The sequence below is a fragment of the Cryptomeria japonica genome, chromosome 7 (assembly GCF_030272615.1).
Source record: "Cryptomeria japonica chromosome 7, Sugi_1.0, whole genome shotgun sequence".
NCBI classification, from domain to species: Eukaryota; Viridiplantae; Streptophyta; class Pinopsida; order Cupressales; family Cupressaceae; genus Cryptomeria; species Cryptomeria japonica.
The window spans coordinates 276,154,652-276,226,740 of NC_081411.1; positions in this window are offsets into that span (position 1 = coordinate 276,154,652).

Sequence of the window (72,089 nt, forward strand, 5' to 3'; positions counted from 1 at the left end):
GATATTTGAGCAGATCAAGCTTGGCTACCAGCTTAATGGAGTGTGCTAACATATAGTTCCTTAATTTTTGTGATGCAAAGACCAATGCTAAGCATGCCTTCTCTATTATAGTGTAGTTCATTTCATATGACACCAATTTTTTGTTGATGTAATAGATAGCTCATTCCTTTTTATTGTCATCTTGTTGTGCCAAAAGTGCCCCCAGTGAAGTATTTGTAGCTGATATGTACAGGATCAGTAGCTTATCTTGAATTGGTGGCATTAATATGGGTGGATTAGAAAGATATTCTTTGATTTGTTGTAAATGTCGTTCACAATCTTTATCCTAGTTGTATTTAATTCCTTTCCTTAATACCTTTGTGAAGGGTTAAGCTTTGTCTGCTAGCTGAGATATAAAATGCCTTATTGACTAAAGATGACCTTGTAAACTTTGCATCTGATTGATATTCTTTGGTGGAGGCATTTCCATTATAGCTTGGACCTTTTCAAGGTCAACCTCAATTCCTTTTTTTGAAATTATGTAACCAAGCAATTTTCCTGATGTTACTCCAAATGCACACTTTTTAGGATTTAATCAGAGCTTGAATCTTTCCATTCTATCTAGTATGAGGCCTAGCTCTTGAATATGCATAGATCTCTTCATAGACTTTACCAGGGTGTAATCAACATAATCTTCCATGTTTTTATGCATCATATCATGGAAGATAGTGGTTACTGCTCTTTGGTAAGTTGCTCCTACATTCTTTAGACCAAATGGCATAACATTCCAGTAGAAGGTTCCCCATGCACATGTGAAAGCTATCTTTTCTTGATCTTAAGGTGCTACCTTGATCTGATTGTAACCAGAGAATCCATCTATTAATGAATACATCTCATATCCAACAGTCATATCTACTATCATGTCAATGTTGGGCAATGGAAAATCATCTTTTGGACATGCTTTGTTGAGATCCCTAAAGTCTGTGCAAACTCTAATAGATTTATTTGCCTTTGATAGAGGTACTATATTTGATATCCATTCTGTGTAGTCTATAGCTCTGATAAATCCAGCTTTCCGCAATTTTTCTAGTTCATCTTTGACTAGCAGTGCCACATGAGGATGCATCTTACGAAGTTTTTGCTTGACTGGTTTAACTCCTGGTGTAATAGAGAGATGATGCATGATGAGATCAGGATCTAGTCCTAGCATATCTGAGTATGTCCATGCAAAGTTGATCTTCTTTTCTAAAAAAAGGTTGCTGAAATCTTTTAACTCTTCTGCTGATAGTGATTGAGCTAAATGAATGATGTGTGGTGTCTCTGGACTCCCAATGTTCACTGGCTGAGTTGGCTCGATCAATATGGAAGATCTCTCTTGGAAGTGACTTGGCAGTATATCAAGTATCTGACCTTCAAGTGCCTCATAGAGGTTTTCACCTTTAGGTATGTCCTTTATTTTCTCTTTTTTAGATTCTAACACCACCACAATGTGGTTTTCGCCACCAGATCTTTTATTTTTATTTTTCTTATTTTTGCGACTAAGATACTTGATATCTATTTCAATCCTATTTTCACTTTGTTCATTGGTGGAAGAGTACAGGGGTTCAACTGCATTGAGATAGTAGGCTAATATATAGTCATTGGCAAAAGTAGGTACATTGAAGGGTTGGTTATAAAGAGTACAATCAATCAGTTCTAGATGCATTAAGGATAAGGTTGGAATAGGCTCAAGGGAGTTCACGGTACTATCATCATGGATTCAAACCAACTAGTCGAGTCCCAGAAGACTACCTTGCATATGTGTCTCGAGATCAGGAAGAGTTACGACATGATTATCAAAATTCATGTTAGTATTTATTGGACCTAACCCAGCCAACCTACTTCTAGCGTCGTCACCTACTTCAGACTAGACTACATACCGTGGTGTGACAGTAGATAGTATCTCATCATTCATGATAGAGTAGTCATAACGCATTGTTGAATAGTTGTTGTTATAAATAGAGCTCTTGTTTGAGTCATCAAAGTCATAGGATGAAGTTGTTGACTCATTTTCAAGTGGCTTAGTAAAGGTATATATAGTATCAACACCCACATCTTTGATGCTGCAAGTTCCTTCATGATTTGTTTCATTGATTGCTTGTATTTGACACACTTGTGGACATGACTTTGATGGTTCTGTTAATCCCTGTCGTCTCTTCCATTCAGCTTCCTCTAGACTGATGACCACATCTGTTTCTGTAGCTTCTAATTCTTCTTTTGTAGTTCCATACCTAATTTGTCCTACCTTATTAGAGGTAGAGTTAGTAGGTGAAGAAATTGTTGTGTCCTTTCTTCCTCCATTTGTCGTTCATAGTCTTCTTATCTTTTTAGTCTGATTTCTTCCATTTCTTTTTGCATTTTTAGGCATATCAGCTCTTGTGCATCATATGTGATAACCATGGATTCTTTAGGGGTTTCTGTAATAGATGTATCTAAGAGATGGTTAGGACCCCATTCATACTCATTTGAATCAGTTTCTGAATCATCTACTTGTTGTTTGCCAGTATATGTGACCAGAATGTTCAGCAGTGCAAACAATTCTCTGATTTTGTATACTTTGTCTCTCATATCCTCTGGGACTTCTACTTCCTATGGTATTATAGCAGATATAACTGGAACTTGATTACCATCTATTTCCTCTCTGGGTGGGAAATTCTTATTTTTCACCGTCACATTCCTCCTGAGTTTGTTGAGTATCAATTTCTTGTGTTGTTAAAGGTAGTGCCTTTTTCTTCCACTTACGTTGATGGTGGGGTGTGTTCTGATCTGATGACTTTCTTGAATCATATCCTAGTCCAACTTTATCATTGGCAGACTTAGTTTGTAACTGAATAGGTTCAACAATACCTTTTTGATGTTTTCCTAGAGGACTAGTACCTGAATATCCCATGCGTTGAAGCATCTTATAGCCTGGACCATATTGTGTTAGGGAAATCTCACAATGTTTTATTTCTTTATTTGCACTATCTTCTTTGAAAAGTGACTTGAGAACATCATCCTCTTCTATTTCACTTGCAAGAGAAGTAGAGGATTATATAAAGACACCATCATAAATGACCTTTGAAGTTGAAGTTTGTGGCTTCATAGCCTCTGATGGTTTTCCTGACTGTCTTGGTGATGGAGGAAGAGACATTAGTGAGATTATAGGCTCTATCTTATATCCATCCATGTGAGTGTTGGTGATTTTTAATTTCTTTTGTAAATCTTTCAGCAAAGATTCTGAACTTTTAGCTATGGAGGCTGCTCTATTATGAGGAACAAAAGCATCAGCACTCTACGTTAATGCATTGCGGGTATAACTTGTATCGGTAGGAATACTAACTTCAACTCCATTATAAGGAAACTTCAGGCATTGATGATACATAGATGGTACTGCTTTCATTTCATGAATCCATGGCCTACCTAGTAAGATGTTGTATGAAAGATGAAGATCCAGGACTTGAAAAATGACATCTCTTTCCATAGGTCCTACTCTGATTGGTAATAGTACCAGAACCTTAGAAGTTCTTTCTTCTTCATCATAAGCCTTGATTGTTATCTTCTTTGTTGGATCAATAACATTTTCAGAAAATCCCAGTTGTGTTAGTAGATTGTAAGTACAAATATTCAACCCAGTGCCTCCATCTATCAAAACACATTTAACGCAGTGTTTATGGATCATGGCTTCAATGTGTAATGGCTGGTTATGTGGGTGGCTCAGTGAGTTATCATCTTCTTCAGAGAAAGTGAGATAATGAGGTGAGGTCAGGTGACCCACCATAGATTGAAACTGATCTACGTCTAAATCTTAAGGGACATTGGTGGTAAGTAAAGCCTTGTCTAGGACCTCTCTATGAGCAAAAGAGATCTTAAGCAGTTCCAAAATGGAGATTTGAGAATTGGTTCTCTTCAATTGTTCAACAATACTATAACCAAGAGAAGACGGCGAAGCCAGTTGTTTTGATTTAGCCATAATTATGTATGTTTTTCTATTTTGTAGAATTGATGTTGTTTGATCGAAAGTTGAGGAACTGGCTCCTAAGAGACTAATCTTCCTTTGAGCACGAGTCATGGCATTAGCAGCTTGTGCTTGATTTTGGTGGTATAAGACTATGATCACATTGCAATATTCAGCTTGAGCAGATTCAATCATGTTGATCACATTACCATTGTTAGTGTAAGTATAATTGACTCTAGCTCCTCCCTTGGATTTTGAGGAATCTCCTTGTTCATAAGTGGGTAAGGGATCTTTAAAGGCCATATGATTAGCATTAGTTGCTTGATTTCCAAAAATTATCTTGCCTACGTCAATGAGATCTTGGATTTAATGTCGAAGTTTCATGCAGTGGTTTATGTTATGTCCCTTATTCCAATGGTAGTCACAGTGTTCATTTTCTCTCCACCATTTGGGTCTAATTTCTAGGTCATATGGTCTAGAATTGTCTGGTAATGTTATCAGATTATTTGCCAATAAAGTTTTAAAGTTGATTCATATGATTCATCTAGAGGAGTAAAATCACGCTTAGGCTTTGAAAGCCAAGGTTTTTCTTTAAACCATTCTCTTGTTTTCTTTGGGGGATTCTTTGTTGTAGTTTCAGCTGCCTTGAGTGCTTGCATGCCACTGGCCAAGTTAAATATTGTGGATTTTGTTTTTTCTTGGATAGTATCTACCACTCCATCATTAACAACATTCTTGTTGCTATCTTTGCCATATTTCTAGTATTTACTCTTTTCTTTAGAGCTAGAACCTTGCGATGTTTCTTTCCAAAGTGATATATCTCCCTCTTTGATAAGCATGTCTTCCATTCTGAGGGTGTTATCTACCATTTTCTTGAGTGAAGGGTCTACTTGCATCTGGACACTGTATTTCAATTCAGGGACTAAGTTGTTGACAAAGATATCCATTTTCTCAAGATCTGGGATAGTCCGTGAATAGCTAGAGAACATCTTTCTCCATCATTAGAGGAAGGTGAGAAAGGGTTCTCCTATCTTTTGTCTGGTATTGCAAAGCTCTATCATAGTGACTGGGTGATGAATGTTGTATGAGTATTGTTGTAAAAATAGTTGGATTAGTTCTTCAAACATTTTTATCCCTTTGGGTAGGCTTGAAAACCATTCCATTGTTTGACCCCCTAAACTCCTTGGGAAAAGGTGCATGAGGTACGTTTGATCATGCATGAACTATATACAAGCGACACAAAACTCTCTGACATGATCTTGAGGATCTGAGGTACCATCATATTTGCCAAATTTTGGGATCTCAGCTTGTGAAGGAAATGGAGACATGTAAAGGTTTTTGTCAAATGGGAATGGGCATATTGTGTCCAGAGAATATTGTTTTGGTGTTTTATCTTTGTTTTCTATTCTTGTGACCGCAATTTGTAATGCTTGCATTTGTTTTCTCATTTTTCCCCATGGTGTCTCTTCCTCTTTAGCGATGAGGGCCTCCACATTATAACTAGTAGGGAGTTTGGCGCCTTGCTTTGCTAATTCTAGGAAATAGTCTTCTTTTTCCCTAGCCATGATGACCTTCATCATTTTTTGAAATTGTTTATCATTCTGACATCTATTTACTTTGGCTTTATGAGGTTCAGGTAGCTTAGATTCAGTTGATGAGGAATAATTGTCAGTGGCATGATTGGTAAAGTCGTCATGAGTGTCTCATTTATTAGCTTATCTTTCTTGTCTTTCCCCAGACATGGTGGGAGATAGGGGTTGACCAAAGATTGGTATGTCGTAAATTGGTATCTATGATGAGGATGGTTTATTGTAAAAGGGGTCTTCCACTAAGAATGGATTGTCTTTTGACACAAAGAGTGTTTCTTTTTCTTTGTCCTTTTTGCTGCGAGAATTTCTGGTTTGAACATGCATTTTGTAACCGATAGGACCAAGAGCCAAATGTGTTGTAGAAGTCAAGATCAAATTGTAGCTAGTAGTTCGTTTAACATAGTGATTGAGAGAAGTAACTTAAGATCTGGTCTGGTTTCAAGAATGATCTATCCTATGTAAGATGTTATCCAAGTTAACTTAGGTTTGATAAGATGTTTGTTTGAACTAGCTTAAAGATGATCGACAAAATCGTGCAACACAATAGTAGAGGTACACTATCAAGGTTGTTTATGCTTAGGAGGATGATATTCAGTTTTAGGCTCACTGTAGACTATTTTGGACAGGTTTGACTATTCTGGACTAGCAAAATCAGAGACTCGTATGACTATATTTCTAAGACCGTACAACAGTATAATAGTTTCAGGATGAAAATAGTTCTATTTCGTATGAATTGCTGCCTAGTACCATACGATAAATGGGTAGGTCCTGAATGACAAATGATTCTGAGCAATTATGTTTCGTATGACACAAGATTTGGCTTGAAACGACAGACTGCTAGGTTTTATATGATAGAGGATTGACCTTAGGATGACAATTTAGTAGACTCGGTCGACACGGGATATGGTGTAGGATGAAAATTTACCAGACTCGTACGATTGTTCAAAGAGCAGGGACTAAAAATTATGAGTTTTTCAATGACTGGGTATGACAACTGAGTATAACCAATTCTGAGATGGACTAATTTTTGACCAGGATGGACTAGTTCCTGACACAACCAGAGTTTTGATCACTGAGTTTGTTGATTTGTTTTCTCTAGTTTTAATATTCCAGTTTTAGTTTGAGGGATGAAAACACAGAAAATATACAAGATAAATAATAATTCAATCACAGCACACTAACCCTATGGAAGTTGGCTTAGAGAAGAAAACCTTTGCTTGCTGACTTAGGTACACACCCAATAGCTAATCAAAATATGGCCACTGAGTCTCACACAATGGATTCTCAACGCCGTATTAGCCAACTCCAAATGCTAATGGGGGCACGATATGGCAAGTGTCTTGGGAGAGTTACTATCTCTCTTGCACAAAGATTATCAACCTTTTGGAGGTGAATCGGGTAGCTTCTATCTTATAGTTCTTAGTTAGGAATTCCATTTGAAATTACCCCTTGAAGTCATGCAAGCATGATTGAGGCCTATAGCGCGACAAGGTACCAAAACTAGTTGTAGTCAAGTAAACGTGATTGAGACCACGAGGCCCTACAAAATGCTCAATATGAGAGATCTCAAAGAGAAAACTCAAATAATCCCATCCTCTGAGACTTTAATCACCAGAGGCCTATTTATTATAGTGAGATGGAATGCTCAGGTCTAGTTGTACTCACTTGGGTCGTTCTCACAGGGTGATTACTTTTTCCCACTATGACAGGCCCGCTAAAGGTACACAAATCTCAAAACTTAGAAAAAAAGGTTCAAGGGTCTAGATTTCTGATTGTCTATAAAAGACAAGAGCATACTCTCCTACCTCTTAGATTTTTCTGAAAACATGAAAGATGGATTTGTTCTTTAACCAGATAGCAATTTAAGTGCCTAAAAAATGAATTTAAAGAATACACGATATTTGGTCGGTTTTCTCTTTAGGCAACCTGCAAAAACAATGCATCAATAGTCATGTTGTTTTTATTCTTTGACAAGCATATGTTTGATTGATAGATTCTTTGACAAGTGTCCTGTAAGAAATTGGTTAGGTTGTGAAAATCTCAGGCAAATAGAAGATGATTCAGGGTCAGCATTAGCACAATTGAAATTTAATTCAAGAAAAACCTTGAAAATTAATCTATTTTTTTTATCTATCAGAAAACAGAATTGTACGACAATCCTCATAAAATGGAATGACATAACACTTTTATCGTATGGGTTAGAAATCAACAAAGAACGATAGAAGATAGCATAAGTAGTATGTCGTACGAGTCATAAATCAATATAGAACGACAGAATATAACACAATTAGTATGTCATACAAGTCATAAATCAATATAGAACGATAGAATATAACAGAATCAGTATGTTGTATGAGTCCATATTCGGATTCGTACGACAATTAATAAGATATAATCTTGTTTCATACGAGAAACTGCAGGCATCAATATAATGTCGTACGATATAGTGAAACTGCTCGTACGATATTTTGTAGAGACTGTACGGACGAAACCTACAAAATAAAAAGAATGATTTTGAGGCCGAAAAAGTAATTTTCTGCCCCACGGTGGGCACCAGAAATGTGCGTGTGAAAAGTGGACCTGTATCTGTATCTACAATACACAACACTTCAATTAAGTCATTACATGTATGGTCAGACAGATATAAGCATGAATATGAAAACCATAACAAATCGACCCATTGCCTTCTAAAAGATGCGAGTATAAGATTGCTCTTAGACTATAAGTAATACTAGTCACTAAACGACACCAAGACGACGGATTTAATCTATATGAGCATGATATTAGCTAGATGGATGCAAGATTTAAGCAATAAATGAGATAAATGATCTAAATATGTATGCAATATTCTCAATGAACCTAGAGAAAAAATAACATAATAACAATATTCTCTGAGATACCTTTGAATGAGAGATGAGAGCCTGAATTTATAGAAAATTCAGAAATAAACCAAAGGCTGAGATCAAACGGTGATGAGTGGTCAAGATTTTCCAAGAGGAAGCACAATCCAAGTGAATTGATGTGATTGGATACTTTTCTTAGTTTTAAAGGAAATTGAACTAAAATTAAGATTAAATCAAGAAAAAACTGATTTATTCTCTATTTCATTCAATTTGAATATTTAATTGTTTTAATTTCTTTCTTTGAGATTATCTATCAATTTTTAATTTTTTTTTTCAAGATTATCTCCAATTGATTTCTTTTCTCAATTTTTAATTCTTTTTTTGGTCAATTAATTCCTTTTTTGAAGATTTGTGCTCGTAATTTCCAATTCCTCTTTTTTGATTTGTTTCATTTTTTGAAGATTTATGGCAATTTTTATTTATTTTTCAAATTAATTCCTCTTTTTGATGATTTAATGGCAAATTGATTTATTTAATTAAATAAATAAGATAATTGTTTAAAATGATTTACTTGGAATTATTTAATTAATTAAATAAATATTTAGTTAATATTGGTTGATTAATTTGCCATGTGACATTTGATGATTAAAGAATTAATTGTGTGCTCAAGATTTATTTAATTGCATTTGGTTAGGACCTTGGTGATGTTGTCGAGATTAGGGGCTCATGGTTTAGATGACCATTTTTAGGGTATTACACTAGCTACCGGTGCAAAGGTTTCATTATAATCAATTCCTTCTTTCTGTGAATATCCCTTACACACTAATCTTGCTTTGTTTCTGATTACCTTACCATCTTCATTAAGTTTATTTCTGAATACCCATTTAGTTCCAATTACATTTTTGTTTTTAGGTCGGGGAACCAATGTCCATGTGTTATTCTTTTCAATTTGTTCTAATTCATCTTCCATAGCCTTAATCCAATGTTTATCTTCACATGCCTCATTAATAGTTGCTGGTTCAATTTGAGAAATTAGACACACCTCTTCATTTGCCAGTCTTCCTCTAGTCATAACTCCTTGATATTTATTCTCAATTATCTAACTTTCAGAGTGATTCAATCTTACATACTTGGGTGTATTTACTTGTCGTTGTTCTTCAGTCACTGTGGAATTCTCAGATGATGTTGGTGTGACTGGATCAACATTCTGTATTGGTGTACTCATTGTAGGTTCATTTCTAATTATCTCAACTATCAGTTCAGAGTCCATAGACCTTCTAAACTATCCATCAATCTTCACATTTGCACTTTTAATGATTTTCTTCAATCTCTTATTAAAACATCTATATGCCTTTCTCTTAGATGAATAACCAAGAAATATTCCTTCATCACTTCTAGGATCAAATTTGCCAATATAATCATCTCTCCTAACAGAACATTTGCTTCCAAATATTCTAAAATATTTAAGAGTAGGAGTATTACCAAACCATAGTTCATGAGGGGTCTTACCGGTTTCACCTTTGATGTGAACTCTGTTGAATGTATAAACAATTGTATTCACTGCTTCTCTCCAATACACATGAGGTAGGTTTGCTTCTGATATCATGCTTCTAGCTGCATCCAAATTAGTTTTGTCTTTCCTTTCCATAACTCCATTTTGTTGGGGTGTCTGAGGTGCTGATAATTGTCTTTTGATTCCATTCACTTCACAAAATGTATCAAATTCTTTAGATGTGAATTCACCTTATTGATCTAATCTCAAACATTTGATTTTATTACCGGTTTCATTCTCTACCATGACCTTAAATAGTTTGAATTTCCCAAAAGCTTCTGATTTCTCCCTAAGAAAAGTAACCCAACACATTCTAGAATAATCATCAGTGATTAGCATAAAATATCTATCTCCTTGTAAACTTCTAGTTCTTGCTGGACCACAGAAATCAGTATGAATTAAGTCAAGAACATTATTGGATTTTTTTGGAATACTCTTAAAAGTTTATCTAACTTGCTTTCCAAATTGACATTCCTTACATACCGAATTGTGAGGTTTTATAATCTTAGGTAAATCCCTTACTGCCTTAGTTGTACTGATTTTCACAATGCAATCAAAATTTACATGACAAAGTCTCTTATGCCATTACCAACTTTCATCAATATGTTCTATCAAGCATGTCTTCTCATTGTTAATCAAATGAAATATATTACCTCTAGTTTGATTACCAGTTGCAATTTCCAAACCAGTTCTATTCATGATTTTGCATTTACCATTCTTGAATTGTAATTGAAATCCCTTTTCAACTAATTGACCAACACTCAAAAGATTATGCTTCAAACCTTCAACATACTAAACATTATCAGTATTGTGCTTACCATCAAAATATATAGTGCCTTTTCCTCTGATCAAACAAGCTTTGTCATCCCCAAATCTTACTATACCTCCATTGTATTCCTGCAATGTTAAGAATACTCTTATCACCAGTCCTACGATGTGAACATCCGGAATCAATGATCCATTCATCCTTTTCTTCAATTTTAGCTGCCAGGGCCTACTCTACTGGTTGAACAGTAGGTGCTCGTTGATCTTCTATTATTGCAACAAAAGCCCATCCATTGTCTATTGATTCCTCATTAGAATCATCAATAACTTCTTCATCAGCATAGTAACATGATTTGTCTCTATTCTTCTTTAATCTATACCTCTAATATTTAGGGTTAGGCTTATATGTTATTTTAGCTTCTTCTTTCAATCTTGCATGTCTATCAAGACACCTAGATGCCATATGACCAATTTTATTGCAGTTAAAACATTTAAATGGTGCTTTACCTTCATACTTACTACCAACTGGACGTTTAGGCATTTTCCTTGCAAATAGTGCTTCAAGCTCTTCAAGTACTTCAGTCTCTCTTTTGATTTCTTCAAGTTCTCTAGCATAGAGTGCTTTCCAATCAGATTTTTTAGATGATGATGATGATGTAGATGATGAAGCTTTGAAAGCCAAATCTATCTTAATTGTAGCAATAGGACCAAATTCATCAAGTTCAAAAGCTAAAAGTTTTCCAACCAAAGTATCTCTAGATACTGATGCATTAGGCATTATTCTCAATTCATTAATAGCAGTTACTTTCATTTTGTATGCCGGTGAAAATGCTCTTTAAACTTTAGAAATAATTTCATCTTCACTTAAGGATCCTCCACAACATTGTATACCCAAAACAATTTCATTAACTCTTTCCATAAAGCAGAAATCCTTTCATCTTCTCCCATTTTCAAATTTTCATACCTGACCCAGAAGCATTCTAGTTTTGCAATTTTGACAATGGTATCACCTTCATTCAATGTCTCCAATTTGTCCTAGATAGCTTTAGCAGTAGATCAGTCTGATAATCCCATGATTTGCTGATTTGACAATGCGCTCAAAAGTGCTTCTCTTGCTTTGCAATCATTCTCCTGATCTTTAGCCAAGGTTGGTGGATTAGGTTGACTTTGAGTAGGACCAACATAGCCATTCTTTGTAACATCCCATATGTCTTTTCCAATGCAATTCAGATGTGTCTCCATTCTGATCTTCCATATACCATAGTTGGTTCCATAAAGCTTCGAACTATCCTTCCTGAAATAGTTAGTTGCCATAGAATCTCCTCAAGCTGTTAAACTTTTGCAAAAAGAGGATTAAGCTCTGATACTAATTGTTAAGACTTGGAGGCAACTGAGAGGTGGGGAGGGTGATTCAGGTGTCTATTAATTTCAACTCAAACATAACTTAACCAAACTTAATGCTGGTAGATAGTTTGACAGTTAATAACAGTACGAGTAAAGTTTAATGCATGAAACAAAAGACAAATAACATACACAACACATAACACACTTATTTATATGTGGAAACCCTGTAAGGGGAAAAAACATGGTGGGAAACCTTAATCATAATCAGATGATACTACTGCAGATAGTATGTGTGTACAAATGGGGTCTACACATGCAGAAAGGCCAACTTCCAAGAGCTCACTACTCAATCACAAAATGGGAGTCACACTGACTACAATTGGATGGTTAAATCCAATGATAATGTACTACTCAAAATAGCATCTTCATATGATGGATTCAGTACTGGTTAAGCTCTGGTTGTCTTCTTCATACCTTCCTTGAATATTCAAATGATGTTTGTGTATATAGATCTACTTATATTCGCATATACCTTATTACAATCCCTTTTCATTCTCCTCTACATAATCTCACAAATGAGATCTTACATATATACCAAAACCTAAGACCAAATGTGTAGGTCATCTCACTAAGAATATTACAATTAAATCAATTACAAATGAATCAATATGTGATGCATGATGTCGGTTAAATGCATTTACAATAATAAACAATCAATAAAACATCTCCATAACATGTCATGTTGATCTAGAATAGATAATGCTTGCTGGTCCATAACCTAGACCTGTTTGTTGGCAACACCAAATATGCAAACTCAATTGTACCAATAATCAAATCATCAAAACTAAGTGTCCAAATAATGTCTTCGACATAACCAAGTAATCTCCAAATGATAATAGATCATCCTTAGTGCCGATGAACAATATAACCTGCCAATGAACTAGATACCGGTGACTGTGCATAAGTCACCAAACATGTCTGTGAACATAACCAAAGATCTCCACAAGGATAAGTGTTCTCAAGTGTTGACATCAATGACAAAACCAATGCAACACATCCATAATACCAACACATTTAACATCCATTTCATAAACCTTATAGTTCTTATAAGCTACATAGGCAAGAAATAGTCGAATAGCTTCAATTCTAGCTATAGCTGTAGATGTCTCGCCATAATCAGTTCCTTCCATTTGAGAATATCTTTTACAAACCAATCTAGCCTTGTTTCTTACAACTTGACCATCCTCATTTAGTTTATTCCTAGATACCCATTTAGTTCCAATAACATTCTTATGTTTAGGTTAGGGAACTAAAGTCCAAGTTTCATTCTTTTCTATTTGATCTAATTCATTTTCCACAGTCTTTAACCAGTATTCATCCTTACAATCTTCAATAATAGATGTTGATTCAACTTGAGAAATAAGAAATACCTCTTCATTTGTCAGTCTTCTTCTTGTCATAACTCCCTTGTTCCTATCTCCAATGATTTGATCTTTAGAGTGATTTAACCTTACATACCTTGGTGTCTTCTGAACTTTAGGTTCACTGCTCTGATCATCAATCACAGTTGAATTTTTTGATTGTGTTGGTGTAACTGTCTCAGTTTCCTATACTGATTGAGTCATTCTCGGTTTAGTTATGATCATTTCCACTATCAGTTTCTTGACATGTGATATAGAATGATTTCAGTACTGCTCATCCACTTTCACATTAGCACTCTCCATAATTTTTTGTAATCTTTTTATATAACATCTATATGCTTTTCTTTGAATTGAATAACCAAGAAATATCCCTTCATCACATCTATGATCAAATTTTCCAATTGAATCATCTCTTTTGATATACCATTTACTTCCAAAAATTCTGAAATACTTAAAAGTAGGTGTATGTCCAAACCATAATTCATAAGGGGTCTTACCGGTTTCACCTTTGATGTGAACTCTATTGAATGTGTAGACTGTTGTACTCATTGCTTCTCTCCAGTAGATATGAGGAAATTTGGCTTCCATCATCATAGATCTTGCTGCATCCAAAATGGTTATGTTCTTTCTTTCCACCACTACATTCTGTTGAGGAGTCCTAGGTGCAGATAAGTGTCTCTTGATTCCATTTGTCTCACAATAACTATTAAATTCATGAGAAGTGAACTCACCGCCATGACCTGATCTTAGAGATTTTCTTTTCAATCCAATTTTTGTTTCAACCTTTTCTCTAAAGATCTTTTATTTCTCAAAAGATTCAAACTTATCCTTAAGAAAATCCACCCACATCATCCAAAAATAGTCATCAATAATCAACATGAAATACCTATCACCTTGAAAGCTTCTAGTCCTTGCTAGACCACATAAGTCAGTGTGAATCAAATCAAGTACATCATTAGATTTATCATGTATGCTCCTAAAAGAAGTTCTAACTTGCTTTCCCAATTGACATTCGTTATATACTGGATTATGAGGCTTCAAAATCTTAGGTATATCTCTAACTGCCTTAGTTGAACTGCTCTTAACAATACAATCAAAATTAACATGACACAACCTTTTATGCCATAACCAAATCTCATTAATATGAGAAATCAAACATGTCTTATTACCAGTGTTCAAGTGAAAGATATTACCTCCAGTCTAAATACCGGTTGCAATCTCCAAACTAGTATTGTTAATTATTTTTCATTTTCTATCTTTAAACTGGAGTTGGAAACCCTTGTCCACCAATTGACCAACACTCAAAAGATTATTCTTTAAGCCTTCTACATAATAGACATTATCAGTGTTATGCTTACCATCCAAAGATATAATACCTCTACCTCTGATCATACATGCTTTGTCATCTCCAAATCTGACTTGACCGCCATTATATTCTTATAGGGACAAAAATTTATCTTTATCTCCAGTCATATGATGTGAGCATCCACTATCAATTACCCATTCATCCTTATCTTCAACTTTTTCTGCTAGGGCCTTTTATTCATTTATGATAGTTGGTTCCGGTTCATCTTCCTTTAAAACATAGAACACCCATTCCTTTCCATTGTCAGATCCACTAGCAGGGTCTTCTACTAGTTCATCTCCAAAGTCATCAGTTACTCCTTCCTCATCAGCTATGTATCATTGTTTACTTTTCTTGAATCTATATCTATTATGGTTAGGCTTAAATGATTTCTTAACTCTTTCTTCAAACCTTGCATTCCTTTCAAGACATCTAGATGCAAAATGACCAATCTTGTTACATGAAAAACATTTAAAATGTGTTTTTCCTTCATACTTACTTCTTGATGGACCTTTAGGTACTCTTCTAGAAAATAAGGCTTCAAGTTGCTCAAATTCTTTGTCTTTTCTTTGTCTTCTTTCTTCATGTCTTCCAATTTTTTTGCATATAAGACTTTCCAATCACTTTTGCTGGTAGATGATGATGATGATGCATGAAAAGTGGGTTCAGACTTTACAGCTCCAGAGGATCCAAATTCTTCAAGCTCAAAAGTAGATAATTTCCCAATCATTATGTCTCTTTTAACTAAAGAGTTTGTCATTGTTCTCAACTCATTAATTGCAGTTGTCTTCATCTTGTAATTCGGTGGAAGGGCTCTCAAGACTTTGGAAACTATTTCATCTTCACTCAAAATTCCTCCACAACATTGAATTCCCATAACAATCTCATTTACTCTTTCCATAAACACAAGAATTCTTTCATTATCTTCCATCTTCAAGTTTTCATATCTTACCCGGTAGCCATCAAGTTTAGGAATTTTGACAGTAGCATCACATTCTTTCAGAGTTTGGAATTTGTCCCACATAACCTTTGTCGATGATTTATTAGTCAATCCCATGATCTGCTGATCAGTAAGTGCACTGCAATCATTTTCAATATTCTTGTCCATGTCTACAAGAGAAGGATTGCTAGATGTCAGATCATAAGGTGTGTATCCTTTCTCAGTGATCTCCCAAATATCCTTCTCAAGACATCTAAGATGAGTCTCCATTCAAATTTTCCATATCCCATAATTTGTTCCATAAATCTTAGGGATTTCTCTTCTGAAAATAGTTGACGGTGGATTAGAAGTGTTAGCTGCCATAAGATCTACCTCAAGCGGTTAAGCTTCTACAAAAGAGGACCAAAGCTCTGTTGCCAATTTTTAGGATAACTGATGAACAACTGAGAGTGGGGGTGAATTAGTTGTTAACATATTATAATATTTAATCCACTTAATACCCCTTACATAGATTAAGTACCGTTAGAGAAGAAACATATACCGATAAATGATAAAACTTAACAATTAAATAGATAATCAATGTAAACCAACCATACCACATAACACCATGATTTGTATGTAGAAAAATTGAAAAGGGAAAAACCATGGTGGGAAGCTTACCCATAGTTAGAGGATACTTCTGCAAAAAGTATGTGATACAATCAGGGGCCTACATATGCAGGAAGGCACACTACTTAGAGCGTACTGCTCATTACAAAAGAGTCTCACTGACTACAAAGAGGCTACAACCATCTTAGGATAAATGGATAATAATCCAATAGAGTGAACTGCCAGAAATAGCATCTACCATGCCTGATTACAGTCCCGATTAAGCTCAATACCAAAGGCATTTGACCTCTTCCTTAATCCCAATTCGATCACCTATGATCAACCAAATCTCCTTCACATATGATATTTCACTGCAAGACAACGAACACTTATTCCATTTCCATGCCACGATCTACAGTGAGATCTTACATCATTTTATATAAAACCCTAAGGCCTAAACCAATTAGGTTGGCCACCTAAAAGATATTACAATAAGATCATTACATAAATCCATATTACAATGATATGCTATGTCGGCTTGAGACCAAAACAACAATAACAAATCCATAAATCATCCTGAAACATCCCCGTAACATGTAGAGTACATGTTAACATGATCTAGATAGGCATCGGACCTATTCTAGGTCCACCACGCCAAAGAAATGTCTTGAAGCAGTTGAAGCATGATCAAAGAACATCTTTAGCATCCTGAAATCCATGTAGAAGTTGTACCAACACCAATTATGCATCCTATCAAGATTCCTCAGTGAGAGCTTTGCTGGTAAAGCCTTAAACTAGTTCTGGTAAGGGTTTACCGGAGTGTATTATAGCATCCGATTACCAAATCAATACCATCTGACCAAGACATGTTCCAAAAGCACGTACCACATGTAACCAATCACATTCCATAGATCAAAACATGCTGAAAGTGTCCAACAGATAGTCTCTTATGCTGGTAACACTGGATCTTCTACTAGTAACAAAAACCTGTCTGTCGGTAACCAACCATAACAGCTAGTCTTGACATCAATGAGAAAAAATTAATACAACACATAATCAATTCATCTAATAATGCCAACAAGGTTATCATCTGTTCAAGCTAGAAGGAAGGAACTCTTGCAAAATCATGATGATGAAAAGAAAAATGCACTTAAGGAGCAATGTCAGAAATTGAGTTAGGAGAACATGGTTATGAAGAATGAAATGCAAGTTATAACTATCAAGATGTCTAAGGAGACTGAGGATAGAAAGAAAAAGGAAGAAAATCTTGTTGTATCTCTAAAGAAAAAGTTTGAAGAATGTGGTAGGTTGGTTCATGAAAATGATATGTTGAGAACCGATTCAATACAATCCCAGAGTAATGAGAAAGAGCTTGAGAGACAAATGATAATACTAAGAGAAGATTTAACTATTGCAAGTGAGTACAAATAAAAATTCAAAATCAACTCAGCACAATGAGTTATTGAAGAGACAGAGATAGATTGGAGATTCTAGTGGAATTAGATTTGAGCAAGGACATAGTTCTGCAACTGCTAATTAAGATCAAAACCATAAGGCACTGGTAAGATAATTCAATGCTTATAAATTCAATGGTAGATGTTTTATTTGCAATAGATTTGGTCATATGGCTGGGTAATGTAGAAACAGAGCAAATCAGAACCCTGATTCTTCTCCCGGTAAATGTTCTAAAAGAAATAAGTTTGGTGATAAGACAAAAGATTGCAGAATGAATGTAAAGTGTTATGCTTGTGGAAAATTTGGACACATGGCTAATTAGTGCAGGTCAAGCAATTTCACTGGTTTTAGCAAAGCAATTCAGAAGAACAATGTTACATGTTATGCATGTAATGAAGTTGGACATATTGATAAGTTCTATAGAAGTAGAAATCCATCGATTAGTAATGGAGGATCAAATGAAAAAGGAAAAGAGAAGGTTAGTGAAATCTAACAAGATCATACTTAGAGATGGGTTAGGAAGACTGAAGAACAATCATTAGATGGGAATGTCTCAGTTATTTATTTAGCAAAAGATTCTACTCCTACACCAATAGTGAGCTCATCCGATAGGGGTAGGCAAAATTCATGAATATGTTGCATATGCCCTGAGAAGAGGTTCTGGAAGATGTTCTAGATATTGAAGAGGATTATACAACATTGATATGTTTTGAATGAGATCCGCTATCTTTGACCAGTGGTCATTTATGTCAATGGAAGATTCGGGTTTTTCTCGAAGGATAAAAGGTCGAATACACTTCATTGTTAATCACCCTACATTCCGAGCAATTCAAAGCTACTAAGTGCAATCAGAGGCTATTTAGAGGCAATCATATTTCTTCTTCAGAGATTTCACTAGTGTCTGGAAGAGTTTGTTGAAGGTTTTCACCGAGAGCAATCAAAAGGTAGTTATCTTTAAATATGGAAGTGGGATCATCTTCTATTCCTTTTTTTGTTGCAAACCCAACTATCATAGAGGTCAAGGACCGCCCTAGGCCAATTTTCAAGCGGTATCCACATTTGGCTACCCTAGAAGATTTGGTTGGAGCATTTTCTCACATTCCAGAGGGAGTTGTGTATGTAGAGGATATTAGGGCATATATTCACTATCATATCGAGGAGTTGGGAACTTCATAAATCAAGGGAATGTATATGAGTGACCTAATGGGAGAATCTGGAAAGATCAAAATGGCATATCAACATATTGAATAACTAGGGTTTATAGACATTCTAGATATTCTAGAGTTTGAGGATGAGATAATCAGATATGTACTAAGCAGAGTACATGGGGAATTCATATGGATAAATAGACCTTACAAAATCACCAAGGAAGCCATCTAGGCAATCACTGGTTTGCCATTGGTAGGGCAACATCCAAACAAGAAATTTTCAAATGACTTCATGAGGCAGATCACTGATGCTACATCTAACAAAAGATCCATGAAAGTGAGCACTATCACCAAAACAAACATCAAATTTGGTAGCATGATAATCGGATATAAGGTAACTCAGTCAAACCGACTGAATTTTGTTTCCAGTTCATGCATTTTGGTTGCATACAAAATGATGAGAGATAATGTAAGGTTAGATCTATGTGGTTGAATGCTTGATGAGTTGTTAATTAACTTAGGAAAGATTAAGGGTGAGAAGAAGGGCACTTTCTGGTATGGGAACTTGTTATTTTGCCTAATGTTATATTTTATGAATGATACACCCGATTCTGGTAAGAGGAAATGGGCTTTTGACATTTCTATAGGAAGACAATTGAAACAGTTAATTGTTGGATTAGGAAGTCAGAGATATGATAAGATATGGGAGTATTTTAAGGCATTTCAAAAATCTATGAGGTTTAGGGTAAGGGTACCTAAGAATATTATAGAAAAATATTCTACCGACATATGCTTCATGGTAAAGAAGGATGAGACTCTAATGGAAGCAGTTAAGCCCTAGAATATTTGGATTGGGGAAATGGTCTATGAGGTAGATGCACAGATTCTTGATGCCTACACAAAAATGCTAATTGATGCACCAATTGATGAGGCAGAGAATCCTTGTGGTACTACGTTGCAGAAAACTCAAGAGGTTGAAACAGAGTTCAACCAGAAGAAAAGAGAGCAATAGGAAGGAAAAGCAAATAAGTTTGTGTAGAAGGTCTCAAAGGACATCAAGGAACTAATTGATGATGTCCCGAAGAAAGGCAAAAAGAGGGAGGATCCAGAAGTTCATATTGAAACTATTATTGCAGAATCTAAATTAGAGGATGACACACCATTAGAATTTAAGAGGGTTGTTAGGAAGAAACCAGAGGAAACAAAGGTGGAAGCAAAGAAGAAACTGGTTAGGAAGGTCACAATCAATCTATCGGCACAAAATCAAACACCTAAAGCTACACCTATAGCTACATCCAATACTGCCAAGAGGAAAAAGAAGGATGACACTGATTTTGGTAAGGTTTCACTTAAAACTTGTGTAGAATTGGTAGATGAAATCGCTAAAGATGGCATGCTAAAGAATGTTCAATTTTACTATGGTAACTTAGAGGATGATGAATAGAGAGAGGTAGAGGAAGAAGTCCTATTATACTTGGATATTTATAAGAAAGCCTTAATAGAAATAGAAAATCAAATACCGGCTGAGTTATCAAACATGTTAGATGTTAGAATATTATCATCTATGCAAGAGGATAAACACATTAAAATTCAAGAGCTATTATTTATTTGTGTTACTATAGCTCTAGATGAAATGGACAAGACAATTGAGGTAGTAGACAGAAAATTTTTCAATAGTAAACATAGGATAACTAGTCTGATGCTAGGGAAAGTGAATGAAATAATAAAGGAAACTCAAAAAGAATGGATTAAATTTTTGGGAGAAAACAGAGGATTATTTACTTCACCGGAAACCAAGATAGATAATGTAAATACCCTGGTTGAAGGAAAAGGAAAGGGGGTTATGGGTACTTCACCCTTAGTTTTAAAAAATATTAAGATAGTGGAAATTGAGCCATCGATAAATACAGATGTATAGACAAATATTGAGATACTGGTTAACACTGAGAATGAACAAGCTAACATTGTACATGATACTAACATTGAGAACAATTGTCCTCTAGATACAAATGTATAGGTTGAGGATATTGTTCCTACAGAGGAACCGATAGTTACACAAATTGCACCAAGTGGTGAAGCCACCGGTGCAAGTGAGGAGGTTATAAAGGATAAAACATCAGAGGAGAAAATAGGGGAATTAGGTAGGGAACCGGTTGTTGGAACATTATTATTGTCAATTGGCACTTCTTAGGTAGAAAAGAAAACCATCACAGAGATGAGTCCTAGTGAACTGATGATGATGGCTGCCTAAAAACTGATCAAGGAGGGATCCATAGACAAGGGGATTATAGATCAATCAATCACTATTCTACACAGATTGGTCCTAGAGTGTAAGATTGAAAATGAAGCGAGCCCTTCTAGCAAGCTTATGGTAATCATTGAGCATATATCAAAAGACTTTCAATCCTTACAAAAAATCTCAAATCGGAAAGCACTAGAAATATTTACTTAGGCTAAGAGAGTTGCTTTTGATTAGGTAATTGAAACAGAGAAGAAAAAGATTGAGGAGAAGCTAATCCTAATAGAAAATTCTTTGAAACAATGTACAAATATATATAGGGTATGTTGTAATACTGAAATACTTATAGCAAATATAGATAAAAAGATAAAAGAGATTCAAGAGAAAATTGCAAGTATTGCTAACTCTTTTGATGGATTAGTTTCATTAACTACATCAATTGATGGTCAAATTTTGATTTTGGAAAACCAAATTTCTGCTCTTGAAAAGAAAAGAGACAAAATAATTTGAAGAGCTAGAAGTCTGAGAGGCTTGGTGAGTTCATGATTGGATTCACTCTATGTACATAAGAAAGAATGCATGGATATGGTGGAAAATCCCACACCAGAAGAGGTAAATGAGAAAGAATCTTTTGCATATTTATTGAGTGGACTTGTATCTATATCCAACACATTCAAAACTGGCTGTGATACTTATGTGGAGTTACTGGAGAAAGCTTATCCCAAAATTTTGAAGTTGGTCAAGCTTCGGTAAGACATTTTTGGGGATATTCATTGTACAGTTCTTATTCTTTAACATTTTTTGGGAGGCATTGATGTCAAAGGGCGAGTAGTATAGATGTGAAAAAGAAATTAAAGAATAAAAGAGTTGCATACATTAGGGGGAGCTATAGATTTTTGAAGTATTTGGAGATATGGAGTATTTTGCATATTCAGCTTAGGGGGAGCAAGGCAGGATGAAACCGGAAGATGAAACCTTGACCATTTTTCACATGAGTGTTGCCATCAATGCCAAAGGGGGAGATTGTTGGCAATTGACACTCTATTGGTTGGTTTCACTATGTTGTCATTGATGGCGACCTGATTTTGTGTTCCGGCTTCATGTTTTGATTCTATGGTTTACTGGAAGACACTTCATAGATTCCACACCGACATTGGCACGGATAGGTCAGAAAGATTTATTCGGTCACTGGCAATGCAAGCTGACATGGTATAGTAAAGTTTATCAGTATTAGAGGCCGACATATCTTAGATCCAACATCGACAATTTTTTTTAATGTTTATACATTTATGTTATCTCGCTGACATGTAATATGATATTATATATATATCTTTGTAAGCCGACATAAGGCATAAAAGTTATATAGGGTATATAGGTCAGCTTGATAGATCATTTTTATATAGACATTAGATAGCAGATTATGGATATGCGGATGTAATATGATGTAAAAATTTTTAGAGAGATTATGTATGTGAGGAATTTATTGTAAGGGTTATTCAAGTAAAGGGGTTTAGGGTTTCAACCCGCAACAAATAGAGCTTGAACCAGAACTATATGCTGGCATAGAAGATGCTATCTCAGTAGTTCACATTTCTCCAAATTGTAGTTTGGAATTTTATGTAGTCAGTGAGGCTCCTATTGTGATTGAGTAGTGTGCTCTAGGGTGTAAGCCTTCCCCCAAGTGTAGGCCCCTCATATTTTGTAATATCTCTTCATATAGCTAGTGGATTGATATTGTGGGTCACAAATCCCACCGTGGTTTTTTCTCTTTGATGTTTTCCATGTATAAATCTGTATGTTATGATTCTCATTTATGTGTTTGGCTTATTGGTTGCTTTACTTCTTTCAATTTTGTATGTACCGGTATACCGGTTTGTGTATGAATGTTTTAATAAGGCTAAAATCTGCTATTCCAGTATAACACTGATTCACCTTCCCCTCTCAGTGCTATTGGTTTCCAACAATTATGGTCTTAGAACATCCGATAACTAGCCGGTCATCATCATACAGTTATTGTAGAACATTTGGTAGTCAACTGGTTACATGCAGGCTAACATGCCAAATAAAATCCATCTAAAACTCTCAGATTCAACTAGATCTCTAATCATGAATCTAAATCCTTATTCTCATCTCCACTTCCCTACAAATGATTACATAATACCATATATATACCCTCCGAAACATATCTGGGTCAGCCACAAAATATTACATTTACCAAGACAAGAAAATGAAACATGTAAATAGGTCGGCCCCAAGAATGAAATAAAATTATCTAGAGAAGATCCACCAACAAATGGGAATCAATAGGAAGGTCAGCCAAGGACTTAGGAACATTAAGAAAGACCCAAAATAGACCTACACACGAAGAAAACACTCTGGAAAAGAAGAATCTCCAACTGGTCAGCCCAAAACTACCCCTGAACCCATAAACAGTCAAACCGGAAGCAATATATTGCCAGAAAAGAATCCAAATGGACTGAAAATCTAGAATTAATCATATAAACTATCCAGGAAACCAAAAATATGATCTACAATGAAAATCAAGCTACCATCGGGACATACCAGTAGGAGCACAAAAAATTGCATACAGAACTGAACAAGAACCAAACTGAAAGGAAATATTTTTGGTTGATGCAAGATTTCCCATAGACCAAGGATGATCCTGCATCAAACACCCTAGGTAGAAAGAGGTGTTCCATGAGAGGCAACTCATGAACATCAAAAAGGATTCGGTATATAGATCTGATGCAAGATCATCCCTGGTTCATAGCAATCTTGCATAAACCAAAAAAATATTTTCTTTCTGTTTTTGCTTTCTGTTTGTAGTTTCAACATTTCTTTCTGTGTGTCTTGGATTTGTCTCACTGGAACCTATGGAGTTGGATTTTTCTTGAAGACCTAATCATCTTCCTTATTTCCAAACTATGGAGCATTTCAATCATTTTTCAACAAGTTCTCGCTACCGGTTTCTGAGATAGTTTTCTGTTACCAGTTGACGATTTCCTGTTACTGGTTGCTTGGACCTCTTTGCATTGGTGATCTAATGGATCACTTCCATAGCTTGTAGAGCCCTGAGCATTGATTATTATGTTCCTTGGCATGTGGCCATCCTTTTCCCATCATCTAATCTTGATCCTTTGGATTTTTTGAAGGAATCTCTTGGTGGAGGCAAACCTTGTTGGTTTTGCATGTTAGGTCTTGGTCTTTGGGTTTTGCTCCCTTTTTGGGATGACCAGATCCCCTTGGATCATATAAATCATTGTAATAGAGAATTAGAATGTAACCAAGAATTTAGACTAAGCATAGAAGATAGATCTTAAGATTTGAGGTCCCAATGTTGACATGTTCTTTATTTTGAGCATGTTTTACTAGGCCTGTGAGCCAATTTTTGTAACCTTGTTGTTGACAGTTGGTTGTAATTAATTTTCATGTTATAATTCAATCTGTTATGCATTGCCTTCATCATGTCTTTTTGTTTCCATTGTGTTTACTCTTGTTGACCAGTTTGGATTGATCTCTTTGAGGTCCCTCCTAACCGGTGACTGCTTCAAGATCCCATGCTCATTTCTGATCCAAACATCATCCTTATCTACAAACCTATTCCTTAGCTCTTCCAGAACCTCAACTAAATTCTATAAGGTCCCTGACTCTCTTTATTTTTCTTCCCTTGATTTAGATATGCACACTGTCTCTGCTTACTATTCTCTTTCTTCTGCAACTCGGATTTATCTCTGCCACAATACTTCATTCGGTTTGTGACCATAAGCTTTATGTCATCTAGTTCTATCTTGTTATCAGAGTTGTCTATCAAATCCATTTGCAAATTCATGCCACCTTTTGGTATAAACTCTGCAATTGGTTTCTCAGTACTACAACATCTCTCAAGACTTAGATTATTCACCTCCTTCTTTTTCTCGTTCAAAGAAGCCAATGTGAACTTCTTCCCATCCTTCTCAACAATGATTAGGTTTCTTTTACAGTCATAAATAGCTCTTCTACCAAACTGCCAAGGTTTTCCCACCAAGACATGACAGACACTCATAGATACAACATCAAACAAGACCTGATCCCTAAAAGGTCCAATATTAAAAGTCACCAAACACTTCTCCTTTACTTCTAACTTTTGATCATCTTGTAACCAACTTACCTTGTTAGGAAAAGGATGCTCAAGCTTCTTCAATCCAAGCTTCACTACCATCTCCTCAGATACCAAATTATTGGTACTTCCACTATCCACAATAACCTTGCAACACTTACCACCTGATTTGCACATAGTCTGGAAAAGACTCATTCTCTGAGAAGGTTCGGTATCTTCACTGATATGCTCCACCATGACTCTTCTAAGAATAAGGTATTCTCCTTGCTCTGGTGCATAGTCAGTTCCAGTAACTTCGCATTTGGGTTCCTCATTTGCCACACAACTTCTTTCCATTCCCTACTTACATTCATAAAATTCATGTCCAGTTTCTCCACACTTGAAACATTTGCCAGAAAATTCTCTACTGGTACTGCCACTACCTTTCCTCTCTATTTTCTAATCCGGTTCTTTATTCCACTTAGGTTTTGATTCATCTTCCACATTTTTCTTCTCTATACTCATCTTCCCCTTGAATCTGTTATGCCCAATATGGAAAGCTAATGTACTGAGAGGGGAGGGGTGAATCAATACCTCAAATCCTTTTATCAATAATATCTTTATTGTTATGCATAAACCAAAACTGTTGTAACATAACATAAAGCTAAAACAAATAAGTAACAATCATACATGATTCACTCCATAACACATATATTTTGGTTACGTAGAAACTCTTGGTTAGAGAGAAAAAATGTAGTGGGGATGGCACCCACAACTTCACTACTACAATAATAAAGAGTGGTCAGTTGAAGCTACATATTTAGCTATTTCAGATAGCTTACCCTGTTAGGAGTAACAAGATCTGTTAGATCTACCTTGCTAAAGGATTTTACAACACTTTATATAAATGTTGCACCTGGTTAGAGGCTTTACAATTTATAGACTTGATTAGAGTCTTTTACCCTGTTAAAGGTTTCTCTTACAACTTCAAAATATTACAATAAGACTTTACAAATATCTGCAACTTTACATCTGAAATGTTGTAGCAGATTCTATGTGCTCAAAATAAGATTACCTTGCCTATAGAATACCTTGGTAACTCATAAAGTAACTCAGTAAACCCTTCTGTTTACTCTGTTCTTTGATTGTTCTCTAAAAACCTTCTAGGTGACCTCTGTGTCTCTATAATAGTCTTCCTTCATACATACTCATTTTTTTTACTCTCTTCCCATGTTGTATATATAGATCTCTTAAAGCGGTGATCTAATTCATTGCTTCAATCTTACAAACAAGATTCCTCAAATGAATAATCAAACAAAATATTTCATTGGTTAGATTGACCTCAAAATTATACAAAATCTATATGTGCAATTTCCAATGCGATAATGGTTGCATGTGCCTCGATCTTGTAACATGTTTTCATATGTGTGTCCAGGTTCAATGAATCTAGTAACACGTTTCACTCAATTTATATCAACTCAATGTTTTAACTTCACTACTCAATAGCCATAAAAAGATACTCGATAAACAGCTCGGTGAATACTGCATTCTGTGACTGCTTTCTTCTGTAATCGACTAGACTGTTCATACCGACTTCTTTGTGTGTACCGACTACATGATTTGGTAATAGTAACTGACTAGAGTATATAGAATGACTTTGGATATAAAACTAATGGCAATTTGATAAGTAGTAACAATCTCCCCTTTTGACATTAGTTGAGATGTTTGACAAAACTACTTTCAAAGTCTTTACTCAAAAATCTGTATACTTTACAAAATTTGACTAAACATACAGTATATACATTAGTCAATGAAATAGTATAATCAAATATACTCCTCTTATCAATATGTTGTACAAAACTCTGATTATGTGTGCTTGGTGATCAATACTCTGTAATCACTGTTCTTTCCTCTATTCACTGCTCGGTTCACTGCTCTTGGATACTTTGCTTATTCTACTCATTCTGCTCAGTATACTCCCCCTATACACTACACTCCAATTGTTTGATACTTTGAATATTATACACTTCCCCTGTGTACTTTGATGCTATATATACTCTGATGATATACTCCCCCTTTTTGACAAACATCAAAATTTAGTTACCATTTGGAGGTGGCAACTGATTAAAAATGGATTTGTACTTTGTCTTGGCTTCGGTGAGAGCGATAGAGAGTGCATCCTTTACACTGTCCATTAAAGAATTATGTGCATTAATATCAGCCAATAGTGATATTAAGCCATCAAGAGTGCTTCCCTCTTGTGTAGTTGATAGGCGTGTAGCTCTATTGATCTGTTCCTATACTGATGAGAGATGAGGAAGGAATAATGTCTGAAGGGTCATTATATCCATCCTGATCTTGTGTTCTTCATTCCTTAGTTCCAATTGTTGAGCCATGAGCTATTGTAGCTTAGTATAATAATTCTAAACTGAATTGGGCTCGGGGGTCAACTTATTTGAGAAATCGGTGATCTCTTTCTCAATTGCTTCTATTTTATTCTTAATGTCCTTAAGGAATAAAGAAAATGTGCAAAGTTTCTGAAATAATGAAAGAATGTGCTTGAGTTGAGGGGACAACTCAGCAATAAATTTGATAAGTTTTACCTTGCCAACAGCAATGGATTTCTATACTTCCTCTATCATTTTAGTAGTTAGCTCCTTGTCTTTTAGTTTGCTCAAGTATTCAGATGCATCTACTCTAGATGTCTCAATATGATTTAGGAGTTCATCCAATTGAATATGGATGGCTGCATCGGTTGATACTGTAGCTGAAGGTAGCATATCTGATAGTAAGGTCTTTACCTTTTGAAGTACTTTTTTCTTCTTTTGTATGGCGAGTTGCTTCTCCTGTTCAGGCTTTGCTTTACATAGCTCACTGAATTCGGTGAGTGCTTGCCCTTTCAATTTGGAGATGTCTACATTGGGTAGCACTATCGGTTTCGATAAATCAATTTTGAAACTATGCTTTTTCAACTTCTTTTCTCTACCTTTCACTGGGTGAACCACTACAATAGCTTGAGAGGCTTGAGGACTCTCGATAGGTTGCTTGGTAGAGACAACACTTTGGTCGGTTTCTTTAGCCTCGATAGTGTCCTTCGGTGTCTCGGTCCTTGGTGTCTCAGCTGTAACATTTTCTATGCTAGAAGGTTCTTGAGAGGTTTGTTCTTGTGAAGTACCTTCTACTATAGACTTTTGACCTTCGGTGCCTTCATCTGTATCCTAAGGAGCTTCGGTTAGAGTAGGTTGATTGATCGATGGGTAAGGCTGAACTTGTTCCAAAATAGATTCACTGGAGACAACTTTTGCATAAGCATTCCCTTCTATCATTTCTTGTTCAGGTGCCTTTGCATCCATGATATCTTCATCTATTTGAATGGTGTCAGTAGGGTCTTGCTCGGTGACATCAGGCTCTTGGTCGGTGACATCGACTATTTCCACTATAGATTGTTCACCAGCATTCTTTCTTTGAAAGATGTCCTTCCATTGCTCTTTTGTTTCCTTCTCCACTTCTATATACAGGCCATTCATCAATTTCAAGGCCTTTTGTTCTATTGTAAATTATGTTTGGCTATTTGTTAGATGTTCTTTTATTTCATCAACTAACATATCAGGAAAGAGATGCACCAGACTTCTTTCTCTGATTTGTTTCTCCAAGTCTAGGGCATATTGCCATTTGGTTTCAATATGTGCATATAATTCCTTAGGAATAGAATTACATACTTCTAATGGGACCACTTGGAATTTTAGAAGTGTGCAAATGATAGCTTCTTCAATTTGCCTCTTTTCATCAGCAGATCTGGATTCATATTTGACAAATCTGAATCCACCAAATCCACCATATTCCTTCAGATTATTACAATAATTTTCTACACTATGTACATCTACCTTCTTGCTTTTCATAATTTGAAATTTACTTACATCTTCAGATTCGGTATCACTCAACTCTTTTGGTAAAATGAGTCTCTGAGTAGATTTCTTGTAAGTTCTATTTACCTTAGGAATGGCAATAGTCTTTTGTTTCTTAATTGGTGATGCAGCAGATGCCCTTGTGTTAGGTCTCTTTGTTGGCAAAGTTGGTAGGGCCATTAAAGTGTCCTATTTCTTTCTCTTCAACACTTTTCCCTTAGGCAATTCGGTGCTAAGTGTTATGGCTGCTTCTTGGGCTTCTGTCTCCTCTTCGATGATGGCTAGAACGCCTTTGACAGGTGTGGAGGAAGACTCTTATCCAAATTTCTCAGTTAAATCCTTAATCATCTTTGATGCCTTCCTTGTAGCTTTGGGTACTACAATGCTCATTTTTACTTTTTCTTTCACCTCTTTATAGGTTCCATACCTCAGCTCGGTAGTATGCCTTGGTAGCGTCAGAAATGCATCGATTTGCTATTGTGTGATATCAAAATCAATCTATGCCTGTCTTAACAATTTTGTATGCTAAGTCCACTGCTGCACAGGGTACACTATTTTCCCTTGCCGATTGGAAGAAACAGTAACCAATTACTCTAATGGCAAATTTGAGTTCAAGATCAATGACATTGTTCAACTTTAGACCTCTGCAATCAGATTCTACTCCAATCGAACTGATCAATTCCTTCTGTGATATCATTTTCTGTGCTCGGGCATTATCATAGATAGGATAACCGGTGATCAGATGAATTATTTCTTTAGTGATCTTAAACGGTTGCTCTTGTAGCCACATGAAATCATCATGCACTCGGCTTAGTACAAACTTGACCCACTGGGGTTTGAACACATGGGGATAGGTTAGGGCTTCAATCAATCCCTTGATTTTGATGTGCACATACTTGCTATCCATTTTACCATCTGTGCACAATTCATCATATGCATCTTTGATCTCAACATGACCGAGTTCTTCAACACGACATTTGGTGAAGAATCTCACATCCTCGATGAACAAGACTCAATCTAGGATGAGTGAAAAGGCAGTTTTGTCATCCGGTTTAGATGCAATTTTGGGAGTCAAAGAGTATTTTAGTGAGGGCTTCTCTACATTCTTGACAATAATGGGGTCTTGGATCTTAGGTGCCATTTTGATTTCAGATAAAAATTGACACAGGAACCTTAGGGTTTGAGAACTTAACAAATAGAAGATGCTTCACACTCAGCAAATAATAACAACTTAATGAGTTCAGTAAACCAGCTTAGCAATGTGATGAGATTTGATGTTAATACCTTAGATTTCACTTTGAAGATGGTTTGATCGCCTTGATTCACTCTGCTCTACTTCTCGAAAACTTGGTGAAATGAAAATGACCTCAAAGAATGCTTTAAGTATATAATAAACCTTATTGGGCTTCGTGCAAGTTAGGTCAAAGACATTAAATGCACTTGGTTCTACTTAACTTTCTTTCCCCTTTTTGCACTTTAACCGAGTAACCAAATTTCCTTCATATATCGACTTGACAGGCTTCCTGAATTCACCGACTTGACAGATTTCCTGTAAAGTGCTCCAAAAGACTTTGATAGAATTTCAAACTTACTTCACCTTACTATGCAGATTTTGAATTCAGTACATACTAAAATAGGAACTGTTTAAGATTTAACCTTGTGAGAACGCAGTCCCTTCATACCTTTACCGATTAATTTGGAGTGGGAGCACCTAACTCGATAGGTAAGGTGCTTTCTTTATTTGACACACTTTCCTTCTTTCTGCAAATCATCTTTAATTTCTCTTTTATTTCCTCAGTGTCTTCTCTAGGTTGATCTCTGCAATCTCCAGCCAAGTGTCCAACTTTGTGACAATGAAAACATGCCATACCAGGATTTCTCCATGATCTTTGGTTGTTCATTCCAAACCTTACAAAGCAGTTGGCACTTATATGTCCATATCTTCCACAAAATTCACACCATATCCTTGTATTGTAATCCCATGGTACTGCAGAATATTGTTGGTAAGGATCTGTGTGAGTTCGGTAACCTCTAGTATTTGCTCGGTGTGTAGACCACATGTGGTTCTTTTGCTTAAACCAACACTTCTTGGTACTATGTCCATATCTATTGTAGTTTGTACAAAACCCTTTGAATTTTGCCTTCTGATAATTGTTAACAGACTTTGTCCTATATTGATTAGATGTGTGACCATATTTATTGCAATTGTAACAATAACCATTGGTCTTAGTGGCATTCGGTTGCTTACCTTTTCTGATTTGACACATGTAGGCAATATGACCTTGATTTCCATAGTTGTTGAAAATAGGCTTCTTTCTTTTGATGTTCTTCTTGATTCTAGCTCACTTTGATGATTCTCCTCTCTCGGTAGTGTAGATTCCCTTCTTGGTAGAGTCTTTTCCTTTGTAACTAAGTCCTCCTTCTTTGTAGGGTTGTCTTGTATTCAGTTGCTCATCCAACATCTTTGATGCTTCATAACTCTTCTTCAATGTTTCCTTGGATTTCTTCTCTATTTCAAGTTCATTGCTCAACCTTGATACTTCAAGTTTCAATGCTTGATTCTCATCATCTTTCAGATTTGCTTCATGATGTGCATAACCAAGTTGATCTGATAGATTTTGTTGAATCCTAGTCAACCTTATGATTTCATCGTCCTTATCAGATACTAAAGCTTCAAGTTGTTGTTTCTCTCTTTCTAGATCTCTTACTCTGTCCTCAGTTGTCCTCAATGAATCAAGATTTTCAGTCATCTATGTGCTGAAATGTTCATGTTCTCTATTCATTGCTTTTAGTTGATCAACCAGTGCTTTGTTCTTTTCTTTCAATTGTCCAGTCATTTCTTCAGTCTCTTTAGAAATACTATTCTTAGATGATGTCTCAATTTGTTCCACTAACTCTTGAGAGTCCTGCAAATCAACAGATAATCTTCTTCTCACTTTCAAAGATTTTTGCATTTGCCTTTGCATGTCTGCAATCACTTGATTAGCATGATCCAATTCTTCTTGCAGATACACAATCCTCCGAGATTGTTTGTAGCCTTCCATTGATAAGATCTTTCTCTTTAGGCAGTTAAACCCTTTTCCAAGATTCAAGCTCTGATACCAATTGTTAGGCCCAATATGGAAAGCTAATGTACTGAGAGGGGAGGGGTGAATTAGTACTTCAAAAACTTTTATCAACAATATCTTTACTGTTATGCATAAACCAAAAACTGTTGTAACATAACATAAAGCTAAAACAAATAAGTAACAATCATACACGATTCACTCCATAACACATATATTTTGGTTATGTAGAAACTCTTGGTTAGAGAGAAAAACTGCAGTGGGGATGGCACCCACAACTTCACTACTGCAATAATAAAGAGTGCTCAGTTAGAGCTACATATTTAGCTATTTTTGATAGCTTACCCTATTAGGAGTAACAAGATCTATTAGATCTACCATGCTATAGGATTTTACAACACTTTATATAAATGTTGCACTTGGTTAGAGGCTTTACAATTTATAGACTTGATTAGAGTCTTTTACCCTATTAAAGGTTTCTCTTACAACTTCAAAATATTACAATAAGACCTTACAAATATCTGCAACTTTACATCTGAAATGTTGTAGCAGATTCTATATGCTCAAAATAAGATTACCTTGCCTATAGAATACCTCAGTAACTCATAAATTAACTCAGTAAACCCTTTCGTTTACTCTGTTCTTTGACTGTTCTCTAAAAACCTTCTCGGTGACCTCTGTGTCTCTGTAACAGTCTTCCTTCATACATACTCATTTTTTTTACTCTCTTCCCATGCTGTATATATAGATCTCTTAAAGTGGTGATCTAATTCATTGCTTCGATCTTACAAACAAGATTCCTCGAATGAATAATCAAACAAAATATTTCATTGGTTAGATTGACCTCAAAATTATACAAAATCTATATGTGCAATTTCCAATGCGATAACGGTTAGATGTGCCTCAATCTTGTAACACGTTTTCATATGTGTGTCCAGGTTCAATGAATCTGGTAACACATTTCACTTGGTGTATATCAACTCGGTGTGTTAACTTCACTACTCGGTAGCCATAAAAATATACTTGGTAAACAGCTCGGTGAATACTGCATTCTATGACTGCTTTCTTTTGTAACCAACTAGACTGTTCATACTGACTTCTTTGTGTATACCGACTGCATGATTTGGTAATAGTAACTAACTAGAGTATATAGAATGACTCTGGATATAAAACTAATGGAAATTTGATAGGTAGTAACAGAATCTCTCCTTCCCTCTAGGATTATTGGACTGTCTTCTTCTCACCTTCTCCTCAGCCTTCAAAGCATACTAGTAAGCTACTGGTAAGCTTCTTCAATTGTGGAAACCCTCAACATACTCATCTCATCCTGAATTTAAAATACAAGTCCATTTATGTACCTCGCCACCTTTTCCCCATCCATCTCTCTATGTCTAGATTTGATCATCACCTTGTAGAATTCCTCAGTATACTCTTTAACAGCCATGTTTCTCTTCTTTAGGTTTTGGAACTTCTTGAACAATTCCAACTCATAGTCTCTCGGTATTAACTTGGCCTTCAATCTTGCAACCATCTGTCTCCACCTGGTGATCTTCATTTTGCCATTCTCCTCTTTGTCTCTCTACAATTATTTCCACCATAAGGCAGCATGCCCTTTCAATTTAGTCTATGCCAACCAGACTCTTTGTGGATCCTTGACATCCTCCAACTCTCTGATCCAATCAATCAGGTCCTCCAAGTTCAGCGAACTGGAAAATTTTGAAACCTCCACTTTATGAACTTTACTTTCTTACGCCGCTACTCTCATAAATCTTTCCCCTCTTCCGTCTTCTGGTCCTTCATACTCTTCTACCTCAAGCTCTTCTCCAGCTTCTTCATATTCATCCTCAGACTCTGGATTCCTCCACAAAACAACCAATGCATTCTGGATTTCATTCCTCATATCATTCTTAAAATCCTCCATCATCTACTCTACCCTCTGGGGGTTCATCCTTCTAGGTGACATCTCCTCCTCTGCCTTGGTGAACTGCCTCAACTCGATGATCTGATTATCGGTTTCAATTGCCTCTCACTCGATGATCTATTGAACACATGCACAACCTTCCTCCAATCAATGATCTATCCACCCAAAGGAATGCCTCAAGGTTCCCAGCTAACTCTTCCACCAACTGGTTCATAACCAACTCTAATACCAATTTATGCATCCATAACTGATGAATCCTTTTGAAGAGAACTAACCAGCTTATGTAGCAAGAGTAACACAACAAATGAAACAATAAAACATAGAAACCTTACATAAATATATCATATTATAGTCTTACAACCTCCGGTAACCAATTGGTTATCATCATACAGTCATCATAGAACATTTGGTAGTCAACCGGTTACATGCAGGCTAACATACCAGATACAATCCATCTAAAACTCTTAGAGTCAACCAGATCTCTAATCAAAAATCTAAATCCTTAGTCTCATATCCATTGCCCTCCAAATGATTACATAATACCATATATATACCCTCTGGAACATATCCAGGTCGGCCACAAAAGATTACATTTACCAAGATAGGAAAATGAAACATATAAATAGGTCAGCCCCAAGAATGAAAGGAAATTCTCTAGAAGAAAAACCACCAAGAAGTGTGGATCAATAGGAAGGTCGGCCAAAGACTTAGGAAGATTAAGAGAGACCCAAAATGGATCCGCACACCAAGAAACGGCTCTGAAAAAGAAGAATCTCCAGCCGGTAAGCCCAAAACTGCACTGGAACCTAGAAACAGCCAAACCAAAAGCAATATCTTGTTGGAAAAGAATCCAAATGGACTAAAAATCTTGAGTTAAGTACATAAACCAGCATGGAAACCAAAAACATGATCTACAATGAAAAGAAAGCTTCCACTAGGACATACCGGTAGGTACACAAAAAACATTACACAGAACTGAACAAGAACCAAACTGAAAGGAAATATTTTTGGCTGATGCAAGATTGCTCATAGATTGGGAACACTCCTTTCATCAGCAGGACTAGTACAAGAAGTGCAGCTCCAAAGTGTGGGAATATATAGTTTTAGAGGTATGTATTCTACTGATGCAGATTTCAGTGATGTTTTTAATGTATGCCAACAATTTCAAGGTTTGTTTGATAAGTACTATGAGGATTTTGTGATACAAGATGGGTTACTCTTCAAGGGGGCCCAGTTGTGTGTTCCTAAATTCTCAATGAGGGAGAATTTGGTGAAGGAAAAGCATTGTGGTACTTTAGTAGGACATTTTGGTTGTGATAAAACTTTGGAAAAGGTCAAGAGGTTTTACTATTGGCCAAAGATGCACTTGGATGTGAAAAATTTTGTTGATAGTTGTATGATATGTCAAAGGGCTAAGGGCTCAAGTTCCAATGTCTATTTGTATCAACCTTTACCCATACCAACCAGACTATGAGAGTCAATAAGTATGGATTTTGTGTTGGGACTACCAAAGAATTCAAGAGGTATTGATAGTGTTTATGTAGTAGTGGACAAATTTAGTAATATGGCACATTTCATTGCATGTAAGACAACTAATGATGCCTCTCATATTGCACATTTATTCTTTAGAGAGATTGTAAGACTTCATGGTTTGCCATTGTCTATAGTATGAGACAGAGATCCCAAGTTCATTGGCCATTTTTGGAGAGCCTTATGGAGAAAGATAGGGACTAATTTAACCTTTAGTTCTACCTACCATCCTCAAACAAATGGGCAAACTAAGGTTTTGAATAAACCTTTAGGAAATTTATTGAGATGTTTGACAAAGGAACATAATGAAGATTGGGATTTGATCTTGTCACGGGATGAATATGCCTATAATGATTCAGTCAACTGTAGCTTTGCCTCATTTAGTTTGGTGGCCAATCTTCAAAGAAGACTCAGACTCAGACTCAAAATCTTCAATATCAATTTTCTAATTTTCTTCATCTGAGGAAAGACTAACATGCTCCTTCTCCTCAGACTCACTAGACCCATTAGGAGCCCTAGTTGAAGGAGAGGGAATAGTTTTGATATATTCATGGAAAAGGAAGGGCAACCCACCATGCAAAATAGGAGATTTATTGTTTTTTCTATGATCCTTAATACTAGCATTGACGGATGCCATCAAGAAGAAGGGGAAATAAATTTTTTGTTTGTGCCTAAAGTGATTAAGCAAAACAAAATGATGGCCATAGGCCCTAGTAAATATACCATCAAGGGTAACATATTTTATTAAAACCACAAGAACAACTTGTGTTATATAGATTTGATGCTACCCATGTTGTAGCTAGTTTTGTCAACTTTTGCAAGCTTGTGCCTTCCTTCTCATTTCTGGAGAATTTCTTGACTACAGCATTAGAAATTTTCCTATCTTTGTTTAACTTCACCCCTTCCATTGATAGACCTATGACCTCGATGATAAGTTTCTCATCAATTTCCACCCTTCCACCGTCAATTTGAATTTTTTCATCCGTCAAACCCTTGACAAATTCTTCATGACATTTGCATGGGCTCTGTGCAGTCTTTCAATAAAGGGGGTGAGACCACCATGATTTCAGATGCACCATATTGTCTTATTCTTCTTCATCTCTCCACAATTCAAGGGTTCCACCCTTTTCTTTTCACCTAACATGAATTCAATAATGGTAGTAATGCGCAAGGTAGGGTAATTCTAGAGCGGGCCACAAAATACCTAGAAAGTGTGTGACCTAGTTAGAAGTAACAAAAAATTAACACACTTAATGATTGAAATGTGAGCCATCAGTATAAGGTATTATGTAATCATTTAAATCTTGTCTCGCCTTGGCCAAATCATATTGGATTAAGGCATTAATTTTGACTAATAGGTGATCACCTAGCCTCCATTCTTTTTCATCATAACTACTAACTCCTATGTTGGCAAAGTGGTCGACCAATCCATTGGCTTCATGATAAGCATGAGAAATATTAAAGTTTTGGAAAGTTTTTAATAAGTCCCTATCTTTCTCAATTGAACATTTTAGATTCCATGAGGTTTTTTCTTTACCCAATAGACATTGGATAATTTTATTAGAATCCTCTTCTAGATAGACTGAATTAGGATTTATTTATTTAGCCAACAATAACCCATGGTAGGAAGCCATAGCTTCAATAAGGTGGTTTGTCTAACATCCTAAGGGGAGTTCTACCACTGCTAAGAACCTACAATTTTCATCCCTAATCACTTGCGTGCATCTAGCTAGCCCTCTATTTCCTTTGGACACCCCATCAAAATTTACTTTGACCCATCTAGTCAAGGGAAGTGTCTAATGGGAATAATCTCTGGGAGAGTTAGTCATTCTTGGATCTTTAGGATAATCCAACTTTATATTCCATCTGGAAGTGATATCAAAGTAAAATGGTAAGATAATATTCACCTTAGTATTTTGATTGACCCTAGCAAAGAGAAATTTATCATTAATAGCTTTACGGATCTTGTTGAAAACGACTATAGGAGGAGAAGCAACATTCCTAAAGATTACATATGTTATTACATTCTTTTTAAAGTCCCCAAACCAGGTGTGGAAAGGATAAGGACCAAAGTAACTTTAGAGAATGATTGACAGTTGGTACTCTCCATTGGTTAAGGATGCAGTAAAGACCCCCAAACTTCAGAGGGAAAATAGAAATGTAAGAATAGGTGATGAATATTTTTTATCCTCCCTCATAATAAAAAGCATCTATTGGTGAGATAGAACCCTCTTTTTCACAAATTATCAATTGTCAAGATTTTGTTCTGCATCAGGATCTAAAAAAATATATTGATCTTTTGAATGAGACCTTTAGACCAAACACTAGCCCAAGGGGGAGGGGGATGAAGATTCATGGTATGAAGGACCATAGAAGAAGACACTTAGAATTCTCCCAAAGGGGAATGCTTCCAAATCATCCAATCTTCCACATTCCTATCAAGCATGAAATCACTTAGGGTCTTTTGTAGGGTTTGTAGATTAACATTAATTTTACCCAACTTAACCCATCTATTATCAATGCAATAGTCAACCACCCAGATTCCAAACTTGTCCTTACATCTTTCCATATACTTACTAAAGACTATATGGTTGCAGAGCGGTTCTTGGCCAATCCAACTATCTTCCAAAAATAGAATGATCCTTCCCTAAGTTCCATCCAACAACAAGATTAATAATGGATCTTGCACGAACAATGAAATTCCAAAGAGAAAAACCAGAAGGGGTAACATTGACATTGAGAAGAGCCTAAAGAGAATCAATATTTTGAAGATATTTCCCTCTCTATATAATATTTCATTCCCCTTTCAAATTAAAGATTATCCATATCTTCTTAGCAGGGATGACATTATTGAAATCTAGGATACTTCTTAAGCCCAAACCACCCCATTTTTTGGGTTTGCAAATAGAGTCCCATGCTACAAGAGACATTCTCTATTTTTCTTCAACTCCAAACCAAAGAAAATTCTTTTGAATTCTATCAATTGCTTTGGCATGTTTAGTAGGGCTTTTGAATAGGCTAAGATCATAGACCGAAAGATTTTGGAGCATCACTTTTAAAAGATGGAATTTTGTAGCTTGACTCAACAAAGCTCCCTTCCATCCAACCATTTTTTTGTGAAATTTATCAATCAGAGTAATCATGAAAGAATCAGGAACTTTAGAGTAGAGAGGAAGATCTAAATAAATGGGAGGTAACTTTCTAATAGAACACCCAAGAATTTTAGAAATCTTGTTTTGTGTAGCTTCAGGAGTATTTATGATATCATATTTGGAGGAGACAATGTTGTATATGTTGATGATATAATATTTGGAGGAGACAATGATGTATGTAAGAAGTTTGCAGAAGGGATGCAGGAGTTTGAGATGTTTATGATAGGTGAGTTATCATTTTTCCTTGGTCTTCAAGTTACACAATCAAAAAAGGCATTTTCATTTCTTGGACTATATATATCAAGGAGATGTTGAAGAAGTTTGGGAGGCATAATTCTATACCTATTGCAAACCTTATGGCTACTAGTTATAAGTTAAGAAAGGATGATGGAGATCCAGATGTTGATAAAAAAAAATTACACATCGATGATTGGAGGATTGTTGTATTTGACTACTTCAAGACCGAATATAATGCAGGTTGTCAATTTGGTTTCTAGATATCAAGCTAGTTTTAATAAATCTCATGATCAAGCAGTAGAAGAGATATTCAAATATTTGAAAGGGACTTTGAATTAAGGATTGTAGTATAAGAAGGATGATAATTTCACTTTGATAGAATGTAGAGATGTTGATTGGGTCAAATATGCTGATGACATGAGTATAAGTGGTGGTTCATTTTTCTAGAGAGATAGATTGATCTCTTGGTTGAGTAAGAAATAGGAATCAATGTTTTGACTAATTTGAAAAATAGATTTAAAGGACCTGAAACCTTTAACATAAGAGAAAAAGATAGTTTGACAGAGACTAGCAAGACCAGCAATGAGACATCATACAAAAGACTAGCAAGAAGGCCAATAAACCGAATGGATAGCAAAACACTAGGAACAAAAAAATGAAATAAACCTAATAAAAAGACCTAGAAAGATAATAGAACCTATAGAGACTTAAGAAGATCAACCACCTTGATGACCAATAGGTCATAATTTGCTGAAGAAACTTTGAGCTCTTTGATTTCCTTGTTTGTCTTTTTCTCCTTCTTCTTACCTCTGGTCCTCGTTCTTGGTCCTTGCACATCTCGCATGCCTTCCTTGTTAGGTTCCTGCTCTAGGGATTCCTTCTCATTCTCTAGCTTACTGATTAGGATTTGGGTGTTGTCAGTCGAGGCCTTCAGAATGTTATGGCTTTGTTCAACAATGCTTCTGAGACAAGTTTCAATTTTGTTGAGCTTGTTTGTCAGTATCCACCATTCTCTAGTCCGTGGCATTGTCATTGGTTTTTATCTTGTCCAGGGCCTTCTCCACTTGTTCAAACCTTGGGTTGAAGGTGTTCCTAATCTCTTCAGCTTTGGCAATAGTTTTTCCTAAATTGTCAACATACTCAGCCATGGATTTACCTTCACCAATGCTAGCGGTCTCTAGAATTTGAACCCTATGACTCAATTTCTTGTTTTTCACCACAACTTTCTTGTGTCTATTTATGAGCCAGTTGAGGGTGTCCACAAACCCCTTCAAACCCTTGACAAGAGGGTTTTAAGGAGGGCTTTTTTCACTTGCCTTAGCTTGATCAATTTTGGGAGCATCTCCACTAGTAATCTAATTGACATATGCACCACCACTGTGATTGAGACCATCCCCCGTAAGCTCCTCCTCAACTTTTTGGTCCATGTCAGGATCCTTATTCTGCACTTTGTCCTCTGACTCCAACTCAAAATTGCCTTGCCTTTTCTGATTTATCCTTTTCTAAAAGGAAGATTTAGATTTATTCTTTCGAGGGGATGGAGAGTCATCCTTTTCAAAGTCCTCATAGACCTCCAAGGAGGAGGAGGACTGAATCTGGAAGACCTTCTCTTTACTTTATTTCTTGCCCTTAGAAGAGGATGACTTAATGTTCACCTATTTTCTTTTCTTACCAAGTTCAGCTTCAGAGTCCTCCAAACTCTCCTTAGTCTCACTTTTAGAATCACCATCAGAATCCTCACCCATAAAAAAATCAGAGTCTGACCCTTCCTCCTTAGAATCGGAGATAGATAGCTGGGGGTGAGAAATTTGATTAGCTTTAATATGGTCATAGATTAAAACCATAAGACCTTGGTGCATAGCAGTGTTTCTCTTAGGGTTTTCTCTATGGGCTTGATAGTGGCATTCATAGAGCCAATCAGAAAAATAGGTATGTTAACTTTGTCTTCGTACCTGAAATGGTTGGGCAACACAAAATGGTAGCCATAAACTTTGGTAAATCTACCATCCAAAGTTATGTAGCACATAATAGCAAACAAAACCTCCCTCCAAGGATTAGCAAAAGCCCCGGGAGGGTAATAGGTCTTACTAAGCTTAACCAAACACTTCTTCTCCTTAGTAGTTTTAGGGTATCTCTCGATTGCCTCCTTACTAAGCTTTTTGTCCCTATATAAATTACTTCCCTCTTTCCGAAGAACCATCACCTAAGCAATGAGGTCTTCATCAATGGAGATAGTTTGATCTCCCATCTTTAGGGTGCCCTTCCTCCAATTTTTGCTGAAAAAAATAGTAATTTTAGCATCCCTCCCATGGAGTCTTTCCATATACTTTGTTAGCCAACCCTTCTGCAAGATGCTCTAGGTTTCCTCCTTTTGTTTCCATTCCTTATAGTTACTGGGCTCATAGTGATGTTTGTTGCCTCCCATAGTTTCATAGCTCAAACTAGAAAATCGAGAGTTGCAGATAGCTATAGGAAAGAAATTTCTTGAAGCAACCCCAAAGACCCAGAAAGCATGGGAGAAGGTGGCATTCATCTTATCATTAATGATACTTACACAATAATAATTAATATTATCCCTCGAAGTCATGCTATTAATCATTATATAATCCATTTAAGATCTTTGAGGTGCAGTTATATCGATCCACGAAAATGATCGATCTGGCATCATTGAGGAGATCCTCTTCACCCTTCCAGGTAACCATGTTGTCTTGAGTGACTGCCATGTTAGCTACCTAGTCATCAGGACTATTTGCTTCATGATAATGGTGGGAAATAAAACATTTATCAAAGGTGTTAATGAGGTCCCTAGTAGCCTTAATAATATTGTTGATAGTCCATGAGGGCTTAGAAATTCCTTTAAGGTAGTTAATGATATTATTAGAGTCCCCCTCAATCCATAGGTAGGGACAGTTCCACCTTTAAGCCAAGAGGATGCCTTGAATAGTAGTCATAGCTTCCGCCATGTGGTTAGTTTGGAATCCTATAGGAACAACTACAATTTCCTTACAAATGTCATTTTCATCTCTGAGAATTGCACCACATCCCACTGGACCAAGATTTCCTTTGGCAGCATCATCAAAGTTGATTTTGAGTCATCCATGAGGAGGAGAGTACCATTTACCTTCAAGTCTCTTACTTTGTTTAGAATCAATAGTAACAACACTCTTAAGGTTCCAGGAGTTGAGGATGTGAGCTTCCAGGAAATTGATAGGATTACAAGGTTCTCCGATGATCCTAAGGTTCTCCACTAAAGCCCTTTGAATTTTTTGTAAAACAACAACCCAGGGGAGAGAAGCATCCCTGACGATGTAGTTTTTTCTTTCTTTCCAAATCCCCCATGGGATGTGAGGGAGAGAGAGCTGCTACAAAGATCTCAAAGAGGGGTTAGACCAATAATAATTCCAAGAATGGAACAAATCTTGAATAGAGTTAGGAAACACCCATTCCATACAATTTTTTTAAAGAAATATTTCCCAAATTGAGATAGTGAAAGAACAATGAATAGCCAAGTGATCCACAAACTCTTCCTCCTCAAGACACAAGGCATGCCTATTGGGGAAGATGAAACCTCTAACTTTCAGGTTGTGTAGAGTCAAAATTTTGTTTTAGAGAATGGTCGAGTAGAAGATATTGATCTTTAGAATAAGACCTTTAATCCAAGCTTTAGACTAGAAGGGGTTCTATGAGGGGTATGGAGTCAACACTCCATACATGGAAGAAACAATAATATTTCCTTTGGGTTCAAATTTCCAAATAAGAATATCTTCTTCACTATTCAGCCAAGCAGAAGACAACTGTTTCTTGAGATTGATGAGGTCAAGGTGAATACCTTCAATGTTTTTCCATTTGTCAGCTATCCAATACCCCTCAACCAAGGAACCAAAAACTCTTTTACAAGGGGCAGCAAAAGTGGCCCAATCAGGGATTTATAGCAAAGGCTTATCAAGCAACCAGGGATCTTCCCAAAATCTGACTTTCCTACCATTACCAACTCTCCATTTAACCCCTTTGATGATGTTGTCTTTACACTTAGAAGAATGATTCCAAATGTGAGACCCATTGATACTGAAATCAGAATTGATGAAAGAGAAAAGAGATGAAGACAAAAGAGGATACTTACTTCTCCAAATTTCACACCACTCACTGTCAGAGTGGAACAATCTCCATATCTATTTAGACAAAAGAGATTCATTGAAGGTCCTTATTCTCCTCAGACCTAGACCACCCTTTCTTTTCAATCTACAAACCTTGTCCCAAGCCACTAAAGCCATTCTTTTCTTTTCCTCAACCCCAGACCAAAGAATTTTTTTTGGGATTTTTTGAATAGCATCAGCAAACTTAACTGGGATTCTAAAGAGACTAAGGACATAAATAGGAATTATTTGAATGGATACTTTATGAATTTGTAACTTGCTAGCCTGACTTAAGAGAGTACCTTTCTAACCAACAAGCTTTCTTTGAAATTTATCTACCAAAGAACTCCAAAAGGAATCAAGAGGAGTGATACCCAAGGGGAGGCCTAGGTAGGTAGTAGGGAGATCAGCAATCTAACATTCTATAATTCTACTAATTCTATGATGTCTTCTCTCAGGAGTGTTGATGAAAAACACTTCACTTTTAACCCAGTTGATAAGCTGGCAAGAAGCAGACGCAAACTTGCATAGGGTGTCCTTCAGGATTCTGGCTTCTAAAATACTTGAATCCCCCATAATGATGGTGTCATCCACAAATTGTTGGTGGGAGAAAGTATGATCAGCAGAAGAGGGTTGGAGACTTTTAAAGATACCTCTAGTCACCATGCTTTCCATGTACCTAACAAAACATTCAGCCATAATATGGGATCCCCTTGCCTCAAGCCTCTGGAGACTTTAAAGAAGAGGGAGGGGGATCCATTAACAAGAACAACAAAGGAGGCAGAGGAGATAAGATTCTTGAAGAGCTCCACACATCTATTAGAGAAGCTAAAAGCCAAGAGAACCTTCATGAGGAAAGACCAATCGACCCGGTCATAAGCCTTAGATAGATCAAGCTTAAAAATAAAACCCTTCTTCTTGGCCATAACAAGCGAATGAATATTCTCATGGACAGTAATGATGGAATCAAGAATTTGTCATCCTGGCACAAAACCATTCTATTGATGACTGATCAAAGGGGGAGGGACATTCAAGAGTCTGGAGGTGAGGACCTTGGAAATTATCTTATAAAAATAGTTGCATAAACTGATAGGCCTGAACTTATCCATGGAGTCAGCTCCTTGAATTTTGGGGATCAAAGCACTGAAGGTGCCATTAATTTCTTACAGAAGTTTTCTTGCCCTGAAAAATTCTTTAACCCCATTGGAGACATCTTTCCCAACTATAGCCCAGAACTCTTGGAAGAAGAACATAGGGAAGCCATCAGGTCCAGGGGCTTTGTTTCCCTCAAAAGAAAAGACAACATTTCAAATCTCCAGGTCCGCAGGGATGGAAGTCAAAAAAGAATTCTTCTACTCATCAATAAGGGAAGGAATGTTTTGGATGAAATAATTTTGAACATCATCATCCAAGATTTGATCCCTACAAAGAAGATCAGAGAAGAAACTTTTAGCCTCATTTCTAATCTCCTCCTCCTTTACCAGCTCCACATTGTCCACCATCAGTTTTTTGATCCTATTAGCCACTTTGTGTTTGAGTCGACATATGGAAGAATCTGGTATTCTTATCCCCTTCCTTCAGCCAATTACATCTAGATCTCTGCTTCCAAAAATCTTCTTCTTTAGCAATGATATCATGATATCTTTTGAGGATCTCATTTTCTTTTGCAATCACAATGGAGAATCCATCCTTCTGGATTTAGACCTGAATTTTGTTGAGGTCTTCCTAAATTTTTCCTTTGGCCTCAAAAATATTCCCAAAGCTAGATTTATTCCAAGTCCTTATGTTATCTTTTATGCTTTTAAGTTTCTTCACAACTCTATACATGGTAGTACCCTCAACTTGAATGTTCCACCATTCCTAAATTTTATGAGTTAGATCCAGATGTAAACTCCACATTTTTTCAAACCTAAAGGGAAAATGCCTTCTCCTCTTAATTGGGTCAGCAATAAGAGTTATAGGGTAGTGGTTAGACCCAACATAGGTGTGAGTAGATAGAGAGTAGAAGTAGTGTCTGAACCAATCATCAAATTTAAGAGCCCTATCAAGGCGAACTTGAATAAGGTCATTTCCAACCCTCCTATTAGTCTAAGTGTAATTGAAACTCTGCATCTCCACATCATTAAGGGCCTAAGTGTTAATAAAATCCATGAGGGCCAGTCTACTATCCAACTGAGAAGGGAATCCACCAAATTTTTCCTCCTCTTTCAATGGGGTATTGAAATCTCCCATGACCAGCCAACTAAGGTTCTTAAAGTTGTCCCTTATTTCCATAAGTTTTTTCCAAAAATTGATTCTGATTTTCAAGGTATTGGGAGCATAAATGTTTGTGAGGACCCAAGAGGTATTATCTTTTAAATGATCAAATTTAATGCAATAAAAATTTCTCTCTTGAATAAGAACTTGACCTCTAACACTATTGAGATTCTAGATTGTTGCAATGCCTTCAAAGGCCCCTTCCGAGCTACCACCACAGATGCTACCAGATTTAAAGAAAGATAGAGCTTCAACCTTTTCACTACTCATCTTATTTTCTTGAATAACAAAAATATCAGATTTACTATCCCTAATTATATTCCTAATTATATCATTCTTATGGGGATTATTAAGTCCCCTAATGTTCCAAGAAATAATCTTAATAATTACTTACCAAATCCTAACTCCTTAAGAGTCCTTTGAGTCCCATCTGCTATGTTCTTGCTAGCCTCCTTATCTTTGAATTTGTTGTTTGAAAATCATCCTAGGGATGAAGAGACATATCCTACATCAACTTGAGAAATTCTAATATACTTCCTTATTTGGGTAGTAGAGGGAGTGGATCTTTTCTTGTTCCCGTGTTTTGGAATTTTCCAGTTGGCTTCTTTCTCAAAAATCATTTCAGGATCGCTAAGGATTATAGAAATTTCCTCTTCATTAACCCATATAGGTGATTTGGATTCATGTGAAGAGCTATTAACTATTTTAGAGGCATGATCTAAATTAGAAAGACTCATACCCAAGATAGCACATTTCTGGGCCTCTTGAAAATCAAAACTATTTGTGAGAGGGGAAGAGTCAACCTTTTCTTCCTGTGATCTAGTAATCTCCCCTTCCTCAGATTTCTCCACTTCCTTAATATCCTTGTCCTTCTAATCCTCTTCATTTGAATCTTCCTTACTATCCAAGGTGTCAGCAATCACGATCTGGGTATCTTCTTTAGAAGGTTCATTTTGATCTATTATTTCCTCTCTTGGGATCGGCCCTCCTAGGAGGTTATATGCTTCCATTCATTCCTTTCTAAAAAATTCCTGTGGGGAAAGATGTTTAGAAATAGAGGATAAGGAGACCACATCCTTGTTCTCCCCCAAGGGTCCAAAATAGTTGATCTTAGCTAGGTTAGTTTCCTTATTTTCTGTATTTTTCATTTGCCAGACCTTTTTCTCCGGAGCCTTTTTGCTCTCTACTACAGTTTTGGCTTGCTTATTATTCCCTTTGGGCTTAAGAGGGTAATGTTTAGCCCAGTGACCTACTTTCTTATAGTGGAAAAAAGGAAAGGGGATGGATCCATATTCGATACATTCTTTCCAAATACCCAACTTAGACACAATATCTATCTGCTCAGGCATATCTGCATCGTGGACAATCCCTACACAAAATTTGGCATGAGTGAGCCTCCTTCTTGAGGTTGTGATTGGATCAATTGAAAGGAGCTCCCCAAAAGAGCTAGCTATACCCGAGAAAATACTTTTTGCCTAGTATTCAAGAGGTAGACCAGGGAGCTTAACCCAAACTGGGACTTGCACTAGAAGAGATTCACTCATATTTAAATTCGGGTGCCATTTTTGGAGGACCAGAGATGTCTTTCCAACCAACCAAGGACTACCACAGAGGATCCTTATTTTATCTTCTTTACAAGAAAAGGAAAAGGTGAGAAGGCCTTTTGTTAGAGACAAAATTTCAACATTGCCTTTCAAAGCCCATTTTTCATTTAACATAAGCCCTAACAACCTCAATGTTTGGGCATGGTCCCATAAAATTACCCACTAGAGAGTTCGAAATACTACTTATGTTATGATCCAAAATTGAGTCAGGAATAGAGATGGCAAACTTACCACCAATCGGGTCTAAAATATTCTTGATAGGAGGAAAGGAAGATTTCCCAGATGGTCTAGTTCCAAAGAGGATTGATCACTTTCTAATTTCTTTTCCATTCTCCAAAATTGCTTCACATGGGATGGACCCCCCAACTGTGTTTCCAGGACCCGCATTCTTCTCTGGCAGAGAACCGTTAGCCTATAGAATATCTAGAGGCTTGTCCTTCTCCCCCATCTGGCCAGCTCCATCAATCTAGCCACTACCTCCACTGGAATCAAAGTTCCTACCTTGCAGATAATTCAAAATTTGAATTCTACCATTGCCGCCTACTCCTACTCAATGTTATTATGTACTACAGAAGAAAAATGCATTGCAGCACATCTTACTGTACTCAAGTCATGTGGATGAAGCAAACTCTTAGAAATATCAAGGTGAAGTATGATGAGGTAATTCTTATTGTGTGTGATAATGAAAGTGTAATTAACATTTCAAAGAATCCAATGATACATTCAAGGACTAAACATATTTAAATTTGGTATCATTTCTTCAGATAGAAAGTTGTAGAGAAGGAAGTCAGATTACAATATGTACCTACTAAGGAATAGATTGCATATATCTTTACTAAGGCTTTGGAAAAGGATACCTTTAATTATTTACAACAAAAGTTAGGGGTCATTACCTCTCCTTCAAACAAGATGTATTCAAGTGGTGCATCTAGGAGGGATTTAAATTTTTTTCATTTTATCTCATGGATTGATGTAGTTGCTACTCTTAGGGGGAGTGGTGTTGTAGTTATCAAAAAAAATTATCTAAAAGACGGGGAGAGATATATTTTAGGTAGTTTTGAACCCTTTGTCTTCAATGTCAGAGGGGGAGAGAGAGTTACAGGTGTTGTTTACTATTGGTGGTACAAGTCTTGCAATTAATGACAAAGGGATAGAAAGTTGGAAACTTCAGTTGTTGAGTTGTGTTGGCACTAATGTCATTTGATTGGTATTGTCATTGATGTCACTATGTGTTGTAAATGATCTATAAGTGAGTGTTATGATATTGTTGAGTGATCTAGTGGTTATGTTGAGGTGTTTCCAGATTGTTAGTGTAGTGGAAGTATCAATATGTAAGAAACAATATTTATATGCAGGAAAGAGTATTTAATGTCCCAATAGAAGAATGCTTTACATTCCTCTAATTTAAGAAAAATATAAGTTGTGGTTCTAGATATAATATTTATGATCTATGTATATTGCACTGCCAAGTTTTAAGGCCCTCTATTATTTAGATGGCATAGTTGGTTGTTGGTGTTTCTAACAGTGACGTGGTCTTCTAGACCATGTCTATAAAATTCTTAGAGATACTTTGATATATGGATTCAAGTGTTGCAACTTAGAAGACATTATTATTTGGTTATTGTAATGTTCCAGTTCATTTTTCTAGTGCTAGTTTGATTGGAAAATGAAGTTATTTTGTTCCATGTTTAATATTGTTTGTTGGTTTGGTTTTCAATTGATTGAGGTGTTTTATTTTATTCTGATTATTCTATCTGGTCTGGATATGCATTAAAGGTTGAGTTTGGATATTGTTTTGGGTCTCACCATGGCATGTGTAGATCCTCATTGTGTATTTTATATTGGAGAATTCTTTTGGGTTGACTAGATAATGTTCTCTATTGTTTAAATCTACATGTTTTGTTTGAGGCCAACCTTGGAGGATGTGTTAGTGTGTATGATTCATTGAAATTACATATAATGGATGTGTTATGATATGTTTGGGCCCCACTTATCTCTTGGAGTGAACCACATTATGTGTTATTGGCCTGGGTGGCCTAATTATGTAATTGATGTAAACTGGATGTGATTGATATGCAAGCAAATTTGGTGTGAAAGTTAGTTTGTGAAGAGATTTGATGTTGATATTTTTAGTGTGACAACATTCTGAGACAATGATTGATGTTAGATGTGTTTGTCATGATATTGATCACTTGACAAAGTGGTTCAAGGATAATTTAAGCATTCAGAGATCTTGTTCATTTCATCTCATTTATTCCTTACACCTATTGGAAGACATTGCATTCCTTTTACCAGTTTGTGTAGTCATTTGCATCTTGCCCTAAGATAGTGAGTCTTTGTACTGCAAGTCCTTATTGTATCTTACCCTAAGGTTGTGTGTCTTAGCCTTGCAAGTCCTATTAGATATTGTTAGCTCCTTTTCCTTGAGTCTAAGACATTGTAATCAATTATTCATATTGTGAGTGTGCTTCTTGTTGGCAAATGCACACTCCAATAAGACATTATAGGTGATTGAAGGTTTTGTCATTGATGGCAACCTTACAATCCTATGACACTGGCAAGGAAATTCACCAGCACTAGAAAAGTTAGATTCTACAACGACACATAGACCATCGCCACTAGCAGTGAAAGGAAGCGTACCGACACAGAAGCCGATAGGAATTTTGTTGTTAATATATTTTGTTTATTATTATAAAATCATTGTAAGCCGACTTGGAAAATTGTAAAATGACTCATATATATAAGAGATCATTGTAGAACATTGTAAGGAGAGATGTAATGAATGGAGGAATGTAATTAAGCGAAATAAGGCAGACCTGTTATGTGAATTATAGGTTAAGGGTTTATGTAAGAAGCAGAGCTATAAATCGGTACTGGATCTGGCATAGTAGATGCTATTTTGAAGCAGTACAAGACATTGGATTTATATAATCCATTTTGTAAGCCAGTGAGACTTACCATTTTGTAATTGAGCAGTGAGCTCTAGGCACTTGGCCTTCCTGCATGTGCAGGCCCCTCTCATAGCAGTAATATTCTCTTATTGGCCAGCAAGTGAATATTGTGGGTCACTAATCCCACCGAGGTTTTTCCCACATCGGGTTTCCTCGTTAAACTACTATGTTATGGTGTGTTTTTCATGTGGTTGTTGTTATCTTTGTTTATTGCATTACTTTTTGTTTACTGGTACACAGTTCTAATTTGCTCTACATGTTTTAAGTTAAGAAAATCTTATTACCGATTAGATACTGATTCACCCCCCCCTCTTAGTATCTGTGGGAATCCTAACAATTGGTATCAAAGCTTGGTCCTCTATTTTCAGAAGCCTAACAGCTTGAGGAAGATCTTGACACCGGTAGAGATGAAAAACTTGATGAAGCAACTAGAAGGAGCTCTCTCAGACTATGATGCAGAAAAATTGAAAAATATCAAACTTGAAGATGATCTAAAGGCTGCTCAGGATATTATTCAAGCACTTCAAGAAAATCTTACTATTTCAAGAAACAAGAGAAGAGAACTTTGTAAAAAGATGCAAAATGAGAATGATGAAAAGGAAACTCTTAGTGATCTAATGAATAAGTTGAAACAAGAAAACATGACAACAAAGAATGAGATGCAGGATATGGCTATGAGATTTTGTAAAGAAATTGAAGATAGAAAGAAGAATGAAGAAGACTTGTCTAGAAGACTGAATGATGTTGCAAATGAAAACACAAGACTTAGTTATGAAAATGATATGTTGAAGACACATCTAATGCATGCACAAAATGACTCAAATGAACTCATGAAACAAAAATGTATCTTGGAAGGAGAACTAGTTGCTGCAAAGCAACATAAAGAAAAATTCAAGAAAAGCTCAAAAGAACTTGGTGACTTGTTGAAAAATCAGAAACCTAATGGTGACACTAATTGTCTTGGCTTTGAAACTGGTGAAAGCTCTGGTACTGCAAACACACGGGATCATGGAAAACTGGTAAGACAACCTACTGCTTATAAATTTAATGGCAAATGCTTTAACTGTAAGAAGTATGGTCATAGAGAAAATTAATGTAGATCTAGAAATTATTAGAATACTAGTACACCCACCGGCCAATGTTCAAAATGCAACAAAGTTGGTCATAATTCTGAAAATTGTAGAATGAATGTGAGATGTTATATTTGTGGAAGATTTGAACATTTATCTAATCAATGCAGAACACAAACTGGCATAGGTTATGGAAAGGCTATTCAAAAAAATAATGTGACTTGTTATGCATGTAACAAAATTGGGCATATTGCTAAATTTTGTAGAAGCTCACTGGTAAACAACAAAGGTCCTAATTTGAAAGGTAAATAAAAGGTTGAAGAAGTAAAGCAAGAATTCTAAAAACAATGGATCGGGAAATCAGAACTAAATGTTGATAGGAATACTCCTCTATTGGCAAAAGAAAGTAACACTCCACCAGCAGAAGAAAGTAACACTCCACCGGTAGGAGAATCTTCATCTAACTAAAGAAAATTCCCTTGAGGGTTTGACAATCAAATGAGAAATATGCTATTATTCCCTCTGTTGATGGTAAGAAGTTGAAATTACTTCTATACCGACAGATAAAGTTAAGTGATTACTTAACTGACAAGCATTAAATATGGTGGTTGGCAAAATTAACATTATTAATTAGTGTTTTTGGCTCCATTTTGCTTCACCAAGCATTCAAACATTCGAAGAGTGCGAAATTTCCAGAGCTAAGACATTTCGAGCAAAGAAGCAAAGCGATTCAGCAATCAATCTTTCCAAAGGCACAAAAAGGTATTTATAATCATGGCATCCTCTTATGTACCTGAATTCATAGCAAACCCTACTATAGTGGAAGTAATCAAGCACCCTAGGCCCATTTTTCAGTTAGTTCCTGAAATAGCTAAGAAGGATGATAATGTTGGTTCTTTTTCTCAAATCCCCAAAGAAGTAGTTTTTGTAGAAGACCCTAGGATGTATATTCATTTCCATATAGAAGAATTAGGAGATGAAGAAATTAAGAACATGTACAAGATTGTTATTTGTGATGATTCTGGTAATGTGAAACCTAAACACAAAATAATTGAAACCCTAGGATTCACATAAATTCTCTGCATTCCGGATTTCCCCAAGGAAGTTATTAGGATAGTGTTGAGTAGGGTTCATGGTGAATTTTTCTGGATGGATTCAATTCACAAAATAAAGAAAAAGTAAAAGATGTAACAGGGTTACCTTCCACCGATAACAGACCTGACAAGACAAAGAAGGTCTCAAATGACCTAGTAATGAACCTAACAGGTGCAACATCTGACAAAAGTTCTTTAAGGGTGAATGATGTAACTGACATAAATGTGAGATTCATTAGCATGATTCTAGGCTACAAAACAACACATGCAAATAGACTAAATTTAGTTTCTAGCTTATGCATAAAGAGTGCTCACGACATGATTAAGGATAATGTGAAAATTGATATGTGTGAATTGTTGAAGGATGAATTAATTGACAATCTGGGAAAGATCAAGAAGGATAAGAAAGGGACATTTAGATTTGGAAACTTACTTGTTTGCTTAATGCTACATATAACCAAACAGGTGCCCGGTATAGGTAATAAGAACCTTGGATTTGACATACCGATAGGCAAATAGTTATCTAACTTATTGAACAATATGGGTGAAAACAAAGAGAAGAATATTAATGAGTACTTTCAAGCATTAAAGGCCAGTATGAATGCTAGAGTCAGACTGTCACAAAAAATTGTAAATAAATATAAGGATGACATATGTTTTGTGATTAAGAAGGATGAGATCTGGATGGAGGCAGTTATCCCAAGGACAATTTGGGTTACTGAAATGGGTTATGAAATAGATGATCACATCATTGAAACATATGCAAAAGCCCTTCTAGAAGCACCCAAGGAACCTAAGGAAGAGGTATTTGGTAGTGCTGAAACCATTGAAAATCAAATTCAATCCAAGAAGAGAGTGAAGAAAGTAGAAGAAACAGTGAGGAGAGGTTCAAGGTAGGCTGAGGCTATCAAAGAAGATGTACTTAAACAAACTGGTATCACTAAAGATGAGTTAAAAGCACAACAACTAGAAACTCACCTTTCACCTATAGCAACTTCTTCAGAAAGTGACATGCCAGCTGCATTTAAAAGAGTTATAAGGAAAAGGGAACCTTCACTAGTATCCACACCTTCACCTAGAAGAACCAGACAAAAACAACAGGCAGTAAGGCCCCCAGCTAAAAAGATAACTCCAAAGAAGAAAAAGTTAACACCAAAGAAAAGGACTCAACAAAATATTGCTCCAATTGACAAACTACTAGATGGAATAATAGAGGATGGACAGTTGAAAAACATCAACAAACTATATGACACATTATCAGTTGATGACAAGGAGAAAGTTGAAAATAGTGTAATTCTACACTTGGATATCTATAAGAAATTTTTGATGCAAATAGTAGATGAAGTACCAGTAGAACTATTTAAGAGACTTGAAGCTAGGAGGCGAGCTGTTATAGAGCTTGACAAGAAAATGAAGATTTAGAAACTACTTGTTGTTTATCCTATTAACTCACCAAAGGAGATAGATGATATGATCTCAGAGGCTAACTGGACAGTATTCTCAACTGCACACCGACATGTAGCACTTATGGTTGGTAGAGTAAATGAGGTTGCAGAGGAAACTGCTAACGCATGGGATATATTCCTTGTTGAGAAGGAAAAACAAGAAGAATATAGAAACCCCAAACCAATCAAGGTATATCAGAAAGACAAGGATAAGGGAAAAGGAAAGGTTGGTGGACCTCCAAGAATCAAAATAACAGATAATCTACCCCCATTGTCTCAAGATACTCCACCGGTAACAACAACTGAGGATCAACCAACTTATGAGAGTATGGATATATCACAAGATGATACAAATACTAATTCTGAGGTATTATATATAGTAGATGTTGATACTCAGAAGGTCAACATTGTGGTAGATGAGGACACAACTGGTAAGACAGATATGGCTAGTGAGCCACTGGTAACTGGCAATAAGTAGAGCAACAGGCTGTAGCACAGGAACAAGTTAATATAGAATCAGTTCCATTGGCAACTGCTGAGCAAAACAAACCATTGCTTAAGGAAATGGAAACACAGACTGACCTACCAAAGGTCACCACAAGCAAGGATATTTCTCCCATCGACAAAATTTAGAGTGTTGGCTTTTCTATTGCAGGATTCAAGACAACAAAGGTAACTGAAGTTCTTTTAGACTCTATAAAGAAAATAACAGATTGTAGTTCACAGGCATATAAGGCTATAGATGACACAATTCCAATTTTGAAGATGATAGCTCCAAAATTTAATGTAGATAATAAGGATTCTTTGAGTCAACTTGACACTTTGTCTAAGTATATTATTGACAACATAGTGAAAGTTGAACAAATAAAGGAGGAAGCATTCAAAGAGAAGTTAGAAAAGGAAAAACAAAAATTCTTTGAGGAACAAATAAAGAAGTGTACAAGGCAGTTTGACACACTTCTATCGGAATTATGTAGCACATTAAAGGAATTCAAAACTTTGTACAGAGATACTTGTAAGACTAACTTTTTGATAGTTGATATAGACAAGAAGATCAGCAAGATACAGGAGGAAATAAATCAACTAGCTGACAATTTTATTAATTCATCTGATTCGTTATTAGTTTTTGAGCAAAAGATAACAAGTTTTGAGGAAGAATTACTAAAGCTAGAAAGAGAAAAAGAGAGAATAAAAAGTAAGGCTAAGGATTTGAAATTAAGACTAAGTCCAAAACTGGACTACCTAGCATCCTTAAGGAAATATATATCTGATGCATTGGTACAAGGACAGAAAACACTGGCAAAGAAAATGCAACACCTCACTGGTACAGTTCAAAGGATAGAGGCCGCAATAAAAGACAACAAAAATTTCATTGAGAATTTGAATCTGGTTTTGGCGGACCTTTTTCAGATTGTAACCAACCGGTTACAAGGTTGAAATAGGAAACTACACTCTATTGACACTTTGACAACCTTTGTCATTGATGCCAAAGGGGGAGTAGTGGTATGAGAAAAATCCAATAACTTAGGGATCATCTACTCAGGGGGAGCACACATTTTTGGTAACAATTTTTGAACTTCAATTTTTGGATACACTTCTGAATTTTTCTCATGGGTGTTGCCATCAATGCCAAAGGGGGAGATTGTTGGCAAATGCACACTCCAATAAGACATTGTAGGTGATTGAAGGTTTTGTCATTGATGGCAACCTTACAATCCTATGACACTGACAAGGAAATCCACTGGCACCAGCAAAGTTAGATTCTACACTGGCACATAGACCACTGACACCAACAGTGAAAGGAAGCATACCGACACAGAAGCCGACAGGAATTTTGTTGTTAATATATTTTGTTTATTATTGTAAAATCATTGTAAGCCGACTTGGAAAATTATAAAATGACTCATATATATAAGAGATCATTGTAGAAAATTGTAAGGAGAGATGTAATGAATGGAGGAATGTAATTAAGCGAAATAAGGCAGACCTATTATGCGAATTATAGGTTAAGGGTTTATGTAAGAAGCAGAGCTATAAACTGGTACTGGATCTGGCATAGTAGATGCTATTTTGAAGTAGTACAAGACATTGGATTTATATAATCCATTTTGTAAGTTAGTGCGACTTCCTATTTTGTAATTGAGCAGTGAGCTCTAGGCACTTGGCCTTCCTACATGTGCAGGCCCCTTTTGTAGCAGTAATATTCTCTTATTGTCCAGTAAGTGAATATTGTGGGTCAGAAATCCCACTGAGTTTTTTCCCACATCGGGTTTCCTCATTAAACTACTATGTTATGGTGTGTTTTTCATGTAGTTATTGTTATCTTTGTTTATTGCAATACTTTCTATTTACCGATACACAGTTCTAATTTGCTCTACATGTTTCAAGTTAAGAAAATCTTATTACCGATTAGATACTGATTCACCCCCCCCCCCTCTCAGTATATGTGGGAATCCTAACAATTCTCATCATGGTTTTTCTCATGTTTAGGGTTTTCCACATAAATATAGTGTTCACGTGTTTATTGTGCTTGGTTCTTTCATATTTCATAATTGCAGTAATAAGTTAATTATAGTTTGAAGTTTTATAGATTAGAATTATTTTAAAGTATATAGTGATTTACCACTACCTATCAGTCTTATGGTGTTTTCAATAATTTTATGGTTTTTTAATTGTTTGAATAGTTTTTTTTATTCACAAGTGTCATCCTAATGATAATTTTTAGATTTTGACTTCTTGAGATCTAAATAGTTTTAAAAGTTAAATTTTAAGTACTTTTATGGTTTTTAAAGTCTAATATTGGGTAGCCATGGGTTAAGTACCTTCTTAGGTTATTATCTTGAACTTATGCCAATGTTTAGAGCTTTTAACCCTAAAGAGTTTTGACAAAAATAAGGTTTGGAGGTTGGTGTTTTGACTTGTCACACTTTGCTCCCATTCTCTCAAGCTTACTTATGGACTTGGGAAAGTTCCCAAGGTGTCTGAGATATGTGAAGCACTTTTTAAAGATTTTATGGGATGGGTGTACAAAGTACACTTCACCTTTCCCAAAGTTTTACATATGTGAGAAATTTTTAGAGGATGTCCATTAGAAGTTAATAGGGAAGTGTGAACATAAGGAAACTTGCAGCCAACATTATGACAATTTCCACACAACCCAAATTTGATTTTAACAAAATAAACTCATATAATCCACATGCAAAGAATAGACAACATACCCATGAAAATGTGACACAAGATATACCCTGGGAAAATTCTCATGAGGGAAAATCCCACCCTCCAAAAGAATTATCCACCATGTATTATCAACAATGTGTCTGTTACAATACAAGTATGGAAAGCCTTTGAAAACCCATCCATAACCAAGAACTCCATGTAACCAAGCATGAATCCACACATTACATGCCATGCTTTCTCCTTCACAAATGATAAACTGGCTAACTGACCAACTCAAACAACTACCCTTTGTGGTTGCTTTTATAAACACAAGCTCCCACAAAATCACCAAGTGGTATTACATCAAAACCATATGCCCAAAACAATGTGACAATAAAATATGATATTTTTCCTACCTACCCTTGACCCACATTTAATATTGGGTACTTCATCATAGTTATATTCCTTAATATTAAATAAATATAGTATAATAATACCAATGTGTCAATACAATTCATCAAGTGGTTACAATAATATTTCAAGGGAATCTCTACATGTTGCATGCCCATCTAGGTGCTCCTATGTGCAAAATACAATATGATATTACAATATAATTCCATGTCAACCTCACACAATAATAAAATAATACAAAAATGAAACAATATTATGAAAGGTGTATGTTATCATTGATTAAAAAATGGGCTTTTCTTTTCCCATGATTGGCTATGGTTTGTTGAATTTTTGAATAAGGTGTAGTTTCAAATGCTTCAACTTTGTTCTAGACCTCAAGGGTTTAAGGGTTTTTTATTTTAGATCCTCTTGTGTTTGTTTTAAACCCTCTGGTTTCTAATCTTTTGTTACTTTATTCACTTAAGTAATGGGTCATGGGGTCGTAGGAGGTGTTCCCCCTTGTTGTTTGCCTAGGTGGTTATGTTAATTAATCGACAGATTTATGCCTTGTATGCTTTTTTCCTAAAGTTGTCGAGCCCAATAACTAGTGCGCATCTCGCGGATGGATCCACGGCTCGCGTTATTTTTCTAGGTGAAGTTGCACATAGTTTAAAACTAGTGAAGTTGCAAAAACCACATGGCATGCCACATAGACGGTCCAGCTAGTTGTTGACAGTGAGTAAAATGGTGGCACATGGCACAAGTCACAACAGCCAGCGGGTTAGGATTAAAGGCTAAAGCGCAGGCCCCAGAGGTGAGTCAGGTCACAGATGGAGATGACCTAGAGGATACAGCTATTAAGATTTTACTAGAGCCCCGTGGTTTCCTTTCAGCATATAACAGAGTGACAAGTCAGCTCCGAAGGTGACTAGACGCCAGGTGTTCATAGTGAGTCAGCGGGCCCACCCCTCCCGAGAGCCTTTTCAGACGGTTAAGTGCCAATCAATTTTAGAGATGATCCGATGGCCCATGCTATTTCCCAAGGTTAAGATGCTCGTTCTTTATAACCCGCGAAATAGCGAGAGTGAATGAGAGCCGTCCACGTGTCATGATGGCGGCCCTGGAGGATACAGCTGTTAAGAGGAAAGTGGGGCCCCGTGGTTTCCTTTCGGCGTATAACAAAGTGACAAGTCAGCTCCGAAGATGAATAGATGCCAGGTGTTCATAGTGAGTCAGTGAGCCCACCCCTCCCAAGAGCCTTTTCAAATGGTTAAGTGCCAATCAGTTTTAGAGATGATCTGATGGCCCGTGCTATTTCACAAGGGTAAGATACTCGTTCTTTATACCCCGCAAAATAGCGAGAGTGAATGAGAGCCGTCCACATGTCATGATGGCGGCCCTGGAGGATATAGCTATTAAGAGGAAAGTGGGGCCCCGTGGTTTCCTTTCGGAATATAACAGAGTGACAAGTCAGCTCCGAAGGTGACTAGACGCTAGGTGTTCACAGTGAGTCAGCGGGCCCACCCCTCCTGAGAGCTTTTTCGGACAGTTAAGTGCCAATCAGTTTTAGAGATGATCTGATGGCCCGCGCTATTTTGCAAGGGTAAGATGCTTGTTCTTTATACCCCATGAAATAGTGAGAGTGAATGAGAGCTGTCCACGTATCCGTTGACACATGATCTAAGAAGAAAGTGTGGGCCCGCCAAGGTGGAACCGATGGTATAAAAAAAAGACACACAGCCAGTATCAAGTGAAATGCGAAGGAAATTTCAAGGCCAATGGTTGGGCGCCATGTGGTATCATGTAGCCAATAGAAAAGTGGGACCCAGAGCAAAGTCAAAGCTGTTAGTTAATCTAACGCTCGATCAAGTTTCTTTTGATCGGACGGTCGGTGCTATTTCGCAGGACTAAGTTGCCCGATAGTTATGCTTCACGAAGTTGCGAAAGAGCAAAATGAAACACTTGCAGGAACGTTGTGACCCGTTGGAGCGAAAAATATGAATTCTCGTATGAATTCAATTTTGAAGGGATGGCCGAAGCATGCGGAATCAATGTTGTAGTTAAGGCCCTGAGTACAAATATTTGATTTCCTATCAACCGGGTGAAGATATCTTTTAAAGGATTTTGTAGAAGAGCAGATGCAAAGTTATTTTCTTTAGATACAGAGCAAGTCGGTTCAGTTGCGGAGCAGATTCCTTCAAGCAAAGAATAGGTTCTCTCATATTCTTGTGTAGCAATTCCTGTGTAGTATTCTAGATAAGATAATTGATTTGCCACAAAATTGTTTAGGAGTGATATTCATTTCTTGCATTTTCAAAATGGCTCCTAAAAGAGAATTTTCTAGCAAAGTTAACTATTCAGGAAGGAGTGTTTGTGATGATTTTTTAGTACAGTTGACATTGTCAACTAATTAGGCATCAAAGGCAAAAGAGTTAGTGCCCAAGGCTCCCCATTTAAAGATAGGAGAAGGATTATATGACAAGGGTAACTGGTTGAGAGACCCACAGGTTGGACTGTATGGGTTGGGGTTGTTTAAAGTTGGATTCGGAATGAGAAATTCTCCTGCCCTGCAAAATAGTATCTGGGAACTAGATGTCAGGAAATTAGTAGTCCCACGGGTATTCATGGACACGGATTTGCTAACCCAAATTGTGCTCAACTATGATCCAGTCACAAGAAGCATTCGGGATGTAAATGGGAAAACCCTTGTTGAAATTAATGCTGAAGAGTTTAGTACAGCATTTGGGCTTAATGAGTTCACAAACTTTCTAGAACCTATAAATTTCACATCATTAGCCCAAATTTACGATGCACAGAGGAGTCATCTCAGGAATGGGCCTCTCAAGGAGTTTTTTGTGAAAATAGGAGGGTTAACAGTTGTAGGACCCAACACATAGGAGCCCTTTTCATTAAGTATATTCACCCTGAGGGCTAAAGGAATGTATTGGGCACTTTGCCAAGTTTTGGGAGAAGATGTTGAGGCAAAAATGCCAAATCATTACTTGTTAATGATTGCCCAGATTTTGAATCCTTCTCTTGCAATTACATTTGATTATGCCTCTTTTATTGCTGATGCTATCCATGGAGGGTTAATAGGAATCAAGAATGGAAAGGTGGATAGGTCTTTCAGATGGTACTCACTCCTAATGCATCTTTTTCTCTTCAAAGGTGGTGATTACTTTGCCAGTGGATTGGACCTTGTTAAGGAGAAGGAAGGAGAAAAAATGCCAGTACAATTATGGAGTACTGTGTTGTCATGGGATAGAGAGGATGCCAGTTTTTTTAAGTTTGATAAATATTTTGCATCCAAAATAAGGACTCTCCTGTACTGTGAGAACCCAAGAATCCCCAAGGTTCTTCTGGAATTCATAAGACCAAAAGAATTTGCAGAGAACCTAAAAATTGTTCATAACTAGGGTGACATTTATTTATATCCAGTCTCCATAGTTTTCAAAATTTTTGGTTTCAGAGGCACCCCATTTTTGTTACCTTACAAGGTCCCTCTCAAAGTAGGAATCGCAGAGATCCTTAGACAAATTGGTGGCTTACTAGAGGCAGAGTTGACAAGTAGGGGTAAAGGGACTATTTTCCCTGCAGCTACCATAGCCCACCAATTTGTAATAACAAAGGGAGGCTGGAATTGCTTTGAGGATTTCCTCAAGCCTTATCATTTGTCTACTGCAGTGTCCAGGTGTGTTGATCTAGAAGACTTCTTCAATGGTATGTTTAGGAAGAAGGTAGCATGTAGAGGTAGGCCTCATCAATTCCAGTTTCCTAAAGACCTCATCAGAAATGAGTTTGATTTAGATGAGCAGGAGCTAAGGAAAGAGAAGTGGGTGGCTTATAAGAAAGCCTTGGATTTTGTGCATCAGTTTGATGCCAGCTATGACCCATTGTCTAGTTTTTTCCCACTGGAAGAGAAAATAAAGTTTTTGATTGTTTGTTTTGAAGATGTGATGCAGACACTGAAGGAGAAGAGGGAAGCTATAATCAAGAGCAACCCTGAGAAGGCAAGAATGATTCTAAGTAGATTAGCTTCCAGTAAGGCAATCCCTCCTAGTGATTACACACTGCATAAGAAATCCAGTTATAGTGTGCTGATGCCTACAACAGGGGAGCCCTCTACCTCCAAAGGAAAGAGGAAGATACAAGATGTCATTGACATCCAAGAAAGCCCCAAGAAGCAAAGGGTGGGGAAAGAAGTGCAATCAAATACACCTTTGTATTCCCCATCCCAATCCCCTATCCATATAGGAAATGAGCAAGCAGCAACTGAGCAACTCCTACAGTTAGGTAGTCTAGGGGAAATTGCATACACTTATGATGAAGTGGAGGAAGGAATGCCAGAAGAACCCATTGCTACTGAAATGGATATCACTACTACTAAACTCAAAGGCCAGGAGTGGGATCCTGAGATAAAACAAGCAAGTAGTGCCTTTCTAGTTGATAACAATTTTGTCACATCAGAAGCATTTATGCAGTTTATATGGAAACAACACATAGATAAATATAATGCTAGATGTGAGACAAGAAAGGCTGAGCAGCCTAATAAAGATCCAGCCCTAGTGGAAGAGGAAATAAAGAAAGAGATGATGGAAGAATTCAAAACCATCACCCCTGAGCAGGGAAGAGATATGGTAGCACAAGCTGGAGTGCTTATCTTGCCCGAATGGGATATAGCAGACGCCCTGGTGCTAGATGCAGTGAGAAAAGATACTAAACCCATGGAGGGGATTACTTTCAATAAGGACAATGCTGCACTCATCATATGGTCTCTCAAGAGAAATGAGAGTAAGAAAGGCAAAGACACCCCAGGGTCAAGTTACCTTGGTGGGATGATGGTGAAGAGAGTACAGAGTACAGGGGTAGTGGAGGCTGCTAGCACTGTGTTAGAGACTGCAAAATTTAGTGTTGCAGTAGCAGAGAAGGAAGCCAAAGAGAAAGAGGCCCTCCAAATCAAGTTGGAAACAGTTTTAAAGGCCTATAACAGTGCCAAGGAGGAGGTAAGAGGTAAGGATAGCATCATTGCCAACCTGCAGAGCCAGTTGACTGGACAATACCATCAAGGTGAGTCTTCAACACTGATGATTTCCTCTTCTCCTACAAGACCTCCACTTACTAGCCCTATCATTGAATTTCCACCATCTCCAGCACCCTCCAGCTCTCAAATGATTGAAATCACTCCCCAAGAATTAGAAAAATTGAAACAGGCTTAGGCCTTATATGTGAAGAAGTATGAGGAGAGAGTAGGAGCTACAATTTCTAGTTTTGCAGATACAATAAATGCCTCATTGCTCTACAACAATGTAGGTAAAATTATGGATATATGGAATGAGCTCAGGAGAGACAAGGCCATTTTGACACCTATTTTTGACAGATGGAGGCCTAGGGAGCAAGATCTAGAGTTTATGTGTATATCCTGCGATGAAGCAAGGGCCAATCCCATCATCAAATCCACTTCTGATGTCGCTAAAGTCTTAGTACAATTAGCAGCAGAGGTGGATAATGTGGATAGGAAGGTTAATTTGTGCAAGAAGGAGTACACTGATCAAGTTTTTGAGTTGCTCCCAGGAGTTTTTGCTAGCTCAGATCAATTAAAGGACAAACAAATGTGGCTTAAGGAGATAGAAGCTAAATTGTCAGCGAGAGTTAAAGGAATTATTGATCTTGATGATGCTTCTTTCTTTGTTGTGACAATACAAGAGATAGAGAAAATTAAGTCACATTATGGTTTTCTCAGTTTAGAGGTCAACAAAATGAGAAATTCTTGGAAAAGGTTGACTAAGACTAAAGATAAAGTGATTAATTTCTCATGGCCGACAGAAGAGGTGTATAATGAGTGGACAATTAAATATGCCACCCATGATCCAAAATAGCTGGAGAGCACCCCTAAAAAGATAGAAGAGGTTGCAACCGAACAGCCTATTGAGGAAACTGCAGAGGCCGAAAAGAGCTTGTAACTGTTTTTGCGAAAAGCTTGTAACCTCTTTATTTTGAAAGAAATGATTGTAACAAACTCTCCTCAAGAATTTCGAAGCTTTGTGCATCCATGTTGTTATAAATGGATACCATGACTAGAGGAAAAGGGATCGCAAAAAATTGTAAGAAAATGTTGCAGAAATTTATCTGAGCTTTTCTAAGTCTAATGGAAAATACTCAAAATTTCTTGTAATATTTCTTGAACTAAATATCAATATACAGACCATCGGTTTTGAGTAAAGCTTTGTGTTGTCTTCAAGTTTGTTCACAAATGTGTTTATTGTTTTCATTCTGAATAATCCAGGGTTGTTCTGTTTGAATGGAATTGCAAAGCAATTTTAGTAGAAGTGTTCGTTAGCTTTTCTCTTTAGGGGGGAAATTAAAGATGCGGAGATCACTCGTACCAGTAAACTCTTTGGAAGGAACTTTGAATTTTTATGACCATAGCTTAGTTTGGAATGCTTGAATTCTTGTAGGTGTTAGGCATATACAAGGATTAATATAAACCAAGCTGATGGGAAGCATAAAGATGTTTTGTTTGAGGAGTCTTATTTCAGTTTAGATGACTCTGTGACCTTGGATAAGGTGTTGGTATGGTTTGAAGTAGTTTATTGCATGTTTTGTTGATTGAAATGCTGAATTTAAGTATAGTTTTATTCTTTATTTTTAGTTGATTTCAAGGTGAATAGATCCACTAGTTTTCTGGACTGGTTTGCTGTGGGTTTATGTTTGAAAGTGTGAATTCAATTCACAAAGGTATACCCACATGGGCTTTGAGTAAGTCCAAAGTGTAGAAGGTTCAATCAAACCTTGTCATATGTTGTCTTGAGAATTTCCTTATCTTTAATGTCTCTTCTGCACCAAGTTTAACCATATTATTCTAAGGATGTTAAAGGAAATTAGATTTTGAAGACAATAGTGTACAACACCATTTTCCAAACATTCTCCCATTTGTTGTATACATTTCATAAGGGCTAAGAAGTAATCCGTCACACAAACAAGAGATTGACCTCTCCACACACATATACCATCATGGAATCCAAGTGCTCCATGTGCTCCATCAACATACTTGCAACAAGAACAAAGTGACCACCATCTCATACATGAATTCTCTCACCCTCCATCATGCCATTTCCACTAGACATGAAAAGGCCATCCAAAGAGAAATTGACATAATTTATCACAACAAATTGTTGGCATTACAATAAAAAGGAGATTGTTGGCATTTCAATAAGGATATTGAGAAGGTTGTTTGAGATTATTGATATAACTGAAGAAGGATGATTACTATCTTTATAATATTATTTTGTCATTGATGTCAAGAAACTGATTTTATGATTTAGTATGAAGTTGACATATCTTGAGAAGTATGTATTGATGAGCATTAAGATGTCGATAAGTGACATAGAAAGAATGTGATGAATAAGGGGAGAAATAAGTTATTCACTGGGCAACTATTACCAAGTTAGACAATGATGAGATCATGTTGTTTAGATTGTTTTGATATCCTACATATGTTGTTGATTGTAAGGTTAATACTATACTATGTCACCGATCAAAGAACCTAGTCGGTTAACCCTAAGGAACCTAGTCAATAAACCCTAAGGTTATCGATATCAGTTAAAGAAGGCAGAATGTCTACCGAGTAAAGTTTAGTATTTACTAAGTAACAACCGAGTTATGATAGATTGCATTGGATGGATAAAAGCATTATTTAATGGAGGATGATGATGAGCTGGAGATGAATTGATTATTGGTATGCCATGCATGAAGTTTGTTAAGGATCTATGGCAATGGAAAATCAAGAGGAAGATCTACATCACAGATTGAACTGCAATAACCTAGCACAAGTTCCTAGGAAGGAATGCAAGTTCCAAGGCAAGGTAAAATGTTTTCAAATCGAAGGATACATTGAACCTAGTCAAGATTGATGATCTGATGGACAAGATTGATCATGGGAAATGTGATCAAAGAGATTAAGCGGTTAGAAAATTGTTTATAAATAAGGAATTGTTGATAAACAATGTATGCGGGCAAGTGTAAGTACAAGGATGCTACATAGTGATTACCAAGCATAGAAGCTTGAAGACCTATTTGAATAATAGAGTAGGGAGCTTAGTAGAGGGACAAGATAAGTCCTATGACAAGATTGTTTTGAGCAAATAAGAATTTGCTTTAGCATTTTAGATGTGAACTTGCAGATATATTTTTATTACTATTATTTTGTAAAGTGACAAAAAATCTCTTAACTGAGTGGAATTAACAGTCTTATTTGTAAATCCTCTAGCAAGGTGACATTCTAAATGAGTGTTTAAAATCCTTTGACAAGGTCACTTCTAACAAAGTGAAGATCCTAACAGATCTAAGGGAAATCCCTTAACTAGGTCACATCTAGCAATGTGTTTGTAATCTTTAACATGATTTTCTTTTAACTGAGCATACTCTAGAAGAGTATATTTCTTAGTGGGTCCAAAATCCCACAGTGGTTTTTCCCTATTTGGGTTTCCACATTAAATCTGGTGTTATATGTGTTATGATGATTATGTGTTTATGAGTTAGCATGTTTAACAGTTTTTGGTTATATTGCTGAAGTATAAGTTACCGAGGTTGAATTTGTTGATTTTATGGAAGATTAAGTTTGTATGTGATGCTCTGCAAAAGGGGTTAGAAAATTTGTTCGATGATAACACACAAGAGTCAAATGTTAGTGCTAGAAACAAAATATTATTCTAAATAGACATATCAAAAGAGATACCAAAAGTATGAGAGAATATTTAACTAGGAAAGTAAATATGATGAGGCATCTCCAAATGCCTCTTAACATGCTCTTAGCTCCTTCTCCTTTCTTCCTCTCCTCTCCAAGTTCCAAACTAGTGTAGCTCTCGACAACTTTTTGCACTATGGATGCTTATGGAGGTTTGAGATTGAATTATTTACTCTAAATGTGAATAAAAAGATAATACTAGATGCTATGATACTAAAATGATTATTTTAAACCAAGATGACAAGATATTAGTGATTTATGCTAAATGCTCTCTAAAATTCTCTATAACTTAGATGCATACAAGTTTTTAGGATCTGGATTCTGAAGAAATGGGCTCTATTTATAGGAAAAATGGAGCAATGGATGGTTGAGATTGAGTAATCTCAACAAAGGTCAGGATTGAATGAATCCATGTGATGGCTTTCAACTCAATCCAAGGATGACAAGTGTCAATGTGAGATAGGTTGAGAGGAGAGGAAATAAGCATTAAGTGTTTGATATGACTTGAGAGTTAACTTGGGAGTTAAGGTCAAGGTTGGGTTGAGTGAATAAATTCTTTATTCAAAGAATAAAGCTTTTATCTAATGGATAAACTCTTGTACAAAGGCAAAAGGGATAACAATGGTCAAAGCAATAAATGTTTGAGGAGACACATGAGTGCAACTTGAAATAACCATAACTTTGAAGTCTTTGAGAAGTGACTTCAAGTTGCTTAGGATTGTGACAATAATTAGGGGATGGATTAAGCTAATTAGGAAGGGGTTAGAAGAATCTAGAATGGGGTTTAAGAATGCAAGTGGATTTGGTGGGTGAGGGAAAATAGGATTTTTATTAAAAATAAATTAATTTATTTCAATAAATGTGTGCAAGTTGCATTTGTAGGAAAATACAAGTGGGGGGGGATTTATGATTTAAATAAATGTTTTATTTAATTTATTTAAAAGAGGAAAAGGGGATTAAATGAAAATAAATATGATTTATTCATTTAATTGATTTTGTGAATTTGGTATAATGAATTAATTAAAATAAATTGAATAATTTATTTAATTAATAGGAGAATGTTTGAAGATGAATTAATTAAATATTAATTTAATTAACTATTGGCTAGCAGGTTTTTAATCAAATAAATAGAAAATATTCATTTAATTAAATTGGATAGATTTATGTGAATACAGTATGATTCACCCCCCCTCTCATCTTGTTAGCTATTAGCATCAGTACTTTACATTTAGTATCAGAACTGAACAATTGGTATCAGAGCTGTGGAATCCGGAAGAAAATTTTAAAGGTACTTGAGGCAAAGATCCAAAGATGTATAAAAGGGAAGCACCAAAGCTGAACAAGTCAAGTTTCTCCACATGACAGAAAAGGATGAAGCTACACTTATCAGGAATTGGAGAATGATTACATACCACCAAGCACCAACTCGATGACCTTGGAGGAGATAAAGGCAAAGCAAGAACATATTCAAGCTATGATTGAAATAACATTAGCATTGACTGACTCAGAGTTTAATGATCTAGAAGGCTGTAATGATGCAAAAGCAATGTGGACCAAGCTCATATCTGTGTATGGCGGTGATGAACATGTTCAGAGAGAAAAAGTAGAAAATCTAAGAGGTCAACTTGAATCCATGAGAATGAAAGAAGGTGAGAACATAACCCAATATAGTACATGGTTAAAGGATACTGTCAATCAAATCAAAGGAGCAGAAGGAACTATTGAAGAAAAGGATGTAACAAGTAAGTTGTTTAGAACCCTTCTACCTGCTTATGCAATCCAAGTCTCTGCAATCAATGAACTAAGGTCTGTACCAAATATGTCAGTTTCTTTGGATGCTACATGCATTTGAGTTAAGTAATTTTGATAATAGTGGGTCTTCGATAAATAAAGTAGAATCTGCATTCAGTTCTTTCATATTGGTGAATCTGATGATTACAATGATAGAATGAGTAAGTATTCTGAAGGGAATCACAGTGGAGCAAGTGAACGATTTTGTAAGAACATGGAAGAAGTGCACAAACTGTATGAAGAAATTAGAAAGCAAGAAGAGTTTGAAGAATTGTTGGCCAGAAGGTTACCGAGAGGAAAAGGTAAGTATAAAGGAAAGCTACCTTTAAAATATTTCAATTGTGATAAAATAGGACATATAGCTTCTAACTGCGCTGACAAAGAATCTAGTGAAAAGAGAGAATACTGAGATAACAAGTAGAAAGATAACCAATACAGAGGACACCGAGACTTCAGAAGGAGAGACAGAAAGACATTCCTAGTAGCTGATGAGGAATCCAACAATGATAAATCTGATGAAACTGATATAGAGGAAGTTGTTTATGTGGCTATTAAAGATGGATCAGATGAAGAAAGGCATGAAGAAAAATCCCTTATATCTCACATAAATAATAATGATTCTTGGATCATAGATAGTGGATGCTCACATCACATGACAGGTGATAAACATAAATTTGTTAAATTAGAAGATTATGATGGAGGTTATGTAAGATTTGGTAATGATGCACCATGTCTGGTGAAAGGTAAAGGCTCTATCACACTTCTTGACAATGCTAAATGTGATAATGTATATTGGGTTGAAGGTTTGAAATACAATTTGTTGAGTGTAGCACAGCTAAACAATACATGATACCGAATAGAATTTTAGAAAGGAATTGTCAAAGTTCATGACAAGCATGGAAAGTTAGCTGCTACTGGGACACAAACAAAAGGTAATACATTTCATCTTAACTCAACTCGGAACAAGTGTCTTTATGCAAAGATAGATGATACCTAGTTATGGCATAAAAGGTTTTTTCATGTAAATTTTGATAATCTGATCACAATAAGTAAGAAGCACTGAGTAAGAGGTCTATCGAGCCTGGAAAAACATGAGAATACTATGTGCTGAGGATGCCAGATGGGTAAGATGACAAGATCAAGCTTTAAAAGTAAGTCATACACTTCTAAAGGAATTTTAGATCTAGTACACACTATTCTTTGTGGTCCCATGAAATTTCAAAGTTATTATGGTGATAAATATTTCATATTATTTGTGGATGATTACTCAAGGATGATGTTAGTTATGTTTTTAAAAGAAAAATCATAAGCTTTTCAAATGTTTAAATGGTACAAGGCAAGAGTTGAAAATGAAACAGGAAGACAACTGAAATGTCTTAGATCAGATAGAGGAGGAGAATTCACTTCTAATGAATTTAACTTATTTTGCAATGATCATGGTATAAAAAGGTAAGTGTCTGCACCGAGAAAACCTTAGCAAAATGGGATAGCTAAGAGAAGAAACATATCAATTGTAGATTGTGCCAGAACCCTGATGATAGAAAAGAGGGTACCTCAAACATTTTGGAGAGAAGCAATCAGCACTGTAGTTTACACCTTGAACCAAGTACAACTGAAGAAAGGAACTATGAAGACACCATATGAAATCTAGTATGACAAGAAATCTAATGTAAGTTATTTTAAAATCTTTGGAAGTGGATGCTATGTACACAAAGATGATAGAAATGGAAAGTTTGATCAGAAAAGCGAGGAAGGAACATTTCTTGGTTATTCTTCTAGAAGTAAAGCATTTAAATGTCTAATCAAATCATCTAACAAAATAGTAGAAAGTGAAAATGTGAAAATTGATGAATTTGCAGAAAGAAATGATGAAGGAAATTCCAAAGAACCAGAAAATTATGAAGAATTTGTTTATGTTCAACCGAGAAGTCCTACCGAGAGAGTTACTAAAGAAAATGGAGATAATGTCCAGTTATCGAGTGATGAAGAAGATCATACAGAGCCTACCGATCCTATATTAGCCAAATATGTCAGAAGACATCATGCATCAAGTCAGATTATAGGAGATAAGGATGATCCAGTTATGACAAGGAACAAATTGAGACAGAACACATGTTTGATATCTGAATTGGAACCGAGAATAGTAAAAGAGGCATTTAATAGTGAAGATTGGGTAAATGCTATGACAAAAGAGATTGATCAAATCAAGAAAAATGAAACATGGACACTGGTCCCAAGACCGCAGGACAAAAATGTAATCGGTACAAATTGGATTTTCAAAAACAAGCTAAATGAAAAAGGTGAGGTCATTTGCAACAAAGCAAGACTAGTTTGCAAAGGTTATGCTCAAGAAGAAGGAATAGATTATGGTGAGACTTTTGCACTTGTGGCTAGACTTGAGGGAGTAAGAACATTGTTGGCATATGCTGCTTTCAAAATTTTCAAGGTATATCAAATGGATGTTAAATATGCATTTTTGAATGGTATACTAGAAGAAGAAGTTTATATTGAACAACTTGAAGGATTTGTTGAAGATAGGAATAAAGATCAGGTATGCAAATTGAACAAAGCTTTATATGGTTTGAAAAAAGCACCTAGAGCATGGTATGAAAGATTGCACTCTTATTTGATCAAGATTGGATTTATAAGGACAAGTGAAAACAAAAATATGTACATGAAGAATGATGGGGACAATGGAATACTGATCTCAACCATATTTGTTGATGATATTATTTTTTGTGGTAATGACTCCTTATGCAAGAACTTTGGAAATGAAATGTGCAAAGAATTTGGGATGTCATTAATCAGTGAGATAAAGTATTTTATAGGTTTACAGATACTGTAAATGAAAGATGAGATTTTAATTACCCAATCCAAGTACATAAAGGAAATCTTGAAGAAATTTGGAATGGAGGATTCTAAACTTGTAAGTACTCCTATGACTACTAACTGTAAACTATCAAAGAATGATAAATCTGCATCTATTGATGAGACACTTTACTGATCTATGATTGGAAAGTTACAATATGTTGTGCATAGTAGACCGGATATAGCACATGCAGTAGGTATTGTTGCAATATTTTCTGCAGATCCCAAAGAAACCCATATGACAACAATCAAGAGAATTTTCAGATACCTGAGAGGCACTGAATACTATGGCTTAGTATATGAAAAGATGAATGATTTTGATTTAAAAGTTTATACTAATGTTGATTGGACAGGAAACATTGATGATAGGAAAAGCACAAGTGGTGGAGCTTTCTTCTTGGGAGATAGACTAGTAAGTTGGCTTAGCAAGAAACAAGGATGTATTTCATAGTCAACAGTTGAAGCTGAATATGTCGCTGCAGCATTGAATTATACCAATATTGCATGGATCAAACAACTGTTGGAAGGTATCAATGAAAAATTTATCGAGCCAGTAACTATATTCTATGATAATACTAGTGCCAATAACATTTCAAAGAATCTCGTAATGCACTCTAAGACAAAACATATCTCTATAAAGTATCATTATCTAAGAGAAGAAGTTCAAGAGAAGAAAGTTGTGCTGGAATATATCAGTTCACAAGAGTAAATAGCAGACATCTTTGCAAAGCCACTACCAAGGAACACTTTTGAGTATCTCAGAAGCAAGTTAGGGGTCCTACCCCTATCTTCTATTCATTGACAGAGTTTGTTGAAAGCATAAATTCGATGAATCTACAAAATATTATGCGTGGATTGATGCTGATTTGTGCACTTTAGGAGGTTTTCTAAAGATGTGCAGGAAATAGTATTGAAGGAAAGATTGCTCTGATCGATTTTTAGATGTTACATTTGCATATGTAACATAGCAAGGCAAATCACTTCACAGCAGAAGAGTTCATGATTTAGTTCTTTTACTTTTTGGCATTGTTGTCAAAGGGGGAGAAGACTAAATGGTTAAGCCCTAAAATGAAGAAGATAAGAGAAGACTAATGACAGGGGGAGAAGATTACTGAAAAAAAAGAAGGAGAAAGCCTAGAAGACTTCAGAAGAAGAAAATAGCTCAAGGATAATAGGAGAAGTCTCCATAGCAATCTGAATCTGAATCAATTTGAATATCTTGTTGGTATTGCCATGAATGCCAAAGGGGGAGATTGTTGGCATTTCAATAAGGATATTGAGAAGGTTGTTGGATACTATTGATATAACTGAAGAAGGATGATTACTGTCTTTATAATATTATTTTGTCATTGATGTCAAGAAATTGATTTTCTGATTTAGTATGATGTTGCCATATCTTGAGAAGTATGCATTGATGAGAATTAAGATGTCAATAAGTGACACAGAAAGAATGTGATGAATAAGGGGAGAAATAAGTTATTCACTGGGCAACTATTACCGAGTTAGACAATGATGAGAT